The sequence below is a fragment of the Salvia hispanica genome, chromosome 5, assembly GCF_029641045.1.
Source record: "Salvia hispanica isolate PSC_SH4W2 chromosome 5, Shi_PSC_v1, whole genome shotgun sequence".
NCBI classification, from domain to species: Eukaryota; Viridiplantae; Streptophyta; class Magnoliopsida; order Lamiales; family Lamiaceae; genus Salvia; species Salvia hispanica.
This window is the reverse complement of record NC_142696.1, coordinates 39703227-39774686: the sequence shown is the minus strand read 5'-3', so window position 1 is coordinate 39774686 and position 71460 is coordinate 39703227. Positions and strand designations below refer to the sequence as shown.

At 32.0% G+C, this 71460-nt stretch overlaps 6 protein-coding genes, 3 non-coding genes and 1 pseudogene across 12 annotated transcripts; 4 read left to right on the top strand and 6 right to left on the bottom strand.

Moving 5' to 3' along the window:
• The first annotated feature begins 5086 nt into the window (after positions 1-5086).
• Positions 5087-6133, top strand: LOC125187058 (protein RADIALIS-like 5 pseudogene; annotated as a pseudogene). Its single transcript, XR_016130380.1, has 2 exons — positions 5087-5449; positions 5929-6133. The product of XR_016130380.1 is annotated as a protein RADIALIS-like 5 pseudogene (transcript).
• Positions 6134-27404: 21271 nt separating this feature from the next.
• On the top strand, positions 27405-29748 carry CIB1 (cryptochrome-interacting basic-helix-loop-helix 1). Its single transcript, XM_048088911.2, has 7 exons — positions 27405-27999; positions 28095-28325; positions 28417-28551; positions 28645-28716; positions 28819-29004; positions 29089-29188; positions 29526-29748. The coding sequence occupies exons 1-7, from the start codon at positions 27574-27576 to the stop codon at positions 29561-29563; spliced, it is 1188 nt and encodes a 395-aa protein (XP_047944868.2). The 5' UTR covers positions 27405-27573; the 3' UTR covers positions 29564-29748.
• Positions 29749-31500: 1752 nt separating this feature from the next.
• RD2 (Adenine nucleotide alpha hydrolases-like superfamily protein) lies at positions 31501-33273 on the bottom strand. Its single transcript, XM_048084281.2, has 5 exons — positions 32923-33273; positions 32758-32837; positions 32105-32223; positions 31917-31993; positions 31501-31818 (listed from the first exon to the last, which is right to left on the bottom strand). The coding sequence occupies exons 1-5, from the start codon at positions 33131-33133 to the stop codon at positions 31793-31795; spliced, it is 513 nt and encodes a 170-aa protein (XP_047940238.1). The 5' UTR covers positions 33134-33273; the 3' UTR covers positions 31501-31792.
• A 1787-nt stretch (positions 33274-35060) lies between these two features.
• LOC125191457 (small nucleolar RNA U30) lies at positions 35061-35138 on the bottom strand. Its single transcript, XR_007171139.1, has one exon. It is a non-coding gene; the product is annotated as a small nucleolar RNA U30 (small nucleolar RNA).
• A 515-nt stretch (positions 35139-35653) lies between these two features.
• Positions 35654-35731, bottom strand: LOC125191455 (small nucleolar RNA U30). The gene has a single exon (XR_007171138.1). It is a non-coding gene; the product is annotated as a small nucleolar RNA U30 (small nucleolar RNA).
• A 1046-nt stretch (positions 35732-36777) lies between these two features.
• On the bottom strand, positions 36778-39425 carry LOC125190986 (protein RER1A-like). Its single transcript, XM_048088430.2, has 4 exons — positions 39298-39425; positions 38259-38631; positions 37309-37489; positions 36778-37154 (listed from the first exon to the last, which is right to left on the bottom strand). The coding sequence occupies exons 2-4, from the start codon at positions 38609-38611 to the stop codon at positions 37104-37106; spliced, it is 585 nt and encodes a 194-aa protein (XP_047944387.2). The 5' UTR covers positions 38612-38631; positions 39298-39425; the 3' UTR covers positions 36778-37103.
• Positions 39426-43995: 4570 nt separating this feature from the next.
• Positions 43996-46194, top strand: LOC125186985 (NmrA-like negative transcriptional regulator family protein). Its single transcript, XM_048083480.2, has 5 exons — positions 43996-44292; positions 44367-44501; positions 44720-44957; positions 45115-45318; positions 45808-46194. The coding sequence occupies exons 1-5, from the start codon at positions 44107-44109 to the stop codon at positions 45972-45974; spliced, it is 930 nt and encodes a 309-aa protein (XP_047939437.2). The 5' UTR covers positions 43996-44106; the 3' UTR covers positions 45975-46194.
• Positions 46195-47020: 826 nt separating this feature from the next.
• On the bottom strand, positions 47021-49710 carry LOC125191026 (protein RER1A-like). Of its 2 annotated transcripts, none has more exons than XM_048088482.2 (4): positions 49559-49710; positions 48459-48831; positions 47522-47702; positions 47021-47388 (listed from the first exon to the last, which is right to left on the bottom strand). In XM_048088482.2, the coding sequence occupies exons 2-4, from the start codon at positions 48809-48811 to the stop codon at positions 47338-47340; spliced, it is 585 nt and encodes a 194-aa protein (XP_047944439.1). In that variant the 5' UTR covers positions 48812-48831; positions 49559-49710; the 3' UTR covers positions 47021-47337. The 2 variants fall into 2 exon arrangements, with proteins under 2 accessions (XP_047944439.1, XP_088914036.1); XM_089057910.1 differs by having other exon boundaries at positions 49540-49666.
• Positions 49711-50898: 1188 nt separating this feature from the next.
• LOC148926831 (U6 spliceosomal RNA) lies at positions 50899-50999 on the top strand. The gene has a single exon (XR_016131927.1). It is a non-coding gene; the product is annotated as a U6 spliceosomal RNA (small nuclear RNA).
• A 7922-nt stretch (positions 51000-58921) lies between these two features.
• On the bottom strand, positions 58922-66874 carry LOC125189167 (glucose-1-phosphate adenylyltransferase large subunit 1-like). Of its 2 annotated transcripts, none has more exons than XM_089058753.1 (15): positions 66453-66874; positions 65918-66221; positions 65594-65716; positions 64957-65127; positions 64624-64716; positions 64426-64509; positions 64290-64345; positions 64092-64185; positions 63776-63961; positions 63579-63659; positions 63407-63493; positions 63228-63332; positions 63016-63122; positions 62871-62931; positions 58922-59046 (listed from the first exon to the last, which is right to left on the bottom strand). In XM_089058753.1, the coding sequence occupies exons 2-15, from the start codon at positions 66149-66151 to the stop codon at positions 58945-58947; spliced, it is 1584 nt and encodes a 527-aa protein (XP_088914879.1). In that variant the 5' UTR covers positions 66152-66221; positions 66453-66874; the 3' UTR covers positions 58922-58944. The 2 variants fall into 2 exon arrangements, with proteins under 2 accessions (XP_088914879.1, XP_047942378.2); XM_048086421.2 differs by lacking the exon at positions 58922-59046 and adding an exon at positions 62552-62770 and having other exon boundaries at positions 66453-66870.
• Between the last annotated feature and the right edge of the window lie 4586 nt (positions 66875-71460).

Sequence of the window (71460 nt, the reverse complement as noted above, 5' to 3'; positions counted from 1 at the left end):
TTGTGATGTCTCTTAGTTAATAGGTATGATATGATTATTTCCAATACAATTGTGCATATAATTTGACGTAAATTGTGCATAAATTATTATGGAGAGAGAATGTTGTAAATTTAAAATTTGAAGTAAAAAATTGAGAAAAGGGTAATTAAGTAAAATTATCTTAGCATTAACTATTACTATTAATTTATTGCATTGACTTTTATATTTATTTACAAAAATGCCATTGTGTGGCTAGCCACATTATAGCTGCATGGCATTACTCTATATGAAAACGTATAATATATTAGAATATTAGATAGAGTGATGCTAAATGGCCATAATGTGGTCAGCCATAAAACATAAAATATTAATAAAAAATTCTACATTCAATGCTGATTTACTCGAAATTAGTAAGTCTCAAAAGTATCAATTATGTGAGACAAATCTACCCTTACATATAAATGCAGTACAATGAAGAGACTAAGTCATTAAATGATTTGAATCCTCCTGAAAATATAAAACTTCAAATACTTAACACTTTAATTCTTAATTTTATGTCGATTTCTTTCAGTTTTTCTTTTTACTTTAATTTATTGCTTTATGGAGTACTATTGTTAATTTTTTATTTAGTTATATGTAAAATTACTTTTAAAATTAGAATATTCATGATGATAAAATTCAATAATTGGTAATTGTGTATTTAGATTCTCTTATAAATGAAATAATTTAAAGTACATATTGTATTTAAAGTTAATATTTAAATAACTCATAAATAATAGGTGTAAACATTTTATTGTACAAATTTTTTTATAAAATTAATTCAAATTTTTTGAGGAAAGACTGTAAATATCAAAAGTATTTATATATATATATATATATATAAATTTATTATTAAATATCTTTAAAATAAACTGAAATTTTCAATGGTTCATAAAAAAATTGTGACACGGAGTACTATTGTGTAGTCCATAACAAAAAAAAAAGTTCGGTTGAAATCTTCAACAATCGGTTGAAATCATTAACTGAAATATGATCAATTAAAATTCATAATTGTTCAAAATAAAATCACAAATCAATAGAAACTCTCAGTTACTCGATTATTTTGTGCATAATCAATTGTGCACAAAATAAAATCACAAATCAATTGTGCATATAATTTGACGTAAATTGTGCATAAATTATTATGGAGAGAGAATGTTGTAAATTTAAAATTTGAAGTAAAAAATTGAGAAAAGGGTAATTAAGTAAAATTATCTTAGCATTAACTATTACTATTAATTTATTGCATTGACTTTTATATTTATTTACAAAAATGCCATTGTGTGGCTGGCCACGTTATGGCCGCATAGCATTACTCTTTTACTTTATACTTGGCATAATTTTTTACATTAGACCACATATTCAAATAATTCACTTTCATTCACATGTTATTATTATAAACTAATTATAGTGGAGTATATAAGAATATGACTCACATTTCACTAAATTTTTAATTCATTTAGCGTAAAATTTCTTGAAATCCGCATTGGATCAATATGTGACAAACTTTATAAGACGGAGGGTGTATATCGTATTGGCCTTTAATTACATTTCCAGTGGACGTCTCACAAATAGCAAATTGTCATATTATTTCGTGGATGGAGGATCGAGTATATCCTCTTTGCTGTCATTTTTAAATCTTTGACAAAATAAGCTATAAAGATGTTTATTATTGTATTATTATTATTGAAAATCACGTGTGATTTTTGAGCTCATGATTTATTTGTTTGAAGAAATAATACGATGAAGTAGTAGCCCTAGTTTTTATGAAACAAATGAATCAAATGAAATTGAATCTTTTTTTTGGGAACTAGAAATCTATATAGGAAGAGAACGTAATCTTTTTAGTGCTAAAAAATACTGTTAGTACTTTAAAATGAATGTACATAACACTATTACATAATTTTAATGACTTTAAAATTCCCAAAAGTATAATACTCTAATAAATAGATATTGTAGGATAGCAGTAGTAATGGGAATTTTTGTTTAATTGGACCTGAAAACGGGTTGGACCAATTTGGAGTGGGTATGGACCTCAATCTCATTATTATAAAGTGATAAAATCTAGGAATATTTGTATGACGATGGCCCAATAATGAGTGAAGAGCTTTCCTCCAAATCGAATCAACGCTATCCACATCCAAAACCAACTTTACTTTTTGAAATTTTTGTCATCTCGAATTTTGTTTCACATTTTTCTGGAGATTTACTAGATGAAAATATGAAAGATCAAGATACAAGATAAATGTACTTATAATTCACGGGAACATTGTTATATGAGTAAAATTATCTAAGTTATTGTAGTAAGAATTATTAACCCATGATATTTAAAGGTTGTAGATTGCTGTTATTTTCATTATTATTAATTCAAAAATACATTCTATCATAACATTAAATTTATATCATTGTAGTAATATATTACATCGAATGCAATTAGATTAACTTCACTATGATTATGAGTGATTAATAGATATAGTTTGCACTATTACAGAATGTAAAAATTATATTAATTTAACATAACATTGAATTTATGATGTCATAAAATTGTACTCGTGTCATCATACATTGAATCTACTACTCTATATTATAATGACAATTGACAAGATACTTACATTTTCCCATGTGAATGCATGCAATTAGTAGTATTCCGTTACAATAATCATAGAATTGTCTTTAATTTGCTATATAATATTTGAAAAAATAATTTAAATTAAAAGAGATGTTTAATACTCCCTCCATCCCAAGTTACTTGAGTCGTATTCCAAGTTACTAGAGTCATTTTTCTTTTTGGCTAAACATAAAACATCTAATCACACTTATTTTATTCTTTCTTTTACTATCCTCTTCTTTCTCTTACTTTATTTTTTATTCTATTTTATTTAACTCACTAAACACAACTTTCTTAAATCTCATGATGAAAAGAAACGCCTCAAATAACATGGAACGGAGGGAGTATATTTTAGGAACGTCAATTGTCTTTTAAATGACAAATGTCATTACAAATTTGAAATCAATTATTTATACCGAACAAATTATTTGGAACTGAATAATTGTAATTTAATTTTGTAGAATTCTAATTTCAGTCCCAATTCAAATTCTACACGAATAAACATTAACTTAATTTTGGAGCATATATAATTAATTATACGATGGAATATGGTATTTACAGTTAAGAGTATTTAATTGAGCATTGAGTTAGGACCACCAATTATGCGAACAACTAATGAATTTGGGCTGCACCCTTTTGGAATTTCTGATGCCCAGGTACTGCTACTAGGGACAATTTCACATATCAAAACAAAAAATAAAGGTCATTTTATTCTGAGATTCAATTTTTTTTCTTTATACTCTAAAAATCAATCTAAAATACCTATTCGTTTACTTTTATACATTGTTGTCTTTAAACCATCTCCAACCATACAAAAAAAATATGTTTTGGTGTAAAAAATTTCTTTAACCATCAACCAAACATAAACCCATTTTTGCAATGATATAAGTTTCTATCTTTATTTTATTATTTTCTCTGTTGTAGTAGTTTTTATTATGTAAATCATCATTACTATTTTTATATACTCCTACTAAATAGTTAATATTCCCCTCTACCATGATATTAGCCATTCAATTTCATTCATATGCTTTTATTACATTATACTATAATTTATATTACATGTTATTATAAACTATTGCACATAAATATTAAGAAATCTAGTTCTATAGAAAAACACATGTTTTGTGATACACACACACTTAATCTGGTTAGGCCCCTGTCAAAAGAAAATTATTCTCATAATATTATTAATTATTTAATATTTTTGTATAATTACTTTACAAAATATCTTATCATCAAATTTGAGGGTGAAATAAGTACAATAATTCCGAAACTCCAATTCCAATGATCTGATCCCGAATCAAACTCAAAAACCCCACCCTTTTCTATTAATTTCTTTTTTTCTTCTAAACAATTTTTTGTGGAATTAATTTTGTTTTGCTTATAGAGACAAACACTAAAAAACAACAAAAAACTTAGCCTGAGAACAGATGTGAGTTGTGCATCAAAATCGAGGAAATCTGAAATAGTAGGGTAGTGCATAGTTGATGGCAGGTAGTATAAGATTCGAAGGATTTCATTAGCAAAAAATACATGCATCATTTGTTTTTATTCACTATTAACCACCGTCCAAATTTAAAAACCAAAAAATAAAAGTAAGAAGATTGAAATGCCATTTTAAATTATTAAATGCTACTGGAGTCACCGGGCGGTCAAAACAAAATTATGAGAAACTAAATTCCATTTTGTTTTAATTTGACTGAATCATTATTCATTTTATCCTATATTTATTATTCTACTAGTTCCGTCATTATTATTTTTCGCCAAAAATTAAAATAAAAAATAAATAATTGTTTTCTTTCCCTCAAGCATCACAAGCTACACAAGTCAAATTTAAATTCCATCCGATTAATGTGGTTGCATATTTGTTTGATTAATTATTTAAAATACTAGTAGCAACTAAACAACAAATATATTGAAGCTTTTTTCTCTGCATTGGATAGGGAAATTTGGAAGCGAGTCGAAAGATGGATTCAAACAATATATGTATCAGTCTGATCTTGACTTATATATAATTGCAATTTATCCTCATTGATAATTACAAATGCATTAATTTCTCAAATTAATCTGCTAAAAGTTGATACCCGTGTTTTGTTCCTCTCCACAATATTAACCTTAGATTCCTAACACTATATCTATTAATTAAAAACTCACAAACTCAACTAACGACATAAATAATACTACTAACAAACCCACCAAATAAGTAACAAATTATCATTCTGCAAGATTGGAGGATTCTCTTTGCATGTACATGAACAACAAATTGCAAATGGGAATCAAAATTACTTAAAAAGAATATTACAAAAAAAACTATGTTGAAAATATTGTTACACGTACTCACAAACACCACCGTGTGGCTCTACTTCAAACGAGTCATTCATTTTCCCACTTTTCCCTATTGCATATTCCCCAACTTGGCCAACCCCTAAACCTCTCTAGTCTCTATATAAGAAGCTTTGCATGCAACCAATTTTACCACCATCCCACATTTCACACTTCACATTTCACTTCCTCTTCTTTTTTAATTTGAGCCCAAACATTAATTACACCTTTTTAGTGTGTTTTGATTAAATGGCATCCGGTTCACTAAGCTCACACCGATCCGGTTCATGGACCCAACAAGAGAACAAGCTGTTTGAGAAGGCATTGGCCCGGTTCGACACTGAAACTCCAGACCGGTGGCAGAACGTGGCACGGGCCGTGGGCGGTGGGAAATCAGCGGAGGAGGTGAAGCGCCACTACGAGATTCTCATAGAGGATCTCTGCCGCATTGAATCCGGCTACGTTCCCATTCCCAAATATAAGAAAACCTCAGCATAAAAGGTATACTAGTATTATTACTTTTTCATTTAAACAAAATTAGGATTGCTAAATAAATATACATTTACAATGTTTATGTTTTCTTTATGGAAAAAGAATTTAATCCTGGGCCACATCTTTTGGAATGTCTGGTTCTTATTTTTTTTACATGCGGTGCACAAATACAATCGTTATAATGTTGTATATCAATAATTTGATACATAAATATTCTACCAAAAGTGAGAGAGAAATTTAATCTTAGATATTTTCTGTCCGCTTTTTTAAGGATAATGTTTTTTATGGACCAAGACAAGAGTAACAATGCAAATTCAATTTTTGAATGTTCATATGATTTAATTATAGTATATAATTTATTCATTGTAAATTGTACTCACATTTTTTGTTACAATTCATACACACTGCATTTTTTGATCTCGTTATAATTAGATGTTAACATGAGATATATAAGTAGTGTTTATTTATTTTTGTTGTTTTTTTGGCAGGCTTCTAAAGATGTGAAGAGGCACGAGAGTTATTAACGCAGAAATAGCGTGTGTTTAGTTTAAGTAATTAGCACCAAGCAAGCATGCTAGTAATTTTTAATTCTAATTTTCACGCATTTCAAATAATATAGTACGGCTCTATTTATATGGTGGTTTGGTCGTCTCACTTTTTGATATAAAAAGTGTATGAATATTCGATGTATCACTACTTACTCTAAATTGTCACTACAAAAATTTCTAACATTACTTCAGTTGGGATCTATAGATTTTATCGGACGTCGTCAATAAAAATGAAATAAATATTACCAATAGTAATATTTGCAATATTTTAACAACATACTATATAGAAATAGGCTGGACAGATAAAGAAATGGTGAAAAAAACACACAACAAAGAGTTTTTAAAGAGCATTTTTGTCTAAAAGTCACAGAATTAGATTTTTTTTTTCTTGGACGCGCGTAAGATGTATATTTATATAGTACTTCGTGAAAATAAATTGAATTAAATATCTCCACATTAAGGTAATAATTCATGTGGATGTGATACTATTTCTTTACCTTTTTACTCCTTCCAACTTTAAGGATAAATTTAACTATTCGATTATTCTCATTTTTCCTCTTCCCTTCGGAATAATCTTTTTATCGTATTAGAAATACAGTATTTTTTTATGCATATTTTATATATTTCGAATTTTATACATTATGTTAGATATAGAAATATATATATTTCAAATTTGAATAAATTAAACAACATGTGGAATTTTATGTTTTTTTTTTTAATTTGAAACTAAAATATATACGTATGTGAAATTACAAAAAAAATGCTGTAAAAAATATATATATAAATCAACTTAACAATTAATTAAATTTATATATTTCTAAATATTATTAAAATAAAGAAATAAATTATTATTTTAAGCATTGATTTAAGCATTAAATAAAACATAAGACAGTGTTCCTGAGTATAAATATAAGTTGATTTTTAACTTAAAACTAGTGTTAACCCACGTGCGATGTATGACGGAATATTTTTTTGTCATACGATTTTAAATTGTTAATCGATTAATTAAATATGAAACAATATAATTTTATAAGATTTAAAATGGAAAAATATACTACTATATAATAAAAATTCAATAAATATATACTCCTCAATTCATTTTACACCTAAAGACATTAAATTAAACATATTTATAATGGAATTAAGACAAATACAATTATGTGGACAATGATAAAGAGACTATATTAAGTGTTGAAATTTTTGAAAAATATGTTTAAAACAATCCTTCATATGTCTCTACTAAAAATAATAAATTGTGTAAAGATGAAGATAAATACTATGTATGTTTGAGTTAAGAATGTTAAATTCTTCCCTCTTTAAGAACTGTAAAAAATATTGGTATAAAATTCTAGAACTATATACACGATGTACTCTAACTATTGTAATCAAAGAAAAAAACAACAATAAATGAAATGGAATTACAATGAAAATTAGTCAAGAAAAACTCTCTTTCCGCAAGACAAATTACATCACGGTTAGTGCTCTCGGAGTGACGTATTTTTCTCAAAGATGAAACGACTTCCTCCTGACGTATATGATCAAACCTGCTAGGCACCTATAAACTTGATGGGGCTTCAAAATCGAGCAAAACAGTGTTCCTAAATGTGCAATAAAATATTGAGATCTTGAGAGAGAATGAAGAATGTTTTGTTAGTGTGTATTTCATCCGCAACTCTATGCCTTTATAGGTACAAAATCCTTTTATAGGTACAAAATTAGTACATGATATATCATGGAATTAAAACATCATAAATTATAAAATCAAGACAATATAGGTTACAAAATTTGTTAAATGCTCATTATTCTATTTAAATATTTGTAACCACCAATGAGTCATTGTAGTGCTTTAAGAATTAGTCAAATGCTCATTAAAATATCTAAATAAATATTCATGAGAGTTACTTAAAATATTCAAATTGGTCCATAACTTATAAATATTTCAGAATAAGGTCAAAACATATAAATATTTCAAAAAAAATCCAAAACTCGTCTTTTATATATGTATAGATAGATGAGCATGAAATGAGAGAGAAATAAGAGAACATATATAAAATAAGTACTAGAAATTATCAAATTTTCTCTAGAAGCTGAAAATGAAAAATATAAAAGAAATAGACTCAACAAACAAGTAAAAAAATATCACAAATGAGTAAAACCTTTATCCAAAAATCTATGGTGCAATTTATTATCATGAAAGTCGCAAATATAAATCATATATTCAAGAAAGATCAAATTTGATGTTCATTCTTTTAAGTTTTAAGTAAATTAAGTCAGCGACTATTTTAAACTATACTTTAGAAAATGCCTCTAAACATATACATATTTCTATGGTTAAAAATTAAAAGTTTCTTATCTATACGTAGATAAATAAATCATTTACGCATGTTTTAAATTTAATGGAATAAAGTAGTATGGCTAAAATGTCAACAATTTTCTTATTAGATATTGGGCCACACAAATTACATAAACTGGGCCGTATCAGAAAAAAATTATTCAGATCAGGCCCTTTTTTGCATGACATATTTTCCCACTTCTTACTAACTGGTACTAGTACTATATTGTAGTATTTGCTGTCAATTTTATTTAATCTTTGACAAAATAAGCTATAAAAGTTACACTCGTTCTGTTTCATTAAAAATAAAATATTTTTCTTTTTGCGTTGGCCCATCTAATTTTTAAGCTCGTGATATTTTTTTTGTTTGAAGAGCAATACGATAGAGCAGGCCAATTTGTCTTGAAACAAATAAATGAAATAGAACTCCCTTTTTATGAGCAGGCCCGTTTCTTGTACTAGAACGCAATATTTTCAGGGAAAAAACTTAAATGGTGTAATTTAAAATGTATATAAATAATGTTAGATGATCGATGTACCTGTTCCAAAAAAATTTGAATATACGTATGGTGAATTTATGAAATTAGTCGTGGAAATATGTTCTATTGCAGTAGTAATACTACTACAATTTTTTTATCTCATTGAGTTGTGTAGTTCTTTTTGAGTTGTTCTATTACCGTTAAATCATTTACTAGTACTTTTTTTAGCAAAATTCAACATACTTAATATCTCTTATTTATTCTCACTTTTATTTTACCTTTTTCCTGTTTTATTATTTCTCCTACCTTCGCATCTCATTATTTATCTACATATTTTTGCTCTTACTTTATTCTCACATTACTTAATTTAATTATAAAATATTTATTTATTTTTAATTTTCAAGTAAAGAGATATGTGTCAAACCCAATGAAAAAAATATGTCTATTATTAATTTGATTAAATCAATTATCAATGACCTCTTGGCAGTTTCTCGGGTCTATGATTATGAATATGAATTAAGTGCACGTCCATATTCATTTTTGTTTTATTTTATAGGTATCTGACTATACATGGGTAATAGTTATACTGCCTCAACAAATTGTCCGAGCATTAACCTTTATTCATTCCTAGATAATACTACTTACTAATGTTTTGCAAATGAGACCTAGTTCAATTAAAAAGTTGAGACAATATAAGACTTACCTCTAGCTGAGGTTGATTCAATCTCAACTGAAAATTTTATGTTTTTCATTGGCAAAGTAAACATAAATTTTAAAGGTTGCGTAATGATGGACTCGAACTCGTGACCTTTGATATGAGCATTAATCATTCTACTGTTTGGCTAACACACACACATGACTTGGCTAGTGTTCTTGACTTGACGTAATGTTCCCAAATTTAAAATGATTTGTAGTACTCCTCCGTCACAACTAAATGGAGTCGTATTTCTTTTTGGGACACCTTAACAAAGTTGAGTTCTTTCCTTTTTTGACAAAAAAACAAAACATTTAATTACTCTTACTTTATTTCATCACCTACTTTACTCTCTCTTATATTTCCTACTTTTTTTTTTTCCTTCTATTTTATTTTGCTTTCTTTTAATCTATTTAGTTATATTTTTAACGTAGAAGCACCTCAAACTCCTTAGGTACCACGAACTTAGAAGAAGTTCTGAGATTAAATCAATTAATACTCCTCAATATATTATGTGATGTGTGAAGATAAGAGACTGAGTTTTGAGAGAATATTCATTGAGAGTTTCTCTCTTCTAAAGTTCCTTCCATCAGATTACATCAGTATATGATGATAGTTAACAGATATTCGAAAGCAAAAGGCCTTGGAAGCCTAATGCCCACGCTGTTAACTCAAAATTTATTGGATTAATCTCGTCTTTCGTCTACATAAGTATATTATACTTTATATACATTGAACAGGATTGGTTCTAATACTAAATTATACTACTAGTTTACATTAGTCCATTAAAATAATTTTAATAATGAAAGATATCAGTTTGAATGCAACAATTGATAAAGTAAAATCTAGAAATCAAGATAGAGATAGAAATAAAAATTGGCTAAAGTAATTATTAGTGAAAAATAGAATTCATTATGTAAAAACTACTAATATAGATCAATTTTAATGGTTGAACCAAAATAAACAAACAAAATTGTTTTTCATGAATTGAGGTAATATAAATTATGACTTGAGACTCGGCCTTAATTCCATTGAGTTTGCAAAACTGTACTCTCCAGCCTCCCTTCCACTTTACTTTACAAGTAGGCCACCATTTGATACACTGAATGTAACATAATTACTAGAAATTGGAATTTTAGACCTTTTGACCATATAACTCTTGTAATCACCCTCTTCAACCATTTATATTAAATTCAATTTCATTTTTAAATATATATCACATTAAAAAATAATTTTATATAATTATTTATACTAAATTCAAATTTTAAGACATTTCTGAATGTCACACAAAAATTTACCATAGCACCATATATATTTAATGTTGTTCCATAAAAAAACTCAAAAATGAATTTGGGTTTAGTCATTAGTGTATGGTTGAAGAAGTTTTTTACACCAAAACTCGTTTTTAGCGTATGGTTGGAGACGATCTTATACACAATTATCGATTTATCGTGTCAATTCATCATAATTACATTAAAGATTGAAGTGAAAAGAAAAAAAAATCATCCTATTAAACAAAATATAGTATGTAAAACTTCTTAAAGAGTGAAAATACTCTATCCGTCAATGAATACATGTCCCACTTTGACTCGGTTCATATTTAAAAAATGTATAGTAAAGAAAGTAGTAGTTATAAAAAATTAGTGAAATATAGGTCCAACTTTAATATTTTAATTTTATAATGAAAAGTAGTAGTTATAAAAAATTAGTGAAATATAGGTCCAACTTTAATATTTTAATTTTATAATAAAAAGTGAGTGAATGAGTTATTAGATATAGTAAAAGATAAATGAGATGTAATGTCAAATGGGTCGAAAATGTTGGAATTTTAGTGTATTAGCACTTTAATTCTAAGGAAGGATGTTGGAATTTTAGTGTTTATCACTTTAATTTCTAAACAATTCGCCTGCTTCATTAGAAGCTTGTTCTATCTTATTTTAGTGTTTGAATTAACTGTTTTAACAGTTTTTAAACAGTTATTAACAGTTTGGAATCAGTTTTAGTTAATTAACTGCCTTGGCAGTTAATTGTCGACGGTTTAGGCTGATTTTTGATTAAATACAGATCAGAGAATGAACAATCATCTAAGGGAAACTTAGTCTTATCCGATCATAGATTTTGTGCACTCAAAATACTTGATCTGAAAGTATTTTATACGATTCTAAGTTATCCAAGTCTTCTAATAAGGATTCCCTAATCCTAAGTCATAAATCATCATTATATATCTTACCTAACAAAGATCAAGTAATTTGAAGATGACTGGACCCAATTCAGTGAGGGAGATGACTGCAAACTTCACAAAACTGGAGAAGTTTGAAGGAGTAGATTTCAGAAGATGGAGAAAGAAGATGCACTTCTTGCTGACCACCCTGAAGGTTGTTCATGTACTCACAACTACCATGCCAGAACCGACTGAAGATGAATCTCTGGAACAAACCAGAAGGAGGCTGAAATGGGAGAATGATGACTATGTGTGCAGAGGGCATATTCTCATTGGTATGACTGACTCACTCTTTGATATTTATCAGAATGTTGAATCCTCCAAAGAATTATGGGATTCTCTAGAATCTAAATACATGGCAGAGGATGCTTCTAGTAAGAAATTCTTGGTTAGTAATTTCAATAATTATAAGATGCTAGATTCTAGACCTGTGATGGAACAATATAATGAATTACTAAGGATTCTTGGACAATTTCAACAACACCAGATGCATATGGATGAAGTCATATCAGTTTCTAGTGTTATTGATAAATTGCCTCCCTCTTGGAAAGACTTCAAACATACTCTAAAGCATCAAAAGGAAGAACTTTCCTTGGTGCAACTTGGTTCTCATCTCAGAATTGAAGAATCCTTAAGGATTCAGGAGATGGAAAAGAACAAGGAAAAGAGTGTGGCTGGACTATCTTCCATTAATATGGTGGAAGGTGGACAGAAGTTTAAAGGGAAAAGGAAAATGTTTCAAGGAGAGTCCTCTGAGAATAAGAAACAAAAACTTGTTTGTTGGAAGTGTGGGAAACCAGGCCACTACAAGAAAGATTGTAGGTCTGGAAAGAAAGTTTTCAAGGCTGGTACAAGTACAAGTGGTTCAAAATCTGGACCAAGTGGATCTAAGGATCCAAGTGTACCTCAAGGTATGAAAATATTCAATTCTAATATTTCTATTCAGAACTATATCTCGGATACACCAAGTTCATTCTATGTACAGGATGATGAGTACACTTGGTGGGTGGATTCTGGAGCTACAAACCATGTTTGCAAGGATAGGAGATGGTTTACATCCTTGCAGAAGATCACTGATGGATCAGTGATTAGAATGGGGAATGGTTCTAGTGAATCGATTGAAGGAATAGGAAATGTTAGGCTAACTTTTACTTCTGGGAAACAGTTGGATTTAGTAGATGTATTGTATGTTCCCACCATTAGAAAGAATCTAATGAGTGGCACTGTAATTAATAACTTAGGTTATAAACAAGTTATTGAAGCTAATAAATATATTTTATCTAAACATGGTGTATTTGTTGGTTTTGGTTATTTATGCAATGGTATGTTAAGATTAAATATTGAATCTTGCTTTGTTGATAATTCTGCTTATGTGATGACTTCTAATGAACTTTCAACTACTGATTTGTGGCATGAAAGGTTAGGACATGTGCATTATAAAAGACTAATTGAGATGTCTAAAAATAGCTTAATCCCTGCCTTTACAGTTAGCAAAGATAAATGTAAAACATGTATGTTAACTAAGATCACAAGGCAACCTTTCAATAATGTTGTGAGAGAATCTAAACTACTGGAATTAATCCATAGTGATATCTGTGATTTTCACTCAACACCATCAATTGGAAATAAGAAGTATGTTATTACTTTTATTGATGACTCAACTAGATATTGTTATGTATACTTGCTAAGTTCTAAGGATGAAGCCTTAGAGAAATTCAAGGTATATAAGACAGAAGTTGAGGTACAAAAGAGTGAATTTATAAAGATTTTTAGATCTGATAGGGGAGGTGAATACTATGATCCTAGTTATTTTGAATCAGTGGGAATAATTCACCAAATAACAGCCCCTTATACTCCACAACAGAATGGAATCTCTGAAAGAAAGAACAGAGTGTTGAAAGAAATGGTTAACTCTTTGTTATCATATTCTGGTTTAAATGAAGTTTTTTGGGGAGAAGCTATGATTACTGCCTGCTATATATTAAATAGAGTTCCAAATAAGAAAAGTAAAGCTACACCTTATGAGTTGTGGTTTGGAAAACCTCCAAACTTAAACTATCTTAAAGTGTGGGGCTGCAGAGCAGTAGTTAAACTCACTGATCCCAAGCGTAGGACATTGGGTGAAAAGGGAATTGATTGCATTTTCATTGGTTATACAAATCATTCAAAGGCTTATATGTTTTATGTCTTAGAACCTAACAAATTTGTCTCTGTGAACTCTGTTATAGAGTCAAGAGATGCAATCTTTGATGAAAATAGATTCACATCTATCACAAGGCCTAAGGATCTATTTTCTAATTCTAAAAATAGATTAGTAATTTCTGAAAATCAATCAGAGGAACCTTCAACTCAACATTGGGTTAGAAGGAGTGTAAGGCCAAGAAATCAAAGTAATCTAGATAAAGGCTTTCAAATCCATCTTATTGAAGGATCAAGGGATGAATTACAATCCCAGTACCCCTACTGTTCTATAATTGAAGAGGATCCTAAGACTTTCAAAGAAGCCATGTCATCTAGAGATGTCTCATTCTGGAAAGAGGCTATAGATGATGAAATGGATTCTATACTCCAAAATAACACTTGGGAATTAACTGATCTGCCCCCTGGTTGTAAACCATTGGGGTGTAGATGGATCTTTAAAAGAAAGATGAAAGTTGATGGGTCTATAGACAAGTTTAAAGCTAGGCTTGTCATTCAAGGATTTAGACAAAAGGAGGGGATAGACTACTTTGATACTTATGCTCCTGTAGCTAGAATATCTACTATTAGATTGCTAGTAGCTATGGCTTCTATTCATAAACTCCTTATACACCAAATGGATGTTAAAACAGCCTTTTTAAATGGTGATTTGGATGAGGAAATCTACATGAAGCAGCCTGAGGGATATTCTTTACCAGGAAATGAACACAAGGTGTGCAAGTTGATCAAATCATTATATGGCTTGAAACAAGCACCAAAACAGTGGCATCAAAAGTTTGATGATATTGTTTTATCAAATGGTTTTCTATTGAATCAAGCTGATAAGTGTGTTTATTCTAAGTTTGATAAATTTGGTAAAGGAATTATTATCTGCCTTTATGTAGATGATATGCTTCTGTTTGGTACTAGTCAAGACCAGATAGATGAGACAAAGAAATTCCTATCATCTAAGTTCTCAATGAAAGATTTAGGTGAGGCTGAAGTCATATTGGGAATTAGGATAATAAAAGAGGCTCCTAACAGAATATCTATCACACAATCTCATTACATTGAGAAAGTGTTGAAAAGGTTCAATTATGGAAACTGTACTCCAGTTAGCACACCTATGGATCCTAATGTAAAACTCTTACCTAATAGAGGAAAAACAGTTTCACAATTGGAATACTCTAAAGTAATAGGTTGCCTAATGTATGCAATGATAAGTACTAGGCCTGACATAGCTTTTGCTGTGGGAAGATTAAGTAGATTTACACATAGTCCTAGTATTCATCACTGGCAAGCAGTGAGGAGGTTACTTAAGTACCTCAAAGGAACCATAAACTATGGTTTGTGTTACTCAGATTTTCCTTCTATCTTAGAAGGATATTCTGATGCAAGTTGGATAGCCAATCCAGAGGATCATTCCTCTACTAGTGGTTGGATTTACTTGATAGGAGGTGGAGCTATCTCTTGGGCTTCTAAGAAGCAAACTTGCATCACAAGTTCTACAATGAAGTCAGAATTTGTAGCACTAGCCGCTGCTGGAAAGGAGGCAGAATGGTTAAGGGATTTGGTTTATGAAATTCCTTTATGGCCTAAGCCTATATCACCTATCTCTATAAGGTGTGACAGTGCAGCAACATTGGCTAAAGTATATAAGTTTACAATGGGAAGTCTAGACATTTAGGTGTCAGACATAGCATGGTTAGGGAGCTGATCACTCATGGGGTCATTTCAGTTGAATTTGTTGGGACACAACAAAATCTGGCAGACCATCTAACCAAAGGCTTGGCTAAAGATTTAGTTATCAAATCTGCTAAAGGGGTGGGGCTCAAGTCCATCTAATCTTATCTGTTTGGGATACCCAATTTCCTTCTAATTTGATATTAGATGTGAAATTCAATGTGGAAAGCCTAAATATGTGAGATAGACACATGTTCAAACCATCCAAGGTATGTGTAATAATCTGTCAGTTTGAAGGAGGTTGAAGTTTTGCTTCTTAATAGTTTTTTTTGGCAAATTGTTTTGACAGAACAAGATGAAAAGCTACCTATACAAACATGGAATCCAAGTTGTTCCAATAAAGCTCTGGACTTAGCTTTATAAATGTTTGTTGAAGGATATGGACACTAGACTTGTTATAAAGGTGTCAGGTTTAGATTAATTGTTTGATAATTATGTGTATATTAAGACTGATATTCAAAGGAATTGTAAGAGTTCAAGTCTTAGACCACTCTTATAATTAGAATGTTTGTACATTGATATACTAAAATGGAAATTCAATCCTTGTGATATTTTCATTTATGCATAATTTTGTTTTCTGTTCTTTTGATTTGATCATGCTTATAAATCCACTAAAATAGGGGAGGAATGTTGGAATTTTAGTGTATTAGCACTTTAATTCTAAGGAAGAATGTTGGAATTTTAGTGTTTATCACTTTAATTTCTAAACAATTCGGCTGCTTCATTAGAAGCTTGTTCTATCTTATTTTAGTGTTTGAATTAACTGTTTTAACAGTTTTTAAACAGTTATTAACAGTTTGGAATCAGTTTTAGTTAATTAACTGCCTTGGCAGTTAATTGTCGACGGTTTAGGCTGATTTTTGATTAAATACAGATCAGAGAATGAACAATCATCTAAGGGAAACTTAGTCTTATCCGATCATAGATTTTGTGCACTCAAAATACTTGATCTGAAAGTATTTTATACGATTCTAAGTTATCCAAGTCTTCTAATAAGGATTCCCTAATCCTAAGTCATAAATCATCATTATATATCTTACCTAACAGAAAATGGAATATGAGACACATGGGCACGGGCGGAGAGTGTATAAAAAAATATATGAAAAGCCTGTAATTTGTCAAACAAACTCTACAACAAACTCATCGTTATAACATTGAATTTACAATATACACAAATAGGCTAAGATAGTTATGTACTCGATTTTTTAAGTAAAAATTCCATGTGAGTGTTTGTAATTATGATTTAATAAGAATTTAATTTGATATATACTTTGTGGAAATAATTCATATTGAGTTTTGGGAAATTTTATAAGCTAAAAAGTGGGTATCGATCGTCATTAGAAAAAGAAAGATGTCATTTCAAATTTGAAAATATTGTTTATTATAAAATTAACTTTAATTCAACATAATATCAAATAAGTATACATTAATAATACAACGCTAATTGCGGAAAAACGTCATATCTCACGGATTCGTGCTACTATTTCCATAACCCATTTTTGCATTAACTATCAAAATCATCCATAGTTATCATAATAGGTTGTCACATGGCATTATTCACAACTATCTGATTTCAACATTCTAATTTATTAATATTTGATCTTAATTCTGCATTAAGAATATGAGATCTTATTCTAAATTTATTACTAGTACTAAATCTCTATCTATATTTATATCATACAATATTAAAAACTGTCATGGTTGTCTCTATAATGGGCCCAAATGTCGATTCCCAGCTGGAAAGAGAGGTACGGCCCATTTCAAGTTTATCCACAATTCAACTTTATTATGCTTCTCAACTTTTATTTTTTATTTTTATTTTTATTTTTATTTTTTCATGTATTAAGTTTTCGACTAAGTTTAGTTATAAAATATACATAAAAAAACAGAAAAATAATTTAAAATTTAGTTATTATTATGATATGACAACTAACTAGCTATTTTATATTACTACTGAATTTATAATAATTTTAGGGTTCCAGAACGTTCCTATTATAAAATTTGCAGAAATAATTCGATTTTGTGTTTGAACGTGTTTGTTTTTAACAGTTCATTTCGTTCAATATTAAAAAAGAATTGGGGTTTTATAAGAGTTTAATCGGTTTTATATTTTCATTTAATTCTATATTAAAACTTGTAATATTGTATATATAGTACGTGGGTCTTCTAATAAAATGACTGGAAATATTATTCAACGCTCTACGACATCTTCTAATTAAATATTTATGACTTTTGTAAAACTATTAAATACTATTTTCAAGAAGTAACTGCTTAACTAACTCGCAGCTAAGTGGAGTACTTATTAATTAATATTGCTATCGATACACACAATACGTTTCTTAGAAGTAAAGTCTATTTATTCTATACCATTTTTTCTTAAAAAATATCACAGCATTCATCTTTTCCTATTTTGCCTCTAAACCCATTAATGACTTAGTACTTCTATAATTAAATATTTTAAAATTATTTAAGTATTATAGTAGTAATACTTAAAATTTGAATGATTATTTTAAATTAGTTCCCTAGTTATTTTATTTTGTTTATATATGAACAAAATTAAGTCGTACTCAATCAATTTGTAATATAAATAAAAGGAATATTTTTAATGAACAGAAAAAGAGACTTGTGGTGAATCTTTTTATTTGTAATTCACTCGATTTGATTTATTTTTTATAATTTATCCTTGCAGGAAATTGAATACATGACTAAAGGCAATCATAAAACGATTAAACTATTAAGTATTTTATACTAGTATCATTCAAGAAAATACAAATATAAAAATATTTTACAGTATTCTATTTGACAAAAAGCATGCACTCTGTTGAATCTTGGAAATTGGCAAATTAACATAAATGGAACTCCAACACTGAATCCCATGACTCAGAGACCTCTGCTTTCTATTTTTAACATACAACTTGGCCGATTTTAATAATTTCAATGCTGTGGAAAAATATAGGATTCAAAGTATTAGACTAGATTCAATTTGAATTTATAATTTAGATATTTGAATAAACAAATCTCATAATTCAACTCAACTTTAATCTAGAATCGACCTAATATTCTGACTCTTACATTATGAATCAACTGTTTATTACTCTCTCCGTCCCACTTTAGGAGTTCCGGTTTACCATTTTTGGGTGTCCCACTTTAGGAGTCCCGGTTTGAATATTCCATAAATGGTATTAAGCCACTCTACTAATATTTTTCCACTCACATTTTATTATAAAACTAATATAAAAAAGTAGGACTCACATTCCACTATCTTTTTTCACCAACTTTCCTTTACATTTCTTAAAATCCGTGTCGAACTCAACCGGGACTCCTAAAGTGGAACGGAGGGAGTAGTTTACACGATCCACTTTATTTATACTCCATTATATTCATCTAAATCATTATAAGTTTATTGAAATTTTTATACGAGTAAAGAAAATTGCTGAGAAAAATTTGTGCAATAAACTTTCCAGCTAGTATGACCATATTTATTTTTTTGATAAATTAATACTAAAGATCAGTTAGATAAAGATTTAAACAGGAGTATATCCCAAATAAGTAACAAACACCCCACCCCCCCACCCCCCCATACCGTACGTAGCACAATTTTGGTATCCCTAAGAATATAGTACTAACATTTTGTTTTTTGAAACATCCAAAAAAAAATCACATTTTTTAATATGAGACCCTTAATTAGTAAGTACTCTTATTAAATCAAACTACGTCTCCTAACCATTTTCTTCAAAACAATGTGCCCATTCCGCTTGCGGAAATGGTGTCATATTTTGATAAAAAAATAGATATCTTTTTATGGCCTAAATAATTAAATTTTGGAAGATGAACATAAAACATGTTGGCCATGTTTGGTTGTCAGGATTCTGTAGAGACAAAGTAATCTGATTCCTTAAATTTTAAATTCCTGTATTTGTTTTGATTTTTAATCAAACTGAGAAAGTAATCGGAATCCGAGAACATGGAAAGTTAGTATAACTTGTTAGTATAACTTTCCATGATTCTGAATCCTAACTTTTCTTAAGTATTCTTTTTCCCAGTTTTAGGATTCTTACATATTTAAGCAATATAGTATAGTTTTATTATTATTATTATTATTATTATTATTATTATTATTATTATTATTATTATTATTATTATTATTATTATTATTAATTACAATATTTTAAAAATATTTTAAAATTATAAATCATACTTCATTTCTCTATAATAAGTAACTATAATTAAAATTATCATAATTATAACTATATTTTATAATAATTCATAATAGTACCTAATAATTTATTATTTAATAATTAAAATACAATTATATAATATAAATTATATAATAAATAATAATTATTATATTTTATAAGTTAATAATTAATCAATAAAGTCATAGATCAATTTTAATTTATAAAATTTATTCAATTTTAATATCTGTAAATATTATAATTATAGTATAATAATTATTATATTTATTATTATAATAAATGGGTATAATACTCCATGTAACTATAATTATAATTATATTAGCATATATTATGATGGAATGGTGTATTATATTGCTAACTCACCCCTAAATTGTTAATTACAACTAAATGATAGGCATTAAATTTTTAAATTAAGAGTGAACTATAAAAATAGTCCCTGGACTATGCGTTTATCTCGCCAATGAACCCTGGACATTAAAAACATCCCCAGACAACCCTGGACTAAGCGTTTATCTCGAAAATGGTCCTTTTTCACTGTTTCGTGACGAAAATACCCTTTTAGGGGGTTTTGGAGGGTTTGGGCAATTTGGTCTTTTTACGTTCTAAATCTGATATTATTTTAGTTATGTACTAAATCTGATATTATTTCAAAATTATCATTTTTCTTCCCTTTTGTCATCCTTCACTTTGTTTCTTTATTTCAATATTAGATTTAATTTTATAAAATTAAATTTTAAATTTCGATTTTTAAATATCAATAATTTTTTTAATTATTAAAATTACTATTAAATAACAAATTAATAGTTTTAATCAATATTTGATAGTGTCTAATATTTAATCAATAAGGTACGATGACAACTTAGATTTAATCAATATTTAATAGTTTTAATCATAAATAGATCATATAACACGATTTATTCCGAAATAAATATGCATATAATGTATAGGAGAATTTGACTAAAAATATTATGAAGTTGACTAAATCGTGTTATATGATCTATTTATGATTAAAACTATTAAATATTGATTAAAACTAAGGCGTTGTCGTACCTTATTGATTAAATATTAGACATTATCAAATATTGATTAAAACTATTAATTTTTTATTTAATAGTAATTTTAATAATTAAAAAAATTTATTGATATTTAAAAATAGAATTTTAAAATTTAATTTTATAAAATTATATCTAATATTGAAATAAAGAAACAAAGTGAAGAATGTCAAAAGGAAAGAAGAATGATAATTTTGAAATAATATCAGATTTAGTACATAACTAAAATAATATCAGATTTAAAATGTAAAAAGACCAAATTGTCCAAACCCTCCAAAACCCCCTTAAAGGGTATTTTCGTCACGAAACAGTGAAAAAGGACCATTTTCGAGATACACGCTTAGTCCAGGGTTGTTTGGGGATATTTTTAAAATCCAGGGTTCATTGGCGAGATAAATACATAGTCCAAGGACTATTTTTGTAGTTCACTCTTAAATCAAAGGTGAAGATCATTCAACCCTTGATTATTAATATCATGCACAAAAAATATCAATAGGGGTATTAATGTCAATTAACTACAAAATTAGTTATAATTAAATTTTAAAAGAAATTCCAAAACTTTAAATTCATATAACATATATTAAATTAAAGATAATTTTATAAGAATTCCAACGATATCCTACTACATGCATATTTTCCGACGTCAAAATTTGAAAAAAATTTCAAAATTTTTTAATTTTTTCGTACAGCAGAAATGTCAACATACTATATAAAATATGTCAATATAATACATGTAGAATGTCAATATAAGCAATGAGTTAACATTCTTAAAGCATTGTGTTGATATTTTCGAAACACTATATTGACATTTTCATCCAAAACCCTAATGTGGAGTTTTTTTTATCTTTTTTTATTTAATTAATAAAAACAAAAATTACACGTGGCAAATTGTAGACCACTTTTTCTAAAATCATATGGCCTTAAATTAGTTGTAGTTAGCAAGTAAATGATGAGTTATCAATTGATCACTCCCCTATAATGGATAATTCATATTTAAACAATCCATCGTAATAATAAATATAATAATATAATAATTATTATTATAATTAAAAATTTATTAAAAATTTTACAATGTTATTCTTTTTTATAAAAAAGAAAATAATAAATATATTTTTAGTTTGGTGTTTAAATTAAATATAAATTTAAAATCTTGATATTGTCCAAACACAGGAAAGTAAAGTTACTAGGAAGCATATTCCCGGGATTCATTTTCCCAGAAATCATTTTTCTTGCCAACTTTATTTTTCCACCAACCAAACATGGCCGTTGATACAAAAGCGATAGTTATTTGAGATTCATATATAAATTTCTTTTTAAGTTTAGATTTGTTGACAAAAAACATACCACTCCTATAGTTTAGAATTTAAAATTACATTTAATTATACCCTTATTTGGATGTCACAAAACGTGTATCAAAATCATTGAATTGGTCTCCGTTTTACACTTGCCAAGAGCCGAAACCGTTTCAAAGTTTGCAGGATTTCTGATCATGAGTTTATAGCCTCAAAAAAAAGGCACGCACATATTTTTATCACATATATATATATTGGCATACGAAATACAAATATGCTACAGATTAGTGTACGTGTATTTATATAATTGGAAATGATGAAAAAGCTGCAAGTGGGTTTATTTTTTCTTTTTCTAAGTGGGGTTTCAATTTCCTATAGAAGATTTTTTTGTTACATGACATAATATTCAATGGTAGTGTGCGGAATTTTAGGTTGTTCGAAAACGAGTATTCAACTAGAATTAAAAATTAAAACTGTGGACAGATGATTTTTTATACAAATAAGTATATTAGTACACAAAAATACTATGCATTTACCTATTTGCTCGTATTGAGTTAGGAGTTTAAATGAAAAATATGTGGGTGTTTTATTATGTTAATCCTTGGATGGTTGTGAACTGTAGTGTTTAAAACTAGAATAATTCACCATTAAAAATGATGCTCTATATAACGAAGATATAAGTTTTACTCTCTTATAAGTTTGTGCTCTTATATAGGTATTATTGTTTTACAGGCGAATACAAACTATTCATGGTAAATAGATTAATTGGTTTAATATGTATTAGGACATGCACTTTTTAACGAGTCTTGATTACATAAAAACTACATTTATAATGTGGCAAGTCTATATTTTTGACAATCCAAAAGAGAGAAGTGTACATGTCAATAGCAAGTTTATATTTGACAAAAGTATTAAATAATAATAATAATAATAATAATAATAATAATAATAATCATAATAATAATAATAATAATAATATAAAGGCCTCACTACAAATTACTTCAAGTCTAACACCACAATGCTTCAATAATACAACTCTGTGCGTGTGTCCATTTCTTTTATCATAAATGAAGTTCGACCATATACATCCATTTTCTCAAAATACATCTAAACTAGATACTTGATGCTGAAAATGAGAAAACCAGTTCCAATTTAAATTATATGTGTATGTAATAATAATAATAATAATAATAATAATAATAATAATAATAATAATAATAATAATAATAATAATAATAATAATAATAATAATAATAATATGATATTTTGAGATCCTGAAAATTAAGGGACCAGCTCTTGAATCATGGACACCCATAGCGACATTCATTATCTCTCATACAATTATTTATTTTCTACTGATTTTCTTTCGCATGTATAAATTCCCACGAGGAATGCAAATATATAGTAATAGTAGTATATTTTTGGTTGGGTGAAATTAAAATTGGGTTATAGTAGTTTTTTTGAATGAGAATTTGGAACATTGGATCTGCTGCTAACCTAATAATTTCATGCCCCCTTATCACATTCCATAACTTTATATCCTTTATTATTTCCTGCCCTTGTTTCATCCCTAGAAGATAAGATAAGAGCCTATAAAATATTTCAAATTTAACTAACACTACTTCAGATTTCATAGGATTTTCTAGATTTGGCTGTATAATTACATGACTATCTGCAGATGTAAAATATTCCAAAACAAAAACCTGTCAGTATTTTTTGAATTCAAAAATTCATCCAAGATTAGAATGAATCAATCATGACTTTTTAATTATACAAGTAATCTTGTTTCTAATATATAATGATTGTTTTCAATTTATATATACGATATAATCTTTGTGAAAAAGACTAAACACTTATGTGGGGTTCTTGGAAATGTTTTTATGCATCTCACACACACTCACTATGTGTAATTAATTTTACAAACAGTGGTGTTGGAGTCCATGGTTGGCAAAATGATGGCACTGTTGATTAGTTCATTGTACATGGGCTCTAGGGCAATAAAAGCATAAAGACGAGAATAATTTGGAGTCAAGGAAAATAAAATAAAATGAAAAGAAAACTTGATATAAATAAAATAGAAACTAGTGGTATAGGGATATTAGTTCCATGGAAAGTGATAGAAGAATTGAGATAGGGACAGGTCCCATTTGCCATTTGGGTTTTGGATACCTTAGGCTCATTAGTGACTCAATGCCCATGGTGCCCACCAATATTTTAAGAACCGAACAAGTAAGTGAATCGATGAAATTATTAGTTCATGGTTCAACCAGTCGAACTGATTTGACCACTTATTAATGTAAATAGGGAGTGTGAGAAACCCTAGTTTTGGGAATAAAATTAGCTAATCCTCTATCTTATCATTCACAAAAAAGTAAATACACCTTTTAAGGTTTAGGTCAATCTCTACAATCCATATTTCAACATTCTAATAAATTAAACACCACTAGGGTTAAGGTCAAACTTCAAGATAAATAATGAATTATTCTATTTCTTTTATCAGTTTATGTGATCTTCAAACGTAACTAAAAAACACCCCTTAGGGTTTGAGTCAATCCCATAAACCAGGCTTCAACTTATAACAATTTCAATAGGCCACCATGATATATAAATTATATCTCTATTATATATGGAGAGAGAGAGAGAGAGAGTTGACAACATAGGTGGCCTTATTTCTACAGAGATTGCTGTAATGTCTACTTCAATATATGTGGAAGAAAATTATTAATAATTACCCACTTTATCCAAAGTTATGACAAGTCACTTGCAAAACTAACTACCAAATTGCCTAAGATACAAGGCATGTAACACAAATACATTATACACACACAAACATTTTCATATCCATATATGTCATTAATAATTCGGATCTTCAAAGCAAAATTAATTATGTTGATGATAGTCAAGTTGAATTTGGAAAAGTATGTTGACGATCAAGTGGTCTCACTTATCAATTCTTTGTGATTGACATTTCTTTCAGAAATATAATCAACATATAATTGTCTTTGAGTCAAAACCCTAATCATATTTGATAGTGATTTTTAAAATTAATAAAGTATGTTTACTTTACATAATTGCGGGTGATAACAACACTTGTATCTTGAATAACAAAAAATGTTGTCTTAGAGCAAAACCCTAATCATATTTGATAGTGATTTTTAAAATTAATAAAGTATATTTACCTTTTCAAATCGCGAGTGATAACAACATATTTATGACTTGAAATTAAAAAAAAAAAAAAAAAAACAAACAACGTACTTATATCTAATTGCACCATTATGAATGTGACATATATATCAGCGTCGTTTTCAGAATCTAGAGATAATATACGTTGTTTTAATTTGTGTGTTTTTTTCTCATTTGGTATTTATAATTTAAATTAATAAAATAAATTACATGATAATACGAGACCAGGGCAGACAGCAACATAAAAATATGATTAAAGATGTCATCGTCATTTTTAAGAAAAGGCGAATGAGAAATAGAAATTTAATAATATAAGAAAATTATGTGAAAAGGATATGAAATCTGTACTGGATTATGGTTGTCTAGTGACAACGATTTTGTAGAAAATTTACACACCGTGGTCCACCCTCGAATTGAGCTATCTAAGTGTTATTACTATGTAAACACAATTTAACTAGGTTGGATTGGATGCACATAAATGAAACGAAAAACTCCCTCCATCGCACAAATATAATTGTCCACTATTTTTTATCGGGATGTCCTAATTTGTAGTATACTTTCCCAATTAGAAAATAGTACTGGTATTAGTAGTATTTGACCAATATATATTTGTGATTTGTGAAGACAATAAATAAAATAGAATAATAAATAATGACCAAATAAAAAAATTATATGTAAATTATACTATCCCAAATAATATTACACTATAAAAAGAGTGGGCTTTATGTATGGATAATAATTTGTTGTTAATTACCGACAAAATAGCCCGTCGTCAAATAGTCCGACAAATTACTCTCCAGCATCATTTTCAGCAAAATAAACACGCTAAGGTTTCTTAAACTATGTCATATGGGGAAATTCGAACTTGTTATTTGTTGTTGTGTAAACGGCAAAGTGACTTTCTATGATTTTATCCTATCAATTGTAGATAAATGTGAAATTGAATTCATGGTTTGATTGGTTGTGGTTTAGAATTTTGATGATGATATGCTTATGCATATGACAATTGAAGAAATGAAACATATCACTGTAGCTGGAAAGAGGAAGAGGAAAAACACTTAATTTAACTTTATTGAAAAGTAAAATGATGTTTTAGATATTTCAGTCTCAAAAGTCAAAACAAACATTTTATCATGGTTTTCCTTATACATAATTACCCTATTATTTTTTTATAATCTAAGGATAATTACCAATTTTTGGTAATTCAGATTTGTTCCATAACTTTCAGAAATTGGTTATTGTCCATAAATAAACTTTCAATTGTTTTGTTTTTTTCTTTTGAACTCAATTTACCCCGAAAAATCGAAGTTGATTTTCAAAATAAAAAAAATGATAAAGAAAATAAAACAATGACATTTCTATCAAAATGACATTGTTTTAAACTATATCCACATCATCACAAACTCACCTTCTCCTCTCCCTCTTTCCCTCCTCACAATGTGACATCTCTTGCTCTATGCTTTCTTTGTCTCAAATCTCCACAACTACTCTCTACTGCCTTTCAGCCTTGTTGTAGTCCTTGAATGATCAAAGACAATGGCACTCACCTCCCTCCTTCAATCATCAAAGACGAGGAGTCGGTGATGATGTGGAAATTATATCTCTATTTTTCAAAATTTTAGATGGGAATTGGAACAATATCATTTTGATCAAAGCAGCACTAACATCATATCTATTTTTCCAGATCAGCTTTGAAAAAAAAATTGTAAGTTGATGAATTATAATAGAAAGGTATGATAGAAATGACACAAAATTGATTGTAAATTTGTAAGAGTGATAATTGTGGGCAACCAACAATTATCCCACAATAATCAAGAGTGTCAAATCTAAGTCCCAATAACCTGATATAGGGCCTCCTCGCCCCTACAGTGGATGTGGCCCATCAGACACGCCCACGTGGCTAGTCACATCTCCCTGGGCCCCACACACCATGGCTTCTGCTTGTGGTTACATTCCATGCCTCTCTGCCCCCACCACCTATTCATTTATTCCGGCTTCGATATGTCAGCTGCCTGTCTTAATCCGACTTCCCGGCGGCTTTCCCTCAATTATGCCTTCTCTCTCTACCAAATAAACAAATCTTTTTTTTTAAATGCCCTTTTTCCCTAACTACTTCTATCCCCGTATATAACCAATGCCCACACCACACCATTTTTCCCTCACATAACACTTCCCCTTGATGAAAACACTCTCAACCCAAAAACCTTACTAGCTAATGAACAGTGGATTGCCGGAGATGTTGCATTGCCTCAACTCCACGTCCGAAAACTGCGAAATGAGCGTGCTCGAGCGCCAGCGCTCCCGCCTCAAGTGGCAGCAGCAGCAGCAGGAACACCTCAGCCACCACCACCCAATACCTTACTTCAATGGGAATGACCACCTCTCCTTCTCAGGCTTCCACGGCGATCAAGCCCTCTCCGATCTCGTGCTCAACGGCGGCGCCATGAAGCCAGACCCCGATGTCGAGCACGATGACTTCCGCCGCTTCATGAATTATGGGAGTGGCACAACAGACTTCCAAATGAGCTCCGCTCTCCCAAGAACGGTCAGCTGCCCTCCCTATGTGGCAGCAGCAGCGAGTGTCGACTCGGCCGCCGGGAAAGAGAGCTGCAAGAAAAGGAAGGCTGACAGAAGCCCCAAGGTATATTATACATATACATAACTCTGTTTCTTGTTTGGTTTTATTTTGAATTGATCCAATTTGCTGATCAAGAATGTGTTTTGTGGTGTAATCAGATAGCTGCAGAGGAGAAGAAGATGAAGGGATGTGCAGAGGAGGAATCTAAGATAACAGAGCAAAACAGCAACAGTAAAAGCACCACCACCACTATTAGCACCTCGGCTAACAAGAACAGCAAAGGGGCATCTGCTAATGCGAAGAAGGCGAGCGACGCGCCCAAGACCGATTACATCCACGTCCGTGCGCGTCGCGGCCAAGCAACTGACAGCCATAGCTTGGCTGAAAGGGTAAGAAAGAAAGAAAAAAAAATAACCTTCACTTCATAAGTTAAAATATCTTGCACTTTTTTTTCTGATGGATTGGCTTTGATTGATCCAGGTTAGGCGAGAGAAAATAAGTGAGAGAATGAAATACCTGCAAGATTTGGTGCCCGGGTGCAACAAGGTGACTGGGAAAGCCGGTATGCTTGATGAGATCATCAACTATGTCCAATCTCTGCAAAGACAAGTAGAGGTATATAGATATGATGAAACAGATACATACATCAGTTGCCATTTTCTTGCAATCATCATCGTAATATTAAAACCAAAACTTTCTATCTGCCAGTTTTTGTCAATGAAATTAGCTGCAATCAATCCAAGGCTGGATTTTGACATCGAGAACTATATACTTAAAGAGGTAAAAACTATCGACAACACAGACTTCAATGCAACATTTATGTGATATAAAGTGTTATAGTAGTACTTGTCAAGCACAATCCAACTGAATTTCTTCCCACAGATGTTTCCAGCTTGTCCTCCGGCAATGGAGCCTGATCATCCCCACCTTCAATTCAATACATCAGTTGAAGAAGTTTCCGGTTCGGGTCTAGAAATGGTGGTGGATCCAATGGATGCCACGCTTCGGAGAACCATAAGTGCCCCTATAACAGTCCAGCAATCATTTCTGGATTCATCCAACTTGAATGTGAGTTCTCTAATATTTTTGTTACTTGAAATGGTTAAAACATTGCATCTCAAGATGTCTGACAAAGCAACTACACATGAACAGCAAATTCAGCAAGTAACATGGGAGGATGAGTTACGTAATCTCTACAGTATGGAGTACCAACAAGGAAGATCTACACCATTTATTTCTCAGCAGATTACAGGTACATAGACATGTCTTTCAAGCTACGCTTTGGTGTCTCTGGTGGCTTACACAAATTAAGCATATAGGATATTGCTGCACTCAATAAGAGACCATACTAACCCCACAACACAGAGCTAACTAAAGTCATGTGGTCCTAAACAGTGCAGTTGCTAAACCTTATCCTTTTTTCCCATCTTCCACTGAAAATGAAACAATGATCCAATAATTCCTTAGTGCATTGCCACAGAGATATACATCTAAGTTTTCACCTTGACTTCACTAGTTATTTCACATTCAATCTTATCTACAGTTCTAGATGAATATAAATCCATAAGCTTAACTTCTTCTTTTTTCAGGTTTTCTGGAGGCAAACCATGTAAAGCTGGAGATGTGAGTCAAATATACAGATTCTTGAATTGAACAAAGTCCAATTCAAAGTGTTTCTGATCCCCATATCCCCTCGCCCTTCAGAAGCTACGTATTGTGTATATTGCATCTACGTGTATATTTAGTGACAATATTAGCAATGATGATGATGATTAGTAAAGATAATGAAAGATAGCCCAATTTTGTATTAAATTTCCCTTGATGTTGAAATCTTCTCATACAAACAGACATTGCTTATGTTTAAAGTTGACATCTTTGTAGAAGCAAGCCAAACAAGAGGGCAAACTATTCATGTATAACATGTTAAGAATCAATGTAACATCAAAAGATTGGAATTCATGTAAAAACAGTACAAAAGGGTCAATTCCATCAACTTGAACAAGTGGTGGTGTATGAATTAAACCTGAAAGCAATCTTATAGTATTTTTTTAATGAAATGATAGGAAGAGAACAATGAACCAGTAAAACATGGTGTTCCTGTTGGAAGAGGAGAACGAGACATCCCATTTATCAGACCTCATAATTAGAAAACGATAGGCAATTTCTCATTGATTCTTCTCAGTTGTCCCATTTTTCCGTTGTTGTGGAGTAGTGGGGACTGGCCATAAATGAGCTGCAAAGTTTCAATAGTTTTTATGATAGGAGCAAAAGTATTTGTAAGTTTTCTAGTACTACTAAAGATACAGATTTAAGGCCATTACAAGAAATAGCTACAAAGCTGTAGACCATAATCCATTAGCCGCATAACTCTTGAACTAAATCTTTACCCTATGCTACAACTTCCACCCATGATCGGCTCAACAATCATCAAAGATTCTTTCTTTAGGAAAAGAAAAAAAAAACATCACGGAATGCTACGGTATTTAACATGATTAAGCAATAGAATATCAGGCATGTAATCATGATTCCCAAGACTGACTCAAGGAAAATGATGAAATTGATTGGCCAAGAATGCATTGTAGTGTGCAGTCTTTTAAGTATCATAACACAATGATTAATATGAAGAAAGATAACTGGGTAGAAATCAGTCAAGTCTGACAGCAATCAGGCCTATCAGAGCATCTTTTATCCCAAGCTACATAGAAATTTGTGAAAGCTGGGGATTTTGGAAAACAGAAATTTAACAGGAAATGTTTTATAAACACATACTGTACAACAGTAGGACTCAATCATAATTCATAACATGGTTTAATGACCAATTCAATTCATACTGTAAACATTCCTTTATCTCTTTTCCTAATAACTTTTTTTTTCTTTTCATTTGGGGTGGGGGGATGATATTAGTGGTAGGCATAAAATTAAATTGAGACGGTTGAGACGCCAACCTGTATCCTACGGCTTGCAGAGTAGTTCTCCACTTTGGGACCTCAAAAGGGCACCAATATCACCTTCATTTTCAAGCCATGTGGAAAAAGGTAAAGGCTGGACCTGGCTTCGTATTATCTTCAAAATCTCTATGATTCTCTATGCCCCAACGGATGGTGAAAGAGATTTTTTCCTGCTTCAGAACTTCATCAAGAAAACAAAATTCAAAGGATAAAGAAACGAAAGCGAGTTTTTGCCTAGTCGCTGTCATGGGGCCGTTCCCCTCTTGAAAAACTTCTTTCTCAATGTTGACAGCTTACAACTATAAAAGTTATAAAACTAGATTCTAATGGCTGTGAAGATGCTGTACACCCCCTCAACTGGTCAGTGCATTCACAGCTTGTGTGAGAACCTGAAAGAATAATTAGATTTATAGAAATCTTGGGACTAGTCTTTCTCATTTCTGAGATCAAATCCTGTTAAATAATTAATCAAAATATAAGTTGCATGCCTCCATGGGGTGGTTGGATAAAAGATATTAGTAAATCAAAATATAGCAGGCATGCTGATGATGTGAAAAGGGATACGGGTTGGAACATGAAGATGAAACAAAATCATGCCACTCCATCAAAACCAAGATTGAACTAACAAAATGCACTCAAAATGAGTATTCAAGGGCATAAACATTGCCACAAATCGATGAAGAATATTAGTTACACTCCACTATTGTACAATAAAATAGTTATAGCCAAACTAATATACATGAGCAGAGATAAGCAGTATATTACAAACATCAAACTAATTAACTAATCATAATCTTATTCCTAAGTCCACATCCAACAGAAAGAAATCCTGCCTTCACTAGAAGAGGTACAATCACCATAGGCATGCTTCTGTCGATCCTTAAGCTGTTCATCCTGCTTATGATCCATTACAGCACAGATTTCTCCCCTGCATCTGTGATTACCAAAAAATACTTTTAGAACTACTGAGTGTGTTTAGTTTATACTCCATATAAGTTAATATGATACTTCTGAGTATGGTTACAAGTATACCTTTACCAGGAACGACTATAATTGGTGCTGTTTTGCAATTATGGAAGCAATATTCACTTACACTACCCTGTATTACACTGGAGTAAACATAATGAAAAGAGAACACGCATATGAGTATGAAATGAAATGAATGTCAAGTTAATAGCATTATCATGGAAGGACATTTATGAGAAAAGGGTGTGATAAACCTTTGAATCAAGCTTCGGCCTCTGGTGCCCATAACTACAGCAGCAGGCTTCAACCTCTCTGCTTCCTTGCATATTACCTTCCCTGCATCTCCTTCCACTATCCTAGCCTTTGTCTTTACCTATTTCCATGAAAATGTTTACATGTTTGAATTATAAAATTAGAAGATCATAAATAGAATCTTACTTATTTCTTATGAACATGTCTTAATTAATGTGCATAAGTGATGAAGTAAACAAAAAATGAGTCTATACATGATTAATATCATATTCAATCTCACAAAAATCAATGGCAAATGACATGAAGCATATATTTTGCTCAAGAGATCCCTTTAAAGGAGAGCTAAGTGGAATACTAGGCCCCAAAATACTTCCATTCTTCATCCAATGCAACACAATTTATTGGATTGGAGTAATACCATTAAGCTATAGCAAACCATAGACAAATACATAATAGGTTTCACATAAGATGATCTCAAAAACATGTTTAAAGTGGTTACCAAATTGACAGCATAACAAGTAAAATCAATGAGAGCTCGGACATGATTTATTTAGGCGGCTATCAAATATTTCACTCGATTTCAAGTAATGCTAACCATCAACAGGATTATACTACCAAGTATTTAAAAATATATGAGTAAATCGTATGGACTCACCATAGCAACCTCAAAGGCCTCGGCTGCGAGCTTCTCCATGAGCCCCTGAGTCATGTCGTACACAATTTGGTTGTTCAAACCTTAGAATCAACAATCACCAATCACAACAACGTGAGATTCTCAACCACAACAAAAAAACGCACAAAAGTGAAAAATGAGATGTACTGGAGATGGCGAAGACGAGATGGACGGTATCGGCGAGGCGGCAGAGGTGCGTGATGGCCCAATCGAAAGCGTGCTTACTATTAGGGCCGTGATCGACGGCGATGATGATGTCGCGGCCCCTCCTTCTCTCTCCGGTCTCTCGATCGAGCTCCGGCTCAGGTAGAACCACTTCTCTCCAGTTGTACTCTTCCTCCTCCATTAAGGTCTCCATTTCTCAACTTTGTTCCTCTTTTGAGCTTTGAATGGATGCAAATATGCGTGGTGTGGTTGCAGATTGAAGAACAGAAAGTGAAATTGATGTTTGATATTTCTCATTTGATGATTGTCATTACTTTTATTTGCTTTGAGTCGTGTTGCATTCATATTGGTGAAGGTATAAAGTACGCGGCTTTCGTGTTTGAATTTTCCATTTTTCACCATCACCGCTTTACATACATATTTGCGGGAGGAAAGCTGAAATGTGGTCCCTAACATATGACCGTTTTATCAATTCGGTCCTTAACATTATCATTTTGATTATTTAGTCCCTCACAAATAAACTCGGACCTGAATCGATCCTCACTTAACAGAACCGTCAAAAAATAGACGGTGATTGCAATTTAACTATATTAAATTACTAATTGTAATTAATTATACCTAATTATAATTCTTAATTCCTATTAAATTACAAATTATTCATTTCATTTTGCAACTGATAGTACTATCTTTTTTCTTCACAAACACAAAACGCACGACCTAACCTATATAAATTCCAAGTATTTACTCACTTCATTCAATAGTAATAGAGACGTTTCTTTCCGACACGAAAATTAAGAAAAATTGTGTTAATAAAGTGGAAAATGAAAAAGGTAGAGAGATGAAGAGAGAAAATAGTAAGAGAGAATAAAATAGGTGTGAAAAAATGTGTTAATTTTTATTAAAAAGGGAAATGATTCTATTACTATGGAACGAAATGATAAAATGACTCTATTACTATAGAACGAAGGGAGTACTTTTTTCTCCGAAACAACAAAGGAAAAGAATGAAAGTTCTCAAATTTAACCCCATTTTCTGTCTCAGTCTCAAGCCATGGGTTCAACCTTAAGGACTCGTTTGATAAAAAAGATGGGATATAAGAAGATATGTAAAACAAGATAAGAAATACAGGTTTCATGTCAAGATATGCAAATATATGATTCTTTTCCGTTATTGTTTGATAGAAAAGAAATTGTCTAAAATTGTATTTTATATTAAATAATATGGCTTAACTTGACAAATTGGTGGGATACATAAACATGGTTAATGTTATAATTTTAGTAAGAATGATTAGAGCCCTTGTCTTATATTGGGTTTTGAGTTAAGCTTAAATATGATATCAAACAAATAGAAATGTATATATATAATTCTCTATCTTGGTATTACTAACTTATCAAACACGTCCTAAAAATGTCTGTCTTCGGTTCCAATCACTATCCACGAAGCACACCTGAGCTACCAATTTTCATTTTACTAAAATAGACTGAATTTATATTGGCTCGATTATTTTCGTGGTGATAGATGAGCTCGAAAGCATGTTTTTAAATTAGTGGATACCAAATTGACTGCAATTAAAATTAATGAACTCGGACTCCATTTTATTAGGTGGCTATAGCTAAGTATCCCACCTGGGGAGTACCTTCGCAGTACCTTACCAAAGCTTGAGGTGCCGCGAATCCTTTTGAAAGAGAAAATCGAACCCAAGTGGTGCATGATTGTCTTGAGATTTAATAACTATCTTTAAAATGTGAATTTTGAAAATTATACTTAGGAAACACAATATATCTGCTACCTAGTTTTAAAGTTCGCGATATATTGTACTTTTAAATCATGTAGCACATAGTATTTTCTCTATTACTTATATTTTTTATTTTATTATAAGAATATACAATTTTTATATTAAATTTAAAATTGCGGCTCTTAAATTTCATAGACCAAGGAGTTTTTGCTAAGTATTGTTACATTTGTTTTGCGCAACAAAAGAGATGCTTAATTTTGAATAAAACAATTAAGCTATTGAATAAGTGTCTTCGAGATTTATATCAAGTTTAATGGAGTACTTAATTAAACGATAGACCAGGAGAATTTAAAACAAAACACAAACGAGGAATGAAACAAGAGGCGCTCAGACACACAGAATGGATTGATAATTTTCCTCAGTTAATTTCGGATTAACGAGATATAATCACATCATCATCGCGCATATACAAGTCATTAATCAAAATTAACTTGTTATTTTCGCAAAAATCCTATTTCAGATCAAATTGGAATCATTTCACAAGTTTAGATGTATTTGGAAATGGTCTGACACTCTGAAAGTGAAAAAATCAAAAAATGTAAGACACATTATAAATGACAACATATTGGTAGTAAAAAGTTGCTATAACTCAATTGACATAGCATAGCTTCCAAATTTCTTATGCTACATATCTAATTGTAGCTTAGGAAAACTGATAAATCTAAATACCTAATCCCTACCAAGTTCATTTAAAGTCTACTCAGTGTGGGTTGAAAAAATTCATTAAAGTTTACAATTATTTACAACCTAGGAGGAGTTGGAACTCTTTCAAACTGAAAACAAATTCATTTATTTAAGAATGGGTAAAATCAGAAACACTTGAAAAACAATAGCTGTGGATTGATAAGCCATGGGAGTTGAAGATTAATAAAAAAAAATTACCCCAGAATAAGGAAAACGTGGAAAGAAACAGGAGGCGCTCAGACAAAAAGAATGGATTGATAATTTTCCTCAGTTAATTTCAGATTAACGAGATATAATCACATCATCACCGCGCCAACGCAAAACAGGAAAATGAAATTAAACTCAATGAGCAAATTGAAATCAAGAATAGCGAATTGAAGCACAAAATCCGTTTTCGCATATGGAGGCGCTTTGGAATTCTGAGGCTCTTGAGGTAGGGTTTTAAGTAAGGTGAAAGATGACTATCTAATTTATATCGACGAAAAAGGCATGGGTAATTTCGTCCATTATTAAATAATGAGCACTTTGCTGGCCTTCATAAAAGCATTGCTACTAATATATAGTCTGCACTAGTTTGAGGCCCAAAATATGACTACAAAAATTAGTACTACTCACAATGTCACTATTATCTTCTTTTCTAATTTATTTAATTATCTACATACTATATCAATTTAATAATGTCGTCAATAATAATAATAATAATGGTTTATCATTGATTCTCATATAGTATCACTGCACTTTTTTGGTGAGATGACCTCCTAAATTTCACTTCTAAGTCAGTACTAAAGATTTCAGCACCTACTTCATTTTGAAAGATATTTGATGTTATTTGTGTCCTGATAAACTACTCCAATTAATATTCCTGTAATTTTAAAATGAGTGATTTGGCGTGATCATTGGAGATCTAAAATTTGAATAATAAATAAAGGTTTACAAATTCTCAATTTATTCATTTGATCACATTTGTGCTACTATTATTTTTAGTTTCTCAAGCTCAAAACAGGACTTCTGTTTCTTTGATCTATCGTTAATCACGAAGACATCTCCAACAAAATTAACATAATTGAGCGCGAACAAACGTCCATCTAAACAACAAAGAGATTCAACATTTTTCATCATCTTTCCGTGAGCCTCGTGTGGATTACCACTCTAGCATAAGGTGCAGCGAAGAAATAGAAGACATAAATAACATAAAATATCCGGTCATGCAAGTTCTTAAAGACATCCGCATTTGCTTCTCATCTTGTATTGATGTTTGAATGCCCTAAATTTCAAAGGAGTATTGCTGAATCGAGATTGAGCTATATCCATATGTTAAGTAGTATGTCACAGTTGATCATATGATTCAATCATTCATATCAACAGAAATAAAATAGATAATCTGTTAATAAAATGTAGGCATATGCGTTTGAGTCCCCTAATAAAGAAGATGAAATAACATCATAAAAGAACTGGTAATCTCCCTGTGGCATGTCAAACAAAATGATGCTTTTACTTCTACAAGCACAATTAACAGTTTGCTGCCATGATCAAATAACAGCATGCAACTGAACTATACGCCTAAGAAACCCGTCATTTTCAAGTACAATTCACAGAAACAAATAGAGTAAGTCGTTGTAATCAAATCCATCTTCCCACTTCATCCCAGTCTTAGATTCTAATCAAATCACAAACTGACTCAAGTTCAGTCTCGGGGGCTGCTGGCACTGGAGGCCAGCTTTTTCTTTCCATATTTCTGTTGCAAAATAAAAATCATTGTATAGGTAAATACATTTTATATGAAATACTTGTTATCTCAACAACACCTCAGTGATACGTGCAGATAATTTCCTAATAACGCAATAGCAATATGTAAGATATTATGCAATTTGCTTAAGAGAGCAGCTCACCTGTTTCCCCAAATTAAACGGAATGTATCTGTACTTGATCATGTGCATGATTTGACGCTTCATTGTTAGGAAAAGAAGAACAATCCAATAACATAATAGGATAGGCCAAAATACTGGAACATCGAACATGGAAAAGAATGTCATCAGGAAAGCTACACAGAAAGCCTTTGTGATGGCATACCTGAAAAGACAGAACAAAAAACTAATCAACAAAAATCTAATTCCATCTTCACCATAGTTTCAATTAAAAAAATTACTATATAGTTTGTTTCCAGCTTGACTGTCAAAAACAAGTAGATATATATAGAGGGAAATGGACATAGAAGAAGTCTAGGCATGTATATTCAAAATGTCTACTAGCCAAAACATGCAAAAAGTGGTTACAACGACGCCCTCTTAAATGCACTTGTAAGACCATGATGCCACATCAAACTAAAAATTTTCTGAAAAGAAACCACAAACCCCAATAAAAGTCGTGCAGAAAATACAAATACGGCAATGACAATGAAATCCCATAACTTAACTATAGTTAGGTTGGTATCATTAGCTGATAGAACTTCTGAATGCCTAACACCAATTTCAAGCAATTTAGTTCCCTACGGGCTACGATCATAAAACAAGATCTTCTTCTACTCCATTCCCAAAAACTGCTAGAAGCAGAAGACAAGAAGATCACAGGAAAACAGTCTGACCAAAGAAATGGTAGCAGAACTTTACATGGCACTTCAGTATCCTTTCTTGGCATGCTTTTATTTTAATCTAGAAAGATTTTCATCTAATCACACATGTAGTTTGAGGACAGTTTTATTAACAGAGCTCTGTTATTTCGATCATGGCACAGGATTCCATCAAGCAAATGATATAACATAATCATGCAACATGGCACAGATAGTTAACAAAAAATATCTTATGACTCCAAATAAAGACCATTAAAAGGCTAGACCAATCACCAGAATTTGAACTCAGGAAGACGGCGAATGAAAGGCTTGAACTCGTCAGAACCCTTAGTGGGCAGTGAAGGTCCTTCGCTCGGTTCCAGCTCGGGGTCAACAAGAGGTGACAAAAACCCAATTAGCAAATTCAGAAGGTAGATCCCCAAACCATAGGTAACAATGTAGAATCCCTGAACATAATAAACCCGAAGAGCATATAGAAGCACCAAACAAACTGTCCCAATCCACCGATAAAGAGAATGTGGGGTAGATTTATCTAGATAATGCTGAAAAAGTTTTGACAGCTCATGCCTCCGTTGGTCAAGTGCTGCAGCAGCTGCTGAGGGACCATCACCTCCGGTTCCCTCCATGACAAATCAACTTCCAAACCCTACAAGTCCATCATAAATGTTCAATAAGGAGTAGCAGCTAAGACATGTCAAGCATCCAACACGTAAAAGAAATTCAAAACATGTGTACTCTATACAGGAATTCTCAATTCATCTGGCAAAGGAAGACTAGTTAATTATCTTTCAGAAACACATTTTCTCCCATTCGAGATAGATAGATGATAAAACAGGGAAACTCAGTATAAACAAGATTAATTAGTGGAAAGATCAATTTCTAGCTACGGTAAAATGCACAAATACGTCAGTGACAATATTTTTCCAACATGGATCACGGTTGACGATAAATCCAATATATTTTGCTTCTTAGCCCCAATCAACAAACACAATCCGAATCAAATAGTTTCTAATTCAGCTTCTCTCTCAACTTAATGTCCTTGCGATGATAGCTAAAGCAGCTAACGCTATTCCTAAAAACAAGCTAAACCCCATATGCTTGATAGGAAACGAAACTGAGATTAGAAGCGACACAAAGATAAGAAACAATAGTTACCGCCAGATCGAGCAACAGACGATTCAATTTCTAGTAAAAAAAAACAGAAACCTAAAACCTAGACCGTCAGAAATGAACATAAAACAGCAAATCACACAAATTTGAGCAAGTTACTCCATATTCCGATCAGAGAGAAGAAGTAGATTAGGGTAATTACCTTCCGCGAGTGAAAGAGCAGTAGGGAGGTGAAAAAAATTGGGGATTTAGATCTGTAGTATAGAGACGGATTCCGTTTGCACCGATTACTTCGATAACTATACGAAATGACAAACGACGACTTCACATTTTTTTTATGATAATATCTTGCAATGCCATGGGCCTTTTCGTCATTTCGTACTAGTCAAAGTTAAATTATGGGGTAAATTAAATTCCTAGTTTGTGACATCACTAGGCCTCAAAATTTAATCCGCGGGTTTCGGGTATTCCCGACTCAGTCCCAATACCCGACGGATTTTGGGTATCCGAAACCCGAAATTATGGGTTTGGGTACGGGTTTGGGTAGTTAATGTTAGGATTCTTCGGGTTTAGGGTACCCGAAACCCGTATTAGGGTACCCGAATAATACCCGATTAAACCCGATTAATTATGTATTTATGATAAATATTTTGGGTTATAAAGTTCTTAGTTTACTATTTGGATTGTGTTTGGTTGCTTTGACATTATTTAGATTAAGTTTGCTTGCTTTGACATTTTATTGTTCTATTATCTCGACTTTAATACTTCTTTACATTCGTGTTCGGTTCATTTTGCATTATTTATGTTCTTATTTGTTATCTCTTGAAAATATATACTCCATTTGTCCCATTAAAAATGAAACGTTTTCCTTTTTGGTCTGTCCTATTAAAAATGAAACCTTTCCTAAAATGAAAAAAACACTATCTCTACTTTTTCCTCTCACTTACTTTACTCTCTCTTCATTAGCTCACAAAACAACACTGCATAAAGTCCCGTGTCGGAAACCAAATGTTTCATATTTATTGGGACGGATGGAGTAGTTAATTAGTTATTCTTTCTCCATTTTATTTACATGTTCATTTAATGTCTTCAAAAATTATTTTAATCTCCTTTATGTTTCAATTTATACCAAAAAACAATTTATTTTAAAATTAAGTAATGTTTATTTGTCTATTTTATATAATATAGAATTATAATCAATAAATAGTATAAGTATTGTGTTATTTTTAATAATTTATATTCTCATCACAATTTTATTTATATAAAAGAATAAATTTTAAATATAATAATTCCGGGTTTATGGGTACCCGATTAGTTGGGTTCGGGTACCCGCATCGGGTATTATGGTATCCGAATTCACATACGGGTCGAGAATTGGATATGATATTTCTGAGATTTCGGATTCGGGTACCCGAATTTTCGGATTTGGGTACCCGCGGGTACCCGAATTTACACCCCTAGACATCAACATTAATTATATTATTAAGTAGTTTTATGGAGTATTTTACTACTCCATTTTAGTATTACTGTTCACGTAATACGTTTAATTAATTTAGAGGGAACATCTTTTTTGGTCCACGAACTTTGTCAAAGTATCATTTTATGTCTATGAACTTTGAAAATATCATTTTAGGTCTGTCAACTATGAGTTAATATCATTTGAAGTACTTTTTTACTATTTCCACGTTTTTCTGGATGAAAATACCCTCAATACCTTGAAGGGTATTTTAATAAACTTTATCACATACTCATATTTTTTTATAAATATCTTTACTATATATTTTTGACGAATTTTATAAATATGATTTAACCTTCAATAATATCACTTTTGTGACATGCAAGAAAAGTTCATTCTTCAACTGTAATTAAAGAATTTTAAAATATTTTTAAGATGTGAATACTCGTAAAAATTAATTTCACAGTCAATAAACGATACTTGAATATTGATATATTGATATTATTTTTGAATAATATATCAACATTCAAGTATCGTCTATTGACCGTGACCTTGGTATTTTACATGTATCCATACCTCAAAAATATTTTTAAAATTCTTTAATTATAAAATGTTGAATAAACTTTTCTTGCATGTCACAAAATTAAGTGATAATATTGAAGGCCAAATTATATTTAGAAAAATTGTCGAAAAATATGAGTATGCGATAAGTTAATTAAAAATATGTACCCTTCAAGGTATTGAGGGTATTTTCGTCCATAAAATCTTTGAAATAGTAAAAAAGTACTTCGAATGATATTAACTCATAGTTGGCGGACCTCAAATGATATTATCAAAGTTCACGGACCTAAAATGATACTTTGGCAAAGTCCGTGGACCAAAAAAGATGTTCCCTCATTAATTTATGTCCACTCTCTCTGTTCCAATGATGATTAAGGAAGACGGATGAAATAAAATAAAAATAAAGGAATTTTTAGTTTTAGTAATGAGTTATTTTAAATGAAATAAAAAAAAAGAAAAATAAATCATACTACCTCCGTCTCATATTAAGTGTTACATTTAGTGTGAGCACGAGTTTTAAAAAATATAAAGAAAAATTAGTTGAATTATATATAATAATTTTATAATTAAATATGAGTAGAATTGGTGGTGAATATGAGATCTACTTATCATTTTATAGTAAAAGTGAAATGTGACTCTTATTATAAGACGAATCGAAGCAATAGAATGTGACACTTATTATGGAACGGAGGTAGTATTCGATAAGGGAAAAGGGAGTACGTACTATTAAATGGAGTGTTATTTTGAGTAGCGTGCCTTAAATTTTGAAAGGCACATGACATACCCCAGCCCTCTGTGTACAAAATAATACATTTTGAATGTATTTATGTTGCAATAATACATTTTGCTAATTTGACACATTCATAATTTAAAATTTTATTTATATTTTTCATTTTGTATAAATAAACTTCACACTGATTTAAATCATTACACAAATTATATTATATATGACTAATATTCTATATTAGTTTTTTTTACCTACTTTTTTCATACATATTTCTTAAAATCTATATTTCATTATGTCACATTTTATTGGTGAATATTTTTGGAATTCATTTGTTTTTCATTCGTTGATTTGAATTGCCACCAATTTAGTTGACACCCACAAAAACTGATGTAAAAAGAGGGCTCCATATTTGCCTGCGATAAAATTAGTCTCTCCTTAAATATCTTCAGTGGATTTGTTTATTTTTCAATAACTCAAGCCTTGCGTTTTTCTATTCACCCTTGATTATAGTAGTATTAACCAAATTTGTTGATACAATTTCAAGCGTAAAAAACAAATCATAATTAGGTGAATGAGTCAACGATTAATAAAATTTATATCCATGTTGACATTTTAGGATTTAAAACATTACATACTTTTAATAAATCATAAATTTTTAACATATATACTAGTACTACTTGATATTAATCTGTTAAATACTCCTATATCACATAACCATTTGGACCGATCCGATAGAGAAAAGGCAATGCTTATCTTTATGGCTATTAGAAGTATTGACTGTTTGGTTTGCTAGCTAAGTCATTTGGCTCATTTGAATCTGAAGTGAACATTTAATCATTTTTCTTCTTATGCCGTCATTATTTTCTGAAATGACGATCTTGTCCCCGTCCACTCTAAAATGCACACTGAAGCAAGCAGTGTCTTATTTTCATTTGTGTTGCCGCTTCCACTCACAAAGTCAGAGATGAATTTACCAATACCACTTCACCCTTAAAAAATCAAATCCAATTGTGTGGAATCAGTGCATCAAAATTCATTTTTCCCCGGATGCACGGCGTCAATGAATCTGAAGCTTTGTCGTGAGAAGAGATTTTGAAGACGGTAATCAATGAAATTTCTACATCTCACTCTTTGAGATTACAAATCATTTGTAATGTGTTGCAATAATCCTAATCTGTATCATTAACTAAAAACACGATAATTAACTGCCTAACATAAAAATTTCGGCCGGATTAAAATCAATGAAAGTAACAAGAGATGCAAGAATTTCTCTGCCTTGTCAACAGAAATCTCTCTTCTCCGTCGATTAGTATGAATAGTTCAATAGTGAACTAGGGATAATCCGGCGAGAAGGAGCAGGCGCTGAGGACGGTGGTAGAAGAGCGGTAAACATCATGTGGGCCGGGCTAGGGCAGTTACGCCAAAGGAGAAGGCTCCGTTTGTTTGACAGCTTGCGACGGCGACGGAGCGCGGGAAGGTGATGGAGCCGAGGCCAAGGCCAAGGCCAGCATCGATGCATAAATAAGCAGTGAGAAAGCTTTGGAAACCGCCATTGCTGCCATGGAGAGAGAAAGGGTGAAGGCGTGGATAGCAAAAATAATGAAATGGTGTATTAAAGAAGAGGGTACGCTGGTAATTTGAGTATATAACTGGGTTACTGTTCAAAATGCTGATACTTATCGGTACCAATTTTACCGATACACTAACTGCATATAAGCGCCTTCTTTCAACGGGCCTTGGTCTTATCTGCGGGCCATCCAGTTACCTTAACTTTGAAACCAAACATCTAATTAACCCAACTAATTCTGCATAACCGTGCCTAACCAGCAAACCAAACACACCCTTATCGTATACGTTCTATACGTAACAAACCGTCCTATAAAATTCCAATATGATTTGACCTACGCTTCATTTTCAATTAGCTTTTATGTATTGTCCACCAAATTAAATGCTCTAATTAAAGATATAATGAAAATAAGATTGGGTTTGTTAAAGGTGAAAATATACTGGTATTTTATTTAGTACAGTACAGTAATTTTAAATCAATAAAAATAATTTCACTTTACCATTTACATAATTTAATAAAATTAATCTTTTTTTTATTTATGAAAAATTTTGCCAATGTTTTTTTCTACTTCATCGTTATTCTTTCAGAATTGAAAACTCTAATTTCTGTAGAAAAACCAATCATCACTACCAGAGCAAGCGGCGGCGTACAGGCTACTAGCTCTCCTTCCGCCGCTGCCGTTGCCGCCGCAGCAAACTCAATGGCGGAAAGCAAGAGCAAAATTCTAATAATCGGAGTCACTGGCAACCTCGGATTCGAGCTCGCGAAGGCCAGCTTAAACGCATCCCATCCAACACTCGGCCTTATCCGAGATTCCGCATTTTCCGATCCCAACAAACTCCACAAAATTCAGCTGCTCTCCGATTCAGGCCTCAAAATAGTTAAAGCATGTCCGATAACTCGACTTTTCCCCCTTATGTTGTTGCTATTCGGCTCATGATTTCTCATTTTCTATCCTAGGGCTCGTTACACGATGAGGAGATCCTAATTGAAGCCCTAAAACAAGTTGAAGTCGTCATCTGCGCCGTCGCATCCAAGCAAGTTCATGATCAGAAGCCTCTGATTTCGGCCATCAAACGCGTCGGTTGCATCAAGGTCCATTATTCTCAATTCTGCAGTTTTAAACATTCAAAAGTTAAATTGATTATAATTGTTCTCTCTAGTCTCTACGCTATGTTGAATTACATTGCAATTAGGTGAATTTCTCGAATCAGGACTAGATATGGTAATGATTTTCTTCGTTTAGTGATTAATACTCCTCAGAATAGTGTTTAGTGTTATTGCATTGAATTTGGTTGGTTGGGATTGTGCAGAGGTTCATTCCATCAGAATTTGGATCAGATCCTGACAGAACTAGAGTTTCCCATCTCGATCACAATTTCTATTCAAGGAAATCTGAGATTAGGCGTCTCGTTGAATCCCAAGGCATTCCTTACACTTACATATGTTGCAACTTCTACACGAGCTACTTGCTTCCGTCCCTCGTCCAGCCTGGCCGCCAAGCCCCACCACAAGACAATGTCACCATCTTTGGAGATGGAAATGCTAGAGGTTTCTTCACATTTATCATTTTCTTAGCTTGTATCAACTATACGTCACAAATGTATCGATCCATTCATTCTCTCTGCATATTACTTGTTTTCTGCTATTTGTATCCTTTCCTTATCGGTAATGAGTTTGAATGTTGTAATATGTGCGTCTTTTGCAGGCGTCTTTATGAAGGAAAGTGACGTAGCTGCATTCACGATAAGCACCATGGATGATCCACGCACACTGAATAAAACCCTGTATCTAAGACCACCTGGGAATACAGTCTCCATGAATGAACTGGTTACTATTTGGGAGGAAAAAATAGGGAAAAAACTTGAGAGAAATTATATTTCAGAGGAAGAGCTTCTTAAAAGAATTCAAGGTATCATGTTGAACCATTTTATTCGTGACTGATTGTGTGTCTAATTTCAGTTGCTGTAGTTTTCTTGCACACTTTGATTGACTGATTTGGGCGGAGTTCTAACTTCTGACATGTGTAAGATATACACATCCACATATATCCTAACATGATAGGATTATGTAACTATCCTAAGTCCTAACATACTAGTAAGTTGATATGTGTCTACCATTTCAGTTGCTACAATTTGCTCAACTGGTTTGGACGAAATTCTAATTAAGTGCAATACATCTGAGAAAATCTACATCCACGTATAGCTAGATTATGTAACTATCCTAACATGATAGTAAGATTATGTGTGTCTACCATTCAGTTGCCCTAGTTTTCTTTAACACTTTGCTTGACTGGTTTGTGGTTTAGACGGAGTTCTAACTTCAAAGCGTGACGCATCTAAGAAAATCTATATCTTAGCATGATTGTAAGATTATGTAACTATCTCACATTGGATTGCAGACACTCCATATTCAGAAAACATGCAGATGGTCTTCATATACTCGGTGTTTGTGAAGGGCGACCAGACTTACTACGACATAAACGCATCAAACGGTGTGGAGGGAACTCAGTTGTATCCACATATCAAATATACTACAGTAAGCCAGTTTTTAGACAAGCTGTTGTAGTTTATAAGGTTGTGTTTTTGCTACTTTGATATCTGAGGAGTTGTATTTTTTCCCTCTTATTTCATGCGCCATGAGTTGTTGGCTGTGATTAAATGTTGAGTTCTGATTCATAAATCAGAGATTTGGTAGAAAATTAGATTTTGGGTTTAAAGTTTGCATAGGACGATTTTTGTTTCAGTAATGAAACAGAAGAAATATAGTACTCTTATATCGCGTATCATTCTTTAGTGTATATACTTATCAAACTTATCAAATACTACTACTAGAAGTATAAAATAATGAGCTCTAAATAAGTTGACGAATGAAGTTTTAATACTACTAGAGGAATGGAATTTTCGTATTTGCATTGGAATACCTAAAAATGCAATTGCAATAAGAAATGTTGATTTTCAAAATTTAGCGTTAAAAAATGCAACCTACTAGTACTACTTAATAAGAAAAGTTAAAAAATGCAACCTACTACTTTTATTTTGAAAACTCCAAATTCTAGTTACATGTTAAAATCCCATAATCTAAACACCGTAAATCATATGTGCATGGTTCAAATAATTTTTCCCTATGTCCAAAATGGCAAAATCAGTTGTTAATCAAAATAACATACAGACTCAAGCAACTAATAATAATTACCTTTTGTTCTTATTTTAAAATAATTACAAGGGTTGCATAAAAGAGAATTTGCATCATCACAACACACCCAAACAAATATTTTTCTTCAGCTATCGGGCGAATCCTTCAGAGAGTGGCCGGAAATATTAATATTCTGATCCTAAGCAGTAGATGCATCAGAAAATTCATATTGGAAGCAACCGCCGGTAACTTTACTACACGTGAGCTCGATACTTTAGTGTTGATTCGTGCTGTAGTTTGTATTCAGCTATTTATAGCTTCATAATTATTGAACCTGAATTTAATTATTTGGTTAATTGAAAAGGCTTAGGGGATATGTATGAAAACGAGAGCTTGGTGCAAGCAATTAACGAGATCAGGATCGGATTGTAGGTGCCACGGAGGAGACCGGTAGTGTATGAAGTGAAAATATGAAACAATTTTACCAAATGAGATATATATAGGATTTGCTTCATATCAACTATTGATGTTTGAATGCCCTAAATTTCAAAGCACCAACAGCAATAATTTCACTGTAGAACGTCAAACAAAATGAAGCTTTTGCTTCTCCAAGCACCAACAACAGTTTGCTGCCTTGATCAAAATAACAGTGTGCAACTGAACTAGTATATGCTAATAAACCTGTCATTTTTAAGTACAAATTGCGGAAACATATTGAGTAAATCGTCACAATCAATTCCATCTTCCCACTTACTCCTGGTCTCAGATTCCGATCAAATCACAAACCAACTCAAGTTCAGTCTCGGGGGCTGCTGTCGCTGGAAGCTGGCTTTTTCTTTCCATATTTCTGTTGCAAAATACAAATCATTAAATGAAATGGTTGTCTTCTAACAACACCTCGGTGACACATGCTGAAAATTTCCTAATACTGAAGAAGCAATATATAAGACGTTATGCAATTTCCTTGGAGAGCAGCTCACCTGTTTTCCCAAATTGAACGGAATGTATCTGTACTTGACCATATGCATGATTTGACGCTTCATTGTTAGGAAAAGAAGAACAATCCAATAACATAATAGGATAGGCCAAAACACTGGCACATCAAACATGGAAAAGAATGTCATCAGGAAAGCTACACAGAAAGCCTTTGTGATGGCATACCTGGAATGACAGAAATGAAAAACTTATCAATATCAAAATCTTAACTCCAAAGTCACCATCGTTGATATACACATGAAATTTATATCATTTGTATCCAGCTTCCCTGTCTAAAACAAGGAGTAGAAATTTACAGTGTCCATATTGTCATATAGGCTTAGCAAGAACAACCTAAACAAACATTGGGAAATTGCCATAGAAGATGTCTAAGCAACAAGGCACGTGTTTATTTTTATTAAGACCATGATGCCACCTCAAACTAAATTTTTTAAAAAAGAAACCACAAACCTTTATAAAAGTCATGACAACCTGACAATAACAATGAAATTCATCTACTTAACTAGAGTCTAAAGTTAGGTTGATATTCTAGAACATTGAATGCCCTATAGCAAATCCATGCAGTTTATACTGCTATAGTCAAAAGACAAGCTTCTTCGACCACATTCCCCAAAACTGCCCACAGTAGAGGACAAGATCATGGGATGGTCCTACCAAAGAACTGGTCGAAGAACTTTACACAGCACATCACCATCCTTTTTGGCATGCTTTTTTATTTTAATCTAGAAAGATTTGCATTTAATGACATATGTGGTTATAGGATACTTTTATCAACAGAACTCTGTAACTTTTGATCATGATACTGATACATCAAGCAAGTAAGCAACTGATATAACATAACCAAGCAATATGCCACAGAAAGTTAATGAAAAATATCTTATAACGCCCAAATAAAGACTATTAAAAGACTAGAACAATCACCAGAATTTGAACTCAGGAAGACGGCGAATGAATGGCTTGAACTCATCAGAACCTTTAGTGGGCAGTGAAGGTCCTTCGCTAGGTTCCAGCTCGGGGTCAACAAGAGGTGACAAAAACCCGATGAGCAAATTCAGAAGGTAAATCCCCAAACCATAGGTAACAATGTAGAATCCCTGAACATAATAAACCCGGAGAGCATATAGAAGCACCAAACACGCTGTCCCAATCCACCGATAAAGAGAATGAGGGGTAGATTTATCTAGATAATGCTGAAAAAGTTTCGACAACTCATGCCTCCGTTGGTCAAGTGCCGCAGCAGCTGCTGAGGGACCATCACCTCCGGTGCCCTCCATGAAAAATCAACTTCTAAACCCTACAAGTCCACCATAATGTTCAATAAGGAGAACCATCCAAGATATGTCAAGTATCTAAATCATGAAAGAAACTCAAAGCATGTGTTATCAATACAGGGACTATCGATTTAGCGGCCAATGCAAGACTAATTGATTATCTTTAACAAGCACATTATCTCCCATTGGAGATGGATCAATTATAAAACAAGGAAACTCAATATAGACAAGATTAGAAAGTGGAAAATGAACAATTTCTACCTACAAAAAATACACAAAATCCAAGCATAACGTTATCAGAGTAGCCAAAGTAACAGTGAAATGCATGAATGTCTCAGTGACATTCTTTTTCCGGCATGGACACTGTTGACCTCAAATCAAGTGTATATTTTTCTTTTGATCCCCAATCAACTAACACGAATCACATATTCCCTAATTCAGCTTCTCTCTCAACTTAATCTACTCACGATGATAACAAACAGATAATCAATTACTGAAAAAATTAAAACCCGTATGCTTGATGGGGAACAAAACTGAACACAATTTACAACGCAAATTGGAAGCGGAACCAAGATAAGAAACAATATTTGCCGACAGATCCAGCAAAAAATGATTCAATTTTATGCTACCCCAGACAAGAAACCTAAAACCTAGCCCATCAGGTAAGGAAATAAAACAACAAATCACACAAATTTGAACAAATTACTTTATATTCCGATCAAAGAGAAGACCTTAGAATAGGGCGATTACCTTCCGCGAGTGAAATAGCAGTGAAAGAGAGACAAAATCCTCAGTGATTTTAGGAGAAGAAAAAATTTGGGGGTTTGGATCTGTTTGGAGAGAGGGATTCCGTTTCAACGATTTCTTCGAAAACCACTCGAATTTCGAAACACGCTTTTGGTGATTATATCATTTCATGCCATGGGACATTTCGTCATTTCGGTTCTCCCAATCTAAGTTAAATAATTGAATTCAGGTAATTATTATTATCTCATGCAGAAATAGTTACGAATATATTTTTATTATTGATAAAAAAAAATTCAAGTGGATATAATTAATATATAAAATGCTTATTTATTCCCATTGTGATACATTTTATCATCGTGGTAATGTCAATTTTGGAATAGGTGTCATAAAACTTCAAATTAATACACAAAACTTCCATTCGTTCTATTGTTAATACAAACCATTAATTTTGTCATTCATGGAAAATAGTTATCGGCTTAAATGAGAGAAAAATATAAACATAATCACACTCCCTCAATTTTTTATTCATAAATGAAATTGAATGGTTTACCTTCAAATTTAAAACAATTTTAGGAAATCTTCCACAATTACAAATCAGTTTCATAATCCATTCATACATAATCTAATTTTTTATTATATTTTGTAATTTATATTTCATTGTAGAAAATTCTCTTTTGATAGAAACTCAATTAAATGGTGCAGCAAGACAAGCTTTAACCGTTACCAAATTAATTTCAACAAAATATTGATCCATACACATGATTTTATAAATCAAAAGGCATATTATGGCGCAAGTAGAGATGTCAAGTTGGCCTGGACAGCCCAACCCGGCCCAGGCCCATATCTGAGCCGGGCCGGGCCAGGCTTTATTTGAATTTTTTGTTTAAGTATTTTAAAGATATCCTAAATGTATTATATGCAAAAATAAAATATATAACTGGTATTTTTATATCTCATTAACTAAATCTAAATTTAATAATGTGTTTAAGTTCATTTATTGACTTTGTATCAACAATATTTTTCATATTCTTTATTCTATTTAAACGTAAGTGTATAACTAAAGGAATAACCAATATTGTTAATTTTGTTAGTATATGGGCTGATGTTGTATTTTTAAATCTACAAATATATGAACTAACTAACAAATTTAAAGAATTTTGTAATTATCATCGTATATTAAGGTTTGAACACGTAATATTCTTAAAGTTAAACTTCAGAATCATCTTTTTTACATCTTAGATAAAAAAAAATTATATAAAAAAAAAATAGATATAATCAAGATTGAATGTTTCATTTATGATTTAGTTGGAAACTTATGTTAATATTAAACTATTACTGTTTGAGTCCATTTAGAGACATCCAAAATATTGGAATGATATAGAAAAAATTAACATGTCTCGTGCACAAGATGGCATGCATAAATAGAGAAATATACTATTATTAGTGATTAATCACTTAAGTACATTAAAAAAACTAATTATAGAAGGTGGGCATCTGATGGGCCTGGGCCTGGGTTTATAAAATGGCCCAATTAGAGCCCATCTCAACTAACGAGCCCAACCCAGGCCCGCTTCGTTTCACTGCTGGGCCAAGTTGGGCCACGCTGGCCCGTCCCAGTTGACATCTCTAGGCCCAAGCAAAAACATTAGGCAACAATTAATAAGTCCAAATATGGAATGACAATCTTCTTCTTCTTTTTCAAAAAGGGACGGAGTAGTATCAATCATAAAAGCTACTACTCCCTTCGTCCGATAATAATTGTCACTCTTATTATGGGCACGAGTTTTAAGAAATGTAAGGAAAAGTTGGTTGGAAAAGTTAGTGGAATGTGAGACCTACTTTTTTATATTGGTTTTATAATAAAATGTGAGTGAAATGAGTTAGTGGAATGCTGGACCTACTTACCAGTTATTAATACTACTACTTTTTATTTTTTCATGATTAACTACCTACTAATGACATTCATTGCCACTTACCCACTAACCTATTAACTTCATCAGCCGTAGTTGATCAAGATTGCTTTTTTAGGAAGGTTTGATCTTGGATTTGTAATTTAGTTGGGATTATTGATTTCGTTATTTTTTTTCTGAATTCCCTTTTTATGCATTTGATTGTTTTGATCGCGGTTATTGGTAGTGTTTGACCTGATTTATGGAGCTATTTGTTCAATTCTTGTAATAGTTCATTGTTGCACACATTGCTACAAGTTTCATATGCTTCTTCAAATTAATGAGTTAATATGTCCTATACAATTCAAACATTTAAGAGGACAATGATTTCCAAAAAAAATCGTAAAATAAATTAATGTGATTATTTGGTTTTATTATTTGATGGTTGATATATTTTTTTTATGCCATCCTGCAGAACATTATTCGTCTTCCAAGGTTGTTCGGGTTCCTTCAATGTCCCTTGGCACAGCTGATTCAACGTTGAGAGCTCCCAAGAGCAAGGAAGGGTATGCTGCCATTGGAGGTGGTTCGCCTCTACGTAGAATTACCGATGAGCAGGTATTACGGTTTCATAAGAATTTTTGGTTTCTACCTTTGCATTTCCATGATTCAATCGTGGCATGGTTGATTCGGGTTCACAACGATGTTTCCTTCATTTTTGCAGGCTAATGCGATCAATTTGGCTCTGCAAAGTCTACAATATCTTCCCACAATGTGCAATAGAAAAATAAAAAAAAAATCGGTTAGTCTGTCCTCTGTCCACTTTTGCGGATGCTCTTAGGTCCCTAACCATACACGGTAAATCACATATAGCAATTTATATTATAAAAGTTTCTATTTTTCTTTGTAGTACTATAGTAGTATATCATATTTCGATATCATTTATACAACAGTGCTAGAATAAACATATATACATATATTTATACTATATTTATTATTGTGGAAGTAATAAAAGGTAAATTCAAGAAGTACTTAAATAGGTTTGAGACATGGTGGGAAAGATAGTAATGGACCTTGGAATAGATATTTTGAATATTTGGCAACTACACGGGTAGTAGACAATGCGGGGTATACTATTAGGGTATGCAACCAGTTAGTTTTTTTTTTCCCCGGCTAAATGCATGCATATTGATATCGATTGTATATTCCATGCTATTTTGTTGTATTTTTGTTGATGATTTTGATCGATTTGGCTATCTTCTAATATATATTTATACATTATTTTTATTGAAATGTGTTTGTGATTGATCTTTTGTAGTATAGATTTAAAAGTGATTTAAATGATACGTGATTTGTGTGCAATTTATAGTTTATAAACTTATTTGGTTATATGAGTTTTTATTGGTACAATAAATTGCTATTGTATAAATTTGTGATTTTAGAACTTGAAATAATAATATTGTTTCTCATTTGGTATATGTGTTATTTTTTTTATTTGTTTGATTTTATATTTTTTAATAATTGTTTTTTATTTTATATATTTATGATTTCAAATTTCATAAAATGATATTTTTATGAATTTATAAAATCATTTTACAGTACAAAATAAGTTTAAATAAAAGAAAATGGATCGTGCGATGGGTGATACTAATTTTGTATAAATGGTCACAAAAACTTTTAGTTAGGTGAGATTGAGACGAATTACACAAATCAAATCATTCAATTTTTAAACCGGATAAATTTCCGGTTTGCTCAATGCATAATTTGGATTTTCTTATCCACCATATTAACTCTTATTTAACCGGCAAATTTATACTCCTACACTATATGATTTTTACTACTAATGTTGTAAATGGATAGCAATGTATCTCTAATTTTCAAAAATATAGTACTCCCTCCGTTCCAGAGTATTAGACTCGCTTCTTTTGGGCACAAGATTTTAGGAGGTGATGTTTAGTGGTGTAAATGAAGTTGGTAATAAAGTAGATTAGGTGATGTGATGTATTTTTATTTTTAAATTTAAAATAAATGGAACATAACTTTCGGATCTTTTAATTTCAGCTGACCTCTCTTGAACTTCTTTACGGCAGGGGTGGTGGCGTCGGCAACCGGAGCTTTCCTCTTTCCTTGCACCACGACGAGTGATTTTCCTCCGCCACTGCCACTGCCAGCAGACCACGACGGCGAGCGAGTAAGGGGGCGTCGGGGGTTAACCCACCCATCATCGCTTGGATTAGGCTCACATATTTCGTCGTTGGAAGCCATGGATGCGTGAGTTTGACAGAAAATGTTAGATCTAGGGTTTTTTTTGGAAGAGGCGTGGAGAGAGAATGAGGGATTGAGTCTGGAAGAGAGAGAAGACAAAAAATGAAATGATGTTGGTGGGTTGGGTACCGATTTCCATTCAATTAACATTGGATTAATTAATATTATTTTAATCCTAGTTGTAATAAGGGTGTTACTTAAATTCTTTAATTTTTACCATAAATAGAAAGTGGTCAAGTATGTTGGGACACCCCAAAATGGTATATGAGTCTAATACCCTGGGACGGAGGGAGTAGCATATAATAGGGCTGGCGATTTTTGATCCGACGCGATAATCCGACACGAATTTGCACGAAGTTAACTCGACATGTACACGCACGTTTAGGATTTGGGTCCTTATAGGGTTGACCCAATAAGAACTCGAAAATTTTGGGTTGGGTTGGGTCGTATTTGGGCCGGGTTGGATTATCCGTTAAGAACAAAAAAATTATTTTGATTATTTTTATTAAAAATTATTTGGGTCCTTAATTTTAATTATTTTTATTATTTAAAAAATATTATACTTTAATTTTATTAGTAAAAATATGATTAATACTATTATTAATTATTTTTCATGATAAAAAAAATATTATTGCATACTTAATTTTTATTAAAAAATAATTATTTTAATTAATTTAACATTATTATTTAGATTTAATGATATAATATCATGTTTCGGTCGTTATCGTGTAGCGTCAAGCTATATTGTATAGTAACTTACTATCATTAAAAGAGGACCGATATTTTTGGATGACACAAAATCCGCACGAATCCGACACGAATTTGTTGGGTTGGGATCCGATAAGAACACGATGATTTCAGATTGGGTTGGGTTTGACCTTATTGGGTAGGGTCGATATTGGGTTGACCCGATATCGACAATCTGCACAATTTGTCAGCCTTAACATATATATTCACAATAGCTATAAAATGTGTCATAAAAAGAGTAAAGACTAAAATTGGTCCTGAACATATGGTCATTTTACGTTTTTAGTCCTAAACATTATCTTTTGGATATTTTGGTCCTGAACATATGGAAATTTGATAATTTTGGTCCCCCGTCAACATTTCCGTTAAAAACTAACGGTCAACGGGTTTAATCCCGATTTTGACCAAATTAAACTTTTAATTCTGATTTTTTACTCCCTAATTAATTCCCTAATTATTTTTATAAATATTCTTTTAAAATTATAAATATTTTTATAAATATTCTTTTAAAATATACAATTGGGCGTTCGGAAGCAAGTGGACGTGGGGTATAAGTTATCCATTTGATTATCCCCAACTTGGTTGAAGAATGCGAAACCGACAAGGCCGATCTCCTTGGGAAAAACTCGATGCTGCTGGCCGCCTTGCCTCGGTACAGTTGGACATCCTGCAGTTCCTCCCAATCGCACCCCAAATCCGGTTCGCAGGGGGTGAATTTGCGGATTTTGTGAAAACCGTCGAGATCTCCGTCGGGGAGGAACTGGCCAGAGGAGCACCAGGTGTCGGTGATAATGGTGAGAGGGCGGAGGTCATTGGTTTTGAGGTCGAGGAGGAGGGAATGGGCGGTGCAGTCGTTGCGGAGGCAGGTGGTTTGGGGCCTTGGGGGAGGAGTTTGGTGCGGGAGGGGCCAATGTGGGTGCGGTCGAGGAGGACTACAGTGTTGAACTGTGTCACTACCGTGTGCATGGAGGCGATTCCGGCGAGCAACGAGGAGCTCCCACACGCCCGGGAGGTCGGCGGAGGCAGCTGCACCGAAAATAATTGGGGAGCTCCCAATTATTTAATTCTAATTTTAAAAGAACATTTATAAAAACAATTAGGGAATTAATTAAGGTGTAAAAAATCAGAATTAAAAGTTTAATTTAGTCAAAATCCGAATTAAACCCGTTGACCGTTAGTTTTTAACGGAAATGTTGACGGAGGACCAAAATGATCAATTTTCCATATGTTCAGGACCAAAAAATCCAAAAGATAATGTTTTGGGCCAAAAACGTAAAATGGTCATATGTTCAGGACCAATTTTAGCCTTTACTCGCCATAAAAATATAATTTTGTGTTTCTAGTGAGCCCAAACTGAAAGCCCAAATTAATGAAGCCCCTTGAAGGAGTAAACTTAAATCCAAACTCAAGAGATTATAAAGCTTTTAGAAGAAGAAGATTGAATTAGGCTTTAGCCAACCTACTAAACTTGGGCAGTGCACAGTCATTTTCAGCTCTAGTTTACTAATTAATTAATTAAAATATTTATGTAATCAAAATGTGTACTACTTTATTTATATTGCTTTTATATTTTTATAGTTAGTTTAAAACAGTTTCATTGTTATTTTATACTTTTATTTATTACTATAATGTAATGAGGCGTGATAGTCGATATATGCATCTGTACATCTTACAAAATCAACTAATTACAACCAAAAAGTCGATCAAATTATTATAATTTTAAATATATATATAATTCGTAGATAAATAATATGTATGTATATGCAATCGAATACTATATTCATCATTCTTTCAAAATTTATTATATCAGTCCATATTATTCCACTTTTTATTGCCAAAATATTTGCACAAATAAATTGTAGGAGTATCATTACCTTAAATAGTCATTAACCACTGCAATTGTGAGAAAAGTCTAAAGTAACTGATTATCATAGAGACAAACTTATTTTCCCTTCATTTTGAAGACTATGTCGTGCCTGTTTGAGAAAAGAGACCAAGACCGTCTTGGTAAAAGAGTAGTACGTATATTACCATTATTTTTTGGATTGTATAGTTTTATTTTGAAATAGTAGAGATACTAAATTTTGAATTTGTGTTAAAGTTTCAGCAGATCGCTATTGGTTTGTGGCGATTGAGAAAAATGCAGTTTTTACTGAATTGAGAAGTTTTGGTGATCCACATTTTGATAAAACAAGATGTTTGGCTGTAATATGTTTCTATGCTGCAGTTGAAGCATTTTTAAGTTACAAAATTATGGTACTACATAACTATTTTGATTTCTGTTTGATTTAGATCATCAAAAAGCTTCTATATCTTCTGAATCAAGGTGAAACATTCGAAAAGGTTATCCTCTCTCTTTTAACTTTTTTTCTTTGAATTAGTTCATCAAAATCCTTCAATTGTTGTTATGAGTAATGTAAGTAGTATATTTTTGCCTCTACCATGCACTTATCTATAAACTGTTTAATCCAACACATGATATTCCAATTTTCCACATAATATCAGTGTGGTTCGATTTATAGTAACATGTACTATTTCGTAGGTTGAAGCAACGGTTGTTTAATTTGCATGATTTCGAAGATGTTCATTTGAGAAGAATGTTCTATCTAATAGCGAAGGAGCTCCTCCCTCTTTCCGATGAGGTGCGAATTCACTATACTTTTATTTGTGATTCTTTTAGCTATATATATAGCTAATTATTGTATGTTTTTTGTTACTCCAATTAAAAGGTTGGTCATGTGACCGGTTGCTTACTTAAGGACATGAACGGAAACATTGCAATATATCGAGCATACAGTGTTCGTTTAATTGGTTCGATGAGTAATGGCACATCTGCAGTCCAATGCCTCCAGAATGCATTTAAGGACAAAAGTCCTATGGTTCAAAGTGCTGCCGTTGTGTGTGCTATCAAACTCATATGGGTATATATTGTTTTTTATAATTACTTCATAGAATCAAATTAGAATTGAGTCTTATTAATTTATTCCCTAATTTATATGTACATATATTGCTTTTACAATTATAACAGAGATATCCAGGTATGGCCCTCCATTTGAACAATCTGATATTTCATGATTTTGTTAATCATGGTCGATCAAAATATGTGCAGTTCCATGCGTTACATCTACTTTTTTGGGTAAGATAGATTTCCATAGAATATGTATTATGGACTTAAAATACTAGTAATGTTTACTTATATAGAATGAATATGTTGCGCGCAGCTTGATCATCGAGACGTCAAATTTCTACGAGAAGTGTTTTATTATCATATAGAGTCAATTAACAAATATGGGATATCGAAACGGTGTTTTTCTCGGATGAGCGCATCAATAGTCAGGTGCTGCTGTTATTGTTATTACTCTCGATGCATATACTAATAGTACTATTACATGTTAATTTCAAGAGCTCATATTTACATATGTAGATTGCAAAAGTTACGCCTATGGACTTTAATTATTATACTACAACTTTCTGCACATACCTCAAGTCTTGCATTCATCATAAAGATGAGATGTTGGCAATACAAGGATTGCGGTCCCTCAACGACCTCAGAGGAATAGATATCGACGAGCTTAAACTTGCCATACATGCTATACGCCCACTTTTGTGTGCTTCTCGCAAGCCAGTCGTCAGATTTGGAGCTCTTAGGGTATTGAAGAAGGTAATGTCTCCATTTTTAGAGTCCAATACTCAACAAATCTTAAAAACATTTTGATGTAGCAGGTGGGTGTGACACACAATGTGGTATGGGAAACTCCCAAGGATCATATCGCAATTAATTTGGATGAGAGCTTAAAGAAGTTATATTTTGATGAACATGTAGGTCAACCCATTATTAATTACTTTACTACTATTGTTTATAATCTTGAATTACTAGTAGGAGTATATATTTCTGTAGTTTTTATTTATATGCTTGAATCAGTATACATTTTTTTCTGAAACAACAGGAAAATAAGGATACAGAGGATCCAATTGAACAATCAGCTCAAGTGGTGAAATCTCAGCCAAACATCTCATTACCTAAGGACCAAACTCATGTGGTTCAAGGAAAATTATTTAGTACTATGAATTAGTACTAATGAGTAACGATCATTAATCTTATTGTGATCTAGGATTATTACAAAAAAGCATTCATGTGGAGTAATATTTTATATAAAAGACTAAACTTGGGCACAGTCATTGTCAGCTCTATTTGATTTCATAATTAGAATTGAGTCATTTGTAATCAAGATTTTATAGTTTATACCTAAATATTTATCCATATTTACCCATTAAGGATGCTCTTCACTTCGTAAATTTTAGAATGTGAAACCACCAAAAAAATAGATTCAAGTCGTCTACTTTTCATATGTTGATCATTTTTCGATATTAATACCACATATAAATAATATATTAAATTTACTAATTCCAATTTTTAAGCAAGCGCTGTAATATGGAAAGAGGAATTAAGCGTTATGTGTATAAATCGCAGTGTCGAAAGAGCAACATCTATATGACCATTCCATCAGCTATCGTTCCTTTCTCGACTACTACAGTGATCCCCGAGCGAATGTAGAACCCTTCCTCCGATCTATCAGCTTCTTCGACTCCCTGCGCAATGCCAACGTGATATCAGGACATGACCGATGCTTTAATTTACAAAATCAACTAATTATAATAATAAAAAAAAGTCTATCAAATTATTATAATTTTAAATATATATATACATATAATTCGTAGATAAATAATATGTATATGCAATCTAATACTATATTCATCATTCTTCCTATATTTATTTTATCAGTCCATATTACTTTTTATTGCCAAAATATTTGCACTAATAAGTTGTATCATTCCCTTCAATTGCAATTATTGTGAGAAAAATCTAAGGTAAACTGATTATCGTAGAGACAAACTTATTTTCTCTTCATTTTGAAGACTATGTCGTGCCTGTTTGAGAAAAGAGACCAAGACCGTCATGGTAAAAGGGTAGTATATTACCATTATTATTTTTTGGATTGTATAGTTTTATTTTGAAATAGTAGAGATACTAAATTTTGTATGTGTTAAAGTTTCAGCAGATGACTATTGGTTTGTGGCGATTGAGAAATGCAGTTTTGACTGAATTGAAAAGTTTTGGTGATCCACATTTTGATAAAACAAGATGTTTGGCTGTAATATTTCTCTATACTTATTTTCTTTTCTTTTTTCTTTTATGCAAAGTCAAATTGTACACTAGTTGAAGCATTTTCTAATTAAAAAATTACTACTACATAATTATTTTGGTTTCTGATTGATTTAGATCATCAAAAAGCTTCTATATCTTCTCAATCAAGGTGAAACATTAGAAAAGGTTATATCCTCTCTCTCTTTAACTTTTTTCTCTGAATTAGTTCATAAAAATCCTTCAATTGTTGTTATGAATAATTTTGCCTCTGTCATGCACTTATTAATAAGAGCATCCACAGTGGCTTTAGGCCAATCATAGGCTAGCCACATGCTAGTCACTCTTTCTCCCTGCCACGTCATTAGCACTAAAATTCCACCTGCCACATCATCATTTTAAGCAAATAGGCTAGCTGCAATAAAAATAATTCAAAAACAACTACATTTACTGAATTAAATTTATGATAAATTACGGAATTAAATTTGCGAGACATATTAATTTACGGAATTAAACACAAAATTTACGAGACATATTAATTTATGGAATTAAATTTACCAGCAACTGGACAAGCAATAGGCTAGCCGAAATTGAGCCTATAATGGCGGCTAGCGGGATCGGCCAGCCGTCGGCTGGCGCCCGCAAATCGGCTAAAGCTCGCCGATCGGCTTGCCTAAATTGCCGCAATGGAGGCTAGCGAATCGGCCAGCGGTCGGCTAGCCTATCCGCTAGCCTCCATTGTGGATGCTCTAAACTGTTTAATCCAACATACTTATGATATTCCAATTTTCCACGTAATATTAGTGTGGTTTGATTTATAGTACTAGTAAAATATGGAGTATTTCGTAGGCTGAAGCTACGGTCGCACTTTCTTCGGTTGTTAATTTGTACGATTTCGAAGATGTTCGTTTGAGAAGAATGTTCTATCTAATAGCGAGGAGCTCCTCCCTCTTGCCGATGAGGTGCAAATTCACTCTATAAAACTAATTGTTTGTATTATTTTTTTAATAATTAAAAGGTTGGTCATGTGACTGACTGCATTCTTAAGGACATGAACGGCAGCATTGCTCTATATCGAGCACATAGTCTCCGTTTAATTAGTTGGATGAGTAATGACATATCTCCAACCCAATGTCTCAAGAAGGCATATAAGGACAAAAGTCCTATGGGTCAAAGTGCTGCCTTTGTGTGTGCTATCAAAATCACCTGGGTACTATTATTACTTTTTTATATATATAATAATTAAATTAATTCCCTTATTCTTATATAGTAGTATTATGTTCCTTTTACAATTATAACAGAGATTCCCGGAGATGGCCCTCTATTTGGACAATCTGATATTTCATGATTTTGTCAATCATGGTCTATCAAAATATGTGCAGTTCCATGCGTTACATCTAACTCTTTTGGTAAGATAGATTTCCATAGAATATGTATTATGGACTTAAAATACTAGTAATGTTTATATAGAATTAATATTGCAGCTTGATGATCGAGGCGTCAAATATCTACGAGAAATGTTCTGTTCTTATATAGAGTCATTTAACAAATACGGGATATGTAAATGGTGTTTTTCTCGCATGAACACATATCACTAGCCATGTGCTGCTCTTATTGTTATTGTTACTTTCTTTCTCTCAATTCATATACTAATATGTAGATTGCAAAAGTTAAGCCTATGCACATTTGTTATTATGCTACAAATTTATGCACATACTTCAAGTCTTGCATTCATCATAAAGATGAGATGTTGGCAATACAAGGATTGCGGTCCCTCAACGACCACAGAGGAATAACTACCGACGACCTTAAACTTGCCATATATGCTATACGCTCGCTTTTGTGTGCTTCTCGCAAGCCGGTCCTCGGATTTGGAGCTCTTAGGGTATTGAAGAAGGCAATGTCTCCATTTTTAGAGTCCAATACTCAACAAATCTTAAATACATTTTGATGTAGCAGGTGGGTGTAACACACAATTCACAATTAATTTGAATGAGAGCTTAAAGAAGCTATATTTTGATGAACATGTAAGTCAACCCATTATTAATTACTCCATCCGTCCGTCCCTGATTAAGAGTCACATTTTTCTATTTCGGTTCATCCTTAATTAAGAGTTACACTTTATTTTTGCCATAAATAGTAAGTAGGTCTCACATTCCACCAACTCAATTAACTCACATTTTATTATAAGACCAATATAAAAAATGGGTCATATATTGCACTAACTTTTTCAACCAACTTTTCTTTATATTTCTTAAAACTCGTGTCCGGTCAAAATGTGACTCTTAGTCGGGGACGGATGGAGTACTTTACTACTACTATTGTTTATAATCTTGAATTACTAGTAGGAATATATATTTTTGTAATATGAGAAAAGATGGTTTTTATTTATAAGCTTGAATTAGTATACATTTTTTTTCTGAAACAACAGGAAAATAAGGATGCAGAGGATAATTGAACAATCAGCACTCAAGTGGTGAAATTTCAGCCATTTGAACATCTCATTATACCCAAGGAGCAAACTCATGTGATTCGAGGAAAATTATCAAATCTTTATTTTATTTACATTCTTAATTTAGTACTACTAATGATCATTAATCTTATTGTAATCTAAGATTATTACAAAAAAAAAAAAGCATTCATGTGGAGTAATATTTTTTATGACTAAACTTGGGCAGTGCAGCCATTTTCAGCTCTAGTTTGATTTCATAATCAGAATTTAGACATTTATAATCAAGATTTAATAGTTTATGCCTAAATATTTATCAATATTTACCCATTAAGGACGCTCTCAGTGGCTTTATACGAATAATCTTGATTGTCAAAATATGTATAGTTATTGTGGCCTTCACTCCATCACTTTGTACATTTTTAGAATGTGAAACCACCAAAAAAAAAACTTCATGTCGTCTAGTTCATACGTTGATCATTTTTCGATATTAATACCACATATATAAAATATTATTATAGTATAAATTTACTAGTAAAATTTTCAAAGGAAGAGCTGTAATATGGAAAGAGGAATTAAGCGTTGTGTGTATAAATCGCAGTGTTCAAAGAGCAACACATCTATATGACCGTTCCATCAGCTATCGTTCCTTTCTCGACTACTACAGTGATTCCCGAGCGAATGTAGAACCCTTCCTCCGATCTATCAGCTTCTTCGACTCCCTGTGCAACGCCAACGATGATATCAGGACATGACCGATGCTATAACTTTATACACGCGGAGTGATAAGAGAGTAATGAGCGAGATGTGAATCGAACTTACCTCTTTGTTCTTGATGATCACGTCTCTCCCGATTCTAGCATTCTTGTCGATGATGCAGTTACTGCAAGATAGTAGTATGTTGTTGTGTTAGAATCTCACTTTTTCTTGTAAATGTGAAGCAAATGCAAACTGTGTGTCTCTTCACCTTATTTTGGTGTTACTACCAATCCCCATTGGAACTTTGCCTTGAGCTAAGAGTGAGGCAATCTCTGATTCCGTTTGATAAGAATCAGCCCCCATCATAAATGTATCCTATTATCAAAAAATAAAATTTTGAAAATATGAAAATAAAAAAATAAAAAAATGTCACTCATACCAAACTTAGATTCTTTAAAAATGAAGGCATGATGAGCTCACCTTGAGTTCAACCCCGGAGTCGAGACGAGAGCGTTCGCCTACTATAGAGTGTTCAACAACACATTCACGCAGGAAGCACCCGTGTGATATGATCGCGTCTTTGATCTGGAGAGGATTTAACTAAAAGCATCAGAAACATTTATCGGCTTTTTATCACGACGCCACACTGTCATAGCTACCTTGCAATTGTCGATTTTGGTTGGTGGCAAGAAACGGGGTGATGTGTAGAACGGAGTCTTTGGATCGTAGAATTCGAACTTCGGGGACTGAAAACAAGCTTGCAAATGTCAAGATACCTCATACAGTAGTAAGCTTGGATGACTTATTACAAGAGAAGAAGGTAAGAGCTACCTCATCCGTAAGAGCCAAATTAGCATCGTAAAATGATTTTATCGTTCCGATATCTTCCCAGTAGTCTCTAAATACATATGCCTGCAAAATGATTCGTATTAACAACCTCAGAGATCAATACAGATTAAGGAAATAGAATTATTTTTGGGCATTGTTTGTCTTGAACATCATCAAAAGGTGCAGAGATGGAAATGAACCTGCACATTTTGTTCCTTTACTGCAGATGGTATGATCTCAGACCCAAAGTCGTTTGAAGTCGGGTATCTCCACTGGAGAAGCTTCAATAAAACGTCGGTCTTGAATGCATATACTCCCATAGAAGCGATATACGGAGATCTTACAGCCTCCTCCGCGGACAATCCTATGATAGAGGTGTCTACTTGCTGCAGTACATCAAAACACAACATAATTTAGAAGATATCAAAAGAATTTCGGATGGTAATGTTGCAAGAAATCAAGTGATCTTATATAGAATTCACGTAGTAAAATTGTTCGAGATGCAGTTCATCATACCATTGCCATCTTATCCATGCCTTTAGGCTTCTCAGAAAATTGAGATACGCGACCTCTGCTGTCAATCTTCACCAGTCCAAGGGATGATGCTCGGCTGAGGAAATCGAGATTACAATTCACATTGTCAATAACAGAGAGAAAAGTCTGAAGACAAGACATAAACAAACTACAGCAGGTTAGTTAGTCAGTCAATCTAACCTTTCATCAACTGGTGCACACGAGAGTGTGATGTCCGCATTTCTATCAATGTGGTTCTGTTTAAAGAAACACCCGTTAAATTTTATGCACTATAGAGTTTGCTGCAACACTTGCTAATACCAAATTATTGATATACCTGAACGAAGTCCATGTAGTCCATCCTGTACATATGATCCCCTGATAGAATCAAGATGTTGTCAATATCTTTCGCCTTGGCATCCTGCAAAAAACAAGTAGAAAGGCCGAGGTCAAGATTCTGATTCCCAGTTTGAGAATGAGACACTAGGCTAGATGAGTCGGTATCGAGTAAATTACATAAAAAACAAAGACTCGCCTCAAATAGCCATATAAATTGCCTAACTGCATCTGCTGTACCCTGGAACCACCGGTTTCCTGTTTCCCCTGCCGTCTGAGTTGCAGCCAAAACCTACAAGGATACATCTTTCAGATGAGTGTAGGGTTTAAAAATTAATCAGAGACTACTTCCACCGATTAGCACTTTTTTATAGGATCTTTTGTTGCTTGTATTCCTCCATATAGATTCATGGGAATTCCCACTTTACAATATATCATGGTAATCCATAGATATTATCCAGTACAAAATATTAACATGTTTAATTCGCAAGCCAGTAATTAACTACCATTTCACAGTTATACATGTGTTCACCTCAACATAACCATCCCCAAAGCTAATGCCATTCCCAGTATATGTTCGAGAAATGTGTCGATTTAGAGAAGCAGAATTGAACTGAGTGAGCACAAAGATCTTGTTAATGCCACTGTTGATGCAGTTGCTCATTGGGATGTCAATCAGCCTATAGCATCCTCCAATTGGAACCTGTGCGCATCATATTGTGCAACAACACAAAATATGTATCAAGCAAATTTGAGCATAGATGTTGGATTTAGAGATGAAAGGCAAAAAACTAAGTAGGTATGATCAAGTTCATCAAATAACTCCAGTCTCCTGGTTCACAAGCTCACTCACACAAACTCTCCTTCAATCAGATACGTTTGATCTATCTCTGAATTCAATAGTTTCAGTGCATTTCTTATTAATTGTTTTGATCATGTTTAACCACTCTAGACACATATGAAAGGACTAATAAACTTCTATGTAAGAAACCAAATCAAACACACTGGTCCAATTACTCACCTCTCTCTCTCTCTCTCTCTCTCTCTCTCTCTCATACACACACTCTAATTTAGAAAATTATAGTAAGAAACTAAGAGTCTAAGATAACATCTGGTAAAACATAACATTAATCATGAGTGATTCACTAAAGATGAGACATTTTTCTTACAGCTGGGGTGGCAGTTCTGCTTGTAAGAGGGAAAAGCTGCGCCCCGGCACCTCCTCCCAGAATGATCGCAGCCACATTTTTCGGATTCGCCCTCTGTCTCTCGAATCTTGGAGCAGGTATTGTCTGATTAAACCCCAAGAAGCACCATATCAGTTTCAACCATCAAGGCATTGTACCAAATACACTCACACGCGTTCTAAACTCATCACAGATTCTACTACTTAAATATTTCTAGTAATAACAACACGACATAGAATACATCAGAACAATCACCAAACATATTCAAAATCAAGTGGACATGAAAAGAGAGAGGCAAATGCTAACCAGAGTTTGATTGCTGTTTTCTCTGGTCAGAACAGAGTAAGCAACCCCAGGTTTGATCTTCCTTCCCCTTTCCTCAAGATTCAATTTTTTCCCAATTTTACAAGCCCCAACACGATTACTCAGACTCCATGTGATCTTCTCTCCCCAGAACCCATTCTCTTCACCACAAAACACACTTTTGGTCGGATTCGCCAAATGGGATGCCGATCTCAACGTACCACAGAAAGCATCCATAGCAGTTTCTCTCACTCACCAAATCAAAATTTTAACAATCACCACTCTTTTCAGACAATCACTGGATCAACTACATAAATCAGATGTCCACGCATAAGTGTGACAATACAGTAAACCACGAAATGAAGCAAATGTAAACTAAATAACCAAGTAAAGTATAGATCACAGTATAAAAATTTTAAAAATTGTTAGACAAGAAAAGGCAGTCTAACAGTTGGTACCCTTGAATTAACGTTACACAAACTAATAAAATACGTAGTGAGTATTCTCTTTCATCATAAAAATACTAAAAAAATTGTACCTTCCAAGCTCAAGATCTCATGCGAGTAGATCATCCAGAATTATTAACAAGTAAAGACTCTGAATTGAGGAAAAATTCCTTAAGCAAGAATCTTGAAAAAGAAGAGGATTGAAACAAAAACTTGAAGATCTATTTCACAAAAGCTGGCGATGGATTTATAGCTGACAATAATGCATGAGAAGTGTGTGCATCAAGTGGGGGAGGTGAAAGGTGGTGGCTTTATTGGCCTGTGAGTTTTTCACGAGAAAGCTTGCAAATTTATTTCTGTTAAATGTGAGCTTCACTGCTATATATAGAGAGAGATTGTGGAATTGGAAAAAAATCAGGCCTCCCAAGTTGAGGATCCTGTTTATCCCACACACATAAACACGCCCAAGTGCGTGCACTCAGCAATATGCTGCCATTTCAGTGTGTAAGATTTTGGGTTTTTGGCCATCGTCCACGTTTCTAGACCCCTCTGCGTTTGGACAAGAGAGGGCCAAACACATGTCCCTTTCTCATCTGCAGTTACAACCAAAATTGGTGTTTTGTGTGTGTCGTGATTTGATCCCAAATAAAAAAATTGGGAAATTCTTTTGTAAAAATCTGGGTGATTTCACACGAGTGGCTGTAAATTAATTTTGGGAAGTCGGAAAAATGGAAGGGGTTCAGTGGGACATTTTGTCGAGCAGTTGTGAGGCACATATGCATTTTCTACGCCATATGATATGACAAGTTGATTATTGGATGATGAAAATCGATTTCACAATCGTTGGTGTCATTTTTGATTGAGATTGTGAATATAAGATGTCAAGTGATGTACAGTCAGAGATTGAATCGAGCAATTTTTGTGGATTTTGTTGAAAAAAACCTTTTTAAAGAGAAGAGAAGAATGTGATCGTATGCGATAATAATGTTCCTTAAAAATAAAAACTTTAAGAATAATATATAAATTTTAGGGAGGTAATCAATTGCTAACTAATTATCAATCCCAAATTGAGATCAATTTTCAACCATTAGATTAGAAGATCTTGTGGTTAATATGATATTAGATTAGAAGATCATGTGGTTAATATGATGCCAAGTGTAATATATTTTAAATTTAAATAATTATTAATTAAATTAAAAGGGTATTAATGTCAAATAGTAGTAATTATAACTAACTACTTTCTCTCTCCTCAAAATCATCTCAAATCTTTAAATTTACGTAATTCTCTCAATTTAAATTATTTTTTCGCAAAAAATATATCAAATTAAAGATAATTTAATAAGGATTCCAACGAGATCTCAATTGCATATGTTCCGACGATGTTCAGGTGATGAAATTTGATAAATTATATTTCAATTTTCGTACGTGTTGATAAGCAGCTATTTTCAACAAATGCAACAAAAAATCTCAATATATTGTAGGCAAAATCTCAATATTATGCATGTCCTCAATAAAAATGTGTTGATATTCCAATGGCATATTGTTGATATTTGTAATACACAATGTTGATATAAAAAAACACTCACGAAAATTATCGTATGATAACATAATGACGATATTACCCTTTTGTTGATATTTTGTCTACTATTTATTGAGATTTTGTGAGCTTTAATCTCATCCACTCATTTTAAAATCTAAGGCTGGAGATTTAGTCTTGATTTTGGATTAGGGTGTTAAAAGCATTAGAATAGGATCCTAAATTTTAATATAAAATTAATAAAATAAGAGAAAGAATTTAGTAATTTGACAAGAGGCTATTTTTTACTTAGACTACTATTGTATGAATTATTTTGATTTAACGCTATTTTAATGTACAAATTTTGATAACTTAAAAATGAATTACGCATTACTTTGTCTAATGCTAATATGCCAATATATTGCTATGACTTATTTTTCACTCACCATTTTTATTTTGTAATGCACATGTGATTCGAACAGTCAAACTTTTAATAAGGTAGTTAAAAGAAAAATATCTTACTAATTCATGCGTTTCTAAACGTTGAAACTAGCTAGGAAATTTGGGAATCATACTTATTCTTGTAAATTGTGTTTATCATTTTTAAGAAAGAAATATTGTATTAATTAAAATAATCTTCAAGTACAATATCATTAAGCCATCTAGGAGTACATTATTATGAACATACCAATTACTGTGTACTTATTAATTCATATCTATGGATTTTTATGTATGAATCGTTTAGATCAAAAAAGACTATGAACATTATAAAAATGAATTTTAAAAATAAACATATCTAAAGATAGAGAAATTTAATTTATAGCCTTGAGACAAACCCATGTTACACGAACCACCTCAAGTTACTAGATGACTTCTAGTGTATGTCGTTTTAGTAAATTAATTTAATATATTATCATATATAGACACTGATTAATCAGATGATTCAGATCAAATACATTAACATCATACTGTGGCAAAGAAAGAATATTGGTTCTGATAGATTTTAGAGCTTTTGTAAGTTTTTACTTCCCTATCCAATCAAATTGATGGTTAGAGTAACATTCACATGTACTAGTAATTATAATAGATCTTCTTCTCTTTTTGCAACCTTTATAGATATGGAGTAAATCATAGTCCTATCACAACCATAATAATAGTCGAATATAAATATTACTACTTTCGTCCAATAATATGAGTCACATTTAGTATGAGCTGAGTTTTAAAAAATATAAAGAATAGTGAGTTGAAAAAGCTAATGGTATATGAGATCCACTTTTTCTATATTAGTTTTATAATAAAATATGAGTAAAGTAACTTAGTGGATGTGAGACATACTTATCATTTATGGTAAAAATGAAATGTGATTCTGATTGTGGGACGAACAAAAATGGCAAAATGTGATTCTTATTGTGGGACGGAGGTAATACATGTAAGTCAAAGTTTAATTTATTAGTAATTTATTTAATAAATGAAAAAGGAGATTAGATTTTGATTTTAAAGTAACTCGTAAATTTGATGATTTTAATCCTAATTTAAGTGATATAAAAAAAATGAACAAATCAAATGCTAGTGTGTGCTTTAAATTAGCGGTCACAAATGGATTGTAGCATACTCTTAAAATGGACGGGCTAAAATGGCCTTCCAACTAAAATGATAATTCATAAAACGATGTGATTGTACTTAAAATAACTACAATTTATTAACCTAGTCCATGTTTAAGAATTATCCACGTAGAAAAAGACATTAACGATGCAAGTTTATTGCTATTGGGAAATGATTGCTACAAGTAACCAGTGGGGATTAAATGTCACCTCATTTCACATGGTTCATGAGTTAGTATAGAGATATATTTTCCAAGTCCAATAAATCATTTCAATTTGTTTAACATCAACCAATTTATTTCTAATCAAACTAATGATATTTTGTTCAAGAGAGATGCATGACCATATATTTATTTTCCCAATTGCAAATAGATTAAGATATACTAGTAATTTACTTGAATTGATAAAAGAGTAGTGAATATGTATATCGAAAATATTAACATGAATGAAGAATTATTACATTAATAAGAACCATGAGTCGTTTTTTCTAAGGAAATAATTTTTTTTTATCATAAATCACACCATATTATATACTACCATACTCTCTCTATATATATGTATATCAAATGTATTAATATAAAATAGTTTCCCTTGTTCAACATAAGAAGAAAACAAAGGTTGTTAAACGTAGATATTGTTCATTTAAAAGCCTTCCAATAGTAACACTAAATTTGGTTGGAAAAGAAACCATTGTTGGAAAAATAAGATTTCACAATCACTTACTAAAAGAGAAGTAATTAACCATTGTTGGATAAATGACCGCATGAAGAAAACATTAGAATAAAATGTTTAGTTGTTGCAGACTAAAATTCCTTCCGAAAACAAATGACTAATTAATTATCAGTTGTGCAAACAAATATAGTTAATAAATATTTATTGGCCTTATTCTATAGCTAACGATCTGCAAGATACAATGATTTTTATATATAGTATTAAGTGTTTAATGATATAATTTGAAGTGATAAATTCATAGAGATAACGATAGTGACATAGATTGCTAGTAAACAAATCGCAGAGAAAATCCCAATAAATTTGTCGTTCATTTTTAAGCATGAAAAATTCTGTCCGCACAGGTGTCGCTACTTTATTCATTTGAAATATGGAACTTAGGAGTATTTTTTTTATATTTTTGTGACAAGTTCAATTTAATTTTTAAGATGTTGTACCTCCAATTAATAGGTCGATATGTTCAAATTAATCCGAATATTTGAGTGTGAGATATGTAAATTGCAATTACAATAATATTTTATATTCTTGCAACCATGTAGTATTAAGAATTTAAGATGGTCGAAAGCTTCGAGATTGTGATACAGTGTCCTTGAATTTATTATTCCCTTCATTCATATTAAACAAATTCATATTATAAGCGGCATGATTTTATGTTAGTGGGTAACAGTGTGTAAATAAAATAAAGGTCTCAACTTAAGAATTAAAATAGTTTGACTTATGTATTCTTCACTACTATAAATGAAAAGTGGCAAATTTTTAATGGACGAATGAAATATTTATTAAAAACACTAATATTACAAAATAAACATTATTGTTGGGTTTTAGAAATAAAAATACACTTGTAATTCTGTATATTGATCGTTTTAGCTCATAGTTCAGTTAATTACGTCATTCAAGACATAAATTAATTCATTACAGTCATTTAGCTTAAAATAAAATAAAAAGATAAATGACTCAATGAGAACGTAAGATGTGTGCATGTGCTATGAAACAATTGTTAATAGTACCAAATATAATGTAACATCCCAAGAATGGCCCTAGACGGAATTTACTCTTTCAGATAAGATATCAACGACTCAGTGTTTTCGACGAATAAATCGATATTGGAAATGTTGATAGTCGATAAATTTTTGTAAAGATAAAGTGTGATGAGAATTATTAGAAATAATTTATGAGTAAAATTATAGATGAGGTTTGTGTTAAATTATCGATTTAGAATTTTCGGTGATTGATTCGATAAAAAAAAAAGAGAGC

What these genes read in the sequence shown, in the direction of transcription:
- CIB1 (XM_048088911.2), top strand. Translation starts at nt 27,574, where the DNA reads ATGAACAGTGGATTGCCGGAGATGTTGCATTGCCTCAACTCCACGTCC. An exon ending in GCCATAGCTTGGCTGAAAGG is followed by an intron (nt 28,326 to 28,416) that starts GTAAGAAAGAAA and finishes TGATTGATCCAG; the next exon opens with GTTAGGCGAGAGAAAATAAG. An exon ending in CTCTGCAAAGACAAGTAGAG is followed by an intron (nt 28,552 to 28,644) that starts GTATATAGATAT and finishes TCTATCTGCCAG; the next exon opens with TTTTTGTCAATGAAATTAGC.
- RD2 (XM_048084281.2), bottom strand. Translation starts at nt 33,133, where the DNA reads ATGGAGACCTTAATGGAGGAGGAAGAGTACAACTGGAGAGAAGTGGTT. An exon ending in AGGCCTTTGAGGTTGCTATG is followed by an intron (nt 32,224 to 32,757) that starts GTGAGTCCATAC and finishes TCATGGAAATAG; the next exon opens with GTAAAGACAAAGGCTAGGAT. An exon ending in TATAGTCGTTCCTGGTAAAG is followed by an intron (nt 31,819 to 31,916) that starts GTATACTTGTAA and finishes TGGTAATCACAG; the next exon opens with ATGCAGGGGAGAAATCTGTG.
- LOC125190986 (XM_048088430.2), bottom strand. Translation starts at nt 38,611, where the DNA reads ATGGAGGGAACCGGAGGTGATGGTCCCTCAGCAGCTGCTGCAGCACTT. An exon ending in CTTCCTGAGTTCAAATTCTG is followed by an intron (nt 37,490 to 38,258) that starts GTGATTGGTCTA and finishes CTGTCTTTTCAG; the next exon opens with GTATGCCATCACAAAGGCTT. An exon ending in CGTTTAATTTGGGGAAACAG is followed by an intron (nt 37,155 to 37,308) that starts GTGAGCTGCTCT and finishes ATTTTGCAACAG; the next exon opens with AAATATGGAAAGAAAAAGCT.
- LOC125186985 (XM_048083480.2), top strand. Translation starts at nt 44,107, where the DNA reads ATGGCGGAAAGCAAGAGCAAAATTCTAATAATCGGAGTCACTGGCAAC. An exon ending in CAGGCCTCAAAATAGTTAAA is followed by an intron (nt 44,293 to 44,366) that starts GCATGTCCGATA and finishes TTTCTATCCTAG; the next exon opens with GGCTCGTTACACGATGAGGA. An exon ending in AACGCGTCGGTTGCATCAAG is followed by an intron (nt 44,502 to 44,719) that starts GTCCATTATTCT and finishes GGGATTGTGCAG; the next exon opens with AGGTTCATTCCATCAGAATT.
- LOC125191026 (XM_048088482.2), bottom strand. Translation starts at nt 48,811, where the DNA reads ATGGAGGGCACCGGAGGTGATGGTCCCTCAGCAGCTGCTGCGGCACTT. An exon ending in CTTCCTGAGTTCAAATTCTG is followed by an intron (nt 47,703 to 48,458) that starts GTGATTGTTCTA and finishes CTGTCATTCCAG; the next exon opens with GTATGCCATCACAAAGGCTT. An exon ending in CGTTCAATTTGGGAAAACAG is followed by an intron (nt 47,389 to 47,521) that starts GTGAGCTGCTCT and finishes ATTTTGCAACAG; the next exon opens with AAATATGGAAAGAAAAAGCC.
- LOC125189167 (XM_089058753.1), bottom strand. Translation starts at nt 66,151, where the DNA reads ATGGATGCTTTCTGTGGTACGTTGAGATCGGCATCCCATTTGGCGAAT. An exon ending in AAAACAGCAATCAAACTCTG is followed by an intron (nt 65,717 to 65,917) that starts GTTAGCATTTGC and finishes GGGTTTAATCAG; the next exon opens with ACAATACCTGCTCCAAGATT. An exon ending in TAAAGGAACAAAATGTGCAG is followed by an intron (nt 63,660 to 63,775) that starts GTTCATTTCCAT and finishes ATCATTTTGCAG; the next exon opens with GCATATGTATTTAGAGACTA.